The sequence below is a fragment of the Arachis ipaensis genome, chromosome B5, assembly GCF_059453495.1.
Source record: "Arachis ipaensis isolate K30076 ecotype BB chromosome B5, ASM5945349v1, whole genome shotgun sequence".
Taxonomy (NCBI): Eukaryota; Viridiplantae; Streptophyta; class Magnoliopsida; order Fabales; family Fabaceae; genus Arachis; species Arachis ipaensis.
Genome location: NC_142440.1, coordinates 91,985,368 through 92,057,456, shown reverse-complemented (window position 1 = coordinate 92,057,456; position 72,089 = coordinate 91,985,368). Strand labels below are relative to the sequence as shown.

The following is a 72,089-nucleotide window of genomic DNA, read 5'->3' as shown; positions in this document are numbered from 1 at the left end:
GAAGAAGAGGATGGGAAGTACTCTCCAATCCTATTCAACAAGTCGTAATCCTAATGGTTTAAGAGTTCTATGCAAACGCATGGATCACTAGGAACCATGATCAAAGTATGAACCCGAATCCAAAGAATTGGCTTACAATGGTTCGGGGGAAATACTTAGATTTCAGTCCGGAAAATATAAGGTTGGCGTTCAACTTGCCAATGATGCAAGAAAACGTACGCCCCTACACTAGAAGGGTCAACTTTGATCAAAGGTTGGACCAAGTCCTCATGGACATATGCGTGGAAGGAGCTCAATGGAAAGTTGACTCAAGAGGCAAGCCGGTTTAATTGAGAAGACCGGACCTTAAGTCTGTAGCTAGAGGATGGTTAGAGTTCATCCAACGCTCTATCATTCCTACTAGCAACTGATCCGAAGTAAATATGGATCGGGCCATCATGATCCATAGTATCATGATTGGGGAGGAAGTGGAAGTTCATGAGATTATACCTCAAGAACTCTACAAGGTGGCTGACAAGTCCTCCACTTTAGCAAGGTTAGCCTTTTCTCACCTCATTTTTCATCTCTGCAATTCAGCTGGAATTGACATAGAGGGAGACATCCTCATTGATGAGGACAAGCCCATCACTAAGAAAAGGATGGAGCAAAAAAGAGAGACCACTCATGGACCTCAACAAGAGCATGAGAAAATTCCTCATCATGAAATCCCTGAGATGCCTCAAGGGATGCACTTTCCTCCACAAAACTATTGGGATAAAATCAACACCTCCCTAGGAGAATTAAGTTCTAACATCGGACAACTAAGGATGGAGCACCAAGAGCACTCCATCATTCTCCATGAGATTAGAAAAGATCAAAGAGCTATGAAGGAGGAGCAACAAAGGCAAGGAAGAGACATAGAGGAGCTCAAGAACACCATTGGTTCTTCAAGAGGAAGAAGACGCCACCCTCACTAAGGTGGACCCGTTTCTTAATCTCCTTGTCTAATTAATTTTTCTATTTTCGTTCTCTATGCTTTATTTTTATTTATGTTTGTGTCTTATTACATGATCATTAGTGTCTAGTGTCTATGCCTTAAAGCAATGAATATCCTATGAATCCATCACCTTTCTTAAATGAAAAATGTTCTAAAAACAAAAGAACAAGAAGTACATGATTTCGAATTCATCCTTGAGCTTAGTTTAATTATTTTGATGTGGTGGCAACACTTTTTGTTTTCTGAATGAATGCTTGAACAGTGCATATTTTTTGAATTTGTTGTTTTTGAATGTTAAATTTGTTGGCTCTTGAAAGAATGATGAAAAGGAGAAATGTTATTGATAATCTGAAAAATTATAAAATTGATTCTTGAAGCAAGAAAAAGCAGTGAATACAAAAGCTTGCAGAAAAAAAGGCGAAAAAAAAAAGAGAAAGAAAAAGAAAAAGCAAGCAGAAAAAGCCAATAGCTCTTTAAACTAAAAGGCAAGAGCAAAAATCCAATAACCCTTTAAACCAAAAGGCAAGGGTAAAAAGGATCCAAGGCTTTGAGCATCAGTGGATAGGAGGGCCCAAAGGAATAAAATCCTGGCCTAAGCGGCTAAACCAAGCTGTCCCTAACCATGTACTTGTGGCGTGAAGGTGTCAAGTGAAAAGCTTGAGACTGAGCGGTTAAAGTCGAGGTCCAAAGCAAAAAAAGAGTGTACTTAAGAACCCTGGACACCTCTAATTGGGAAATTTAGCAAAGCTGAGTCACAATCTGAAAAGGTTCACCCAGTTATGTGTCTGTGGCATTTATGTATCCGGTGGTAATACTGGAAAACAAAGTGCTTAGGGCCACGGCCAAGACTCATAAAGTAGCTGTGTTCAAGAATCAACATACTGAACTAGGAGAATCAATAACACTATCTGAATTCTAAATTCTTATATATGCCAATCATTCTGAACTTCAAAGGATAAAGTGAGATGCCAAAACTGTTCAGAGGCAAAAAGCTACTAGCCTCGCTCATCTAAATTGGAGCTAAGTTTTATTGATATTTTGGAAATTATAGTATATTCTCTTCTTTTTATCCTCTTTGATTTTCAGTTGCTTAGGGACAAGCAACAATTTAAGTTTGGTGTTGTGATGAGCGGATAATTTATACGCTTTTTGGGATTGTTTTTACATAGTTTTTAGTATGATTTAGTTAGTTTTTTAGTATATTTTTATTAGTTTTTAAATAAAAATCACATTTCTGGACTTCACTATGAGTTTGTGTATTTTTCTGTGATTTCAGGTAATTTCTGGCTGAAATTGAGGGTGTAACACCATACCATACAGAGTCTTATGCTTAAGTCATAATTCAGAGATGGCAAGGTATTACGACCTCTAAAACAAAAATTTAGTACGTATAGTAGTATGAATAATTGATTATAACTAGGAGCCTTTGTAGAAAAAGGGGTAAACAAAAAACCGTAACTCGAACGCGCAACACTCCGATCGATAACGCAACGAACAGGGATAAGCTAACGCGAGATCATATATGTACAAAGAGTGTCAAAAACGGGAATATCAAGACTCAAAATCCGGCTGCGAAGATCACCGGTCCGAGCATAGCAATATATACATATAATAAAATAAGGAAAACCCCAAAGGAAACCCAAAGGGACACAGATACAAAAATCTATTCTCCAAAATCCCCTCTAGAAGGAGTCATCACAGTTTGTATTATTTAATGGAGATAAAAGTATCTACGCAAGATATATAAACCAAGACGGAGCCCTAAGAACAAAGATCTTCGCTAATCCGGAAGTCTCCAGCATGCCTTAACGAGAAGCCTCGCGTCCTGCATCTGAAAACCACAAAATCTGCATGGGTGATAACCAGAGGTCCCCAGCACGGTAACAGCTTCAACATATATAATACATAATAATAGAGGAAAGCCGAAGGCAATCCTAGAACTTCCTCCAGATAATATCAAAGCTTATAAACAAACTAAACCGTAAGTGGCAACTGACTAAAGATCCTTCAGTCTAACTAATACTTCCCTTTCCAATTCCTTCAGACCTCCCAACCACCAGCAGGAGTATAATATAGCAAACACAGCTATATCAGACAAGAGATTTACAAATAGAAATAGATAAGGTATTTAGACAATTAGCAAGTAATATGCAGTCAAATAGGCAATCTCAAACAATTCATGTAGTATGCTTATGATGCATGCCAGTCCCTAGTGGCTGATGATATCATCTATCGGTTATAGAGCCAACCCGACAAGTCCTGGTAGCTAACCATTGGACTGTCCCTCTGTCGCGCATCCCCAACTCGAGTTATACTCATCATAAACTTGATCATAATCATGATCCATATCCATCACCCTCACTGGTGAATATTTACGGGGGCGAGCTCATCCGGGCCTTTCACAGTTCCCGGCCACACTTACGACATAGGATCAAAAGAGCTTCGAGTCTCAACCTGGAGCACGTGGTGGCTAGCCACTGCTTCCTCCCAAGGAAACCCTCATCTCCGATGGTGGAAGTGCAAACATTCACAATTCATTCAACAGCATATATGCATTTATACTTAGCCATAATCATGGCTCCTCCGTAAGACGGCAATAATCTAGCCATCCGGCTCATGGTTAAATCCATAACCAGCCAATTCAATAACAATTACAGCCCTTCGGCCCATGGCACAACAAGCACTTCCACCGCCATTCTCCGCATCTCACATAATCATCTTTGATCCTCAATGATCATTCATTTTTCCCCTTGCTTTACTCGCAAGTTACCACATTCACTAGCCCTTTTTCTCATGCTAGGCATATCATAATGATTCAAGACATAAGTGGTGAGATCGGAGGCTTAGAAGTATGAAATTTGGCTTTTAAAACTCAAAAATCAACTTTGGGATGAAAACAGGGCCACGCGTACGCGCACTCCACGCGCACGCGTGGATGGCCACAAAACTCATCGACGCGCAAGCGTCATACACGCGGACGCGCGGGTTAAAAAAAGCCAAACGACCCGCGAGCATCAACCACGCGTACGCGTGGGTGCTCTTGCGCCCCAGGCACAAAACTAGCACAACTCTGGCACAACTCTCTGGAAAATGGCTGGGCATTTGGTGCAGCACATCGACGCGCTCGCGCACGCATGAATGGTGCTTTCTCGAAGAACGGCGCGTACGCGCCAAGTGCGCCTACGCGCGGGGGGTTATTCTGCTAAAAATTTTCTAAGTTAAAAGCTGCAGAATTCACAGATTTAACCCCCAATCTTCCGACGGACATAACTTTCTCATTTTAAATCGTTTTTCACCCGTTCTTCGAACGGCATGGACATCCCGAATCCAATTTCATTTCTAAATAGATTTAGCACAAATCAGAGATTCGTAGTCCAAGTTATGTCCCATCAAAGTATGCCCAAAAACCATATTTTCATACAAAACCATAAAGTGCCATTTTCAAAACAAGCCACTTTCAACTCTTTTCAAAATCAATCAAAACATGCCAATTTCATCCCTTTTCTTTGAAATCAATCAAAATATACCAAAATCAACATCAAGTCATCCTCAACTCACACATTAATATTTTACCAAATTTCCCAAAATCACTATCCAACCCTTTTAACACTTCTCAGTCAAATGGCTAAAGGACAAACACAATATCATGTCATACATCCTCCCTCATCCCAATTTCCAATAATACCATTTCCAATCAACCATCATTATACATAATCAACATCATACTCACCATCAACATGGTATCACCCATCAATTCAACCTCAATCATCCATCAAGCATATATTACAACATGCATTTCTCATATATCATACAATCAAGGCATCAATATTCATAATCACATATATGATCACGTCATATATCTCAACCATTCAACAACATCAACAATTCAATGCCTATCTTAGGGCCTCTAGCCTAAGTATTTCCTACCAAATTACATATTAGATACGGGAAACCAAACCCATACCTTAGCCGATTTCCCACGCTCAACCGCAGCACTTCCAAACCACTTGTCCACAAGCTCTCAAGGTATCAACACCTCCAAGAACAGATTTTATCACACAAAACCCTTTTCCAAGCTTTCCAAAATTACCAATCAAGCTCCAATATTCATATATACACAACCTAAGCCACAATCATCATATCCATACACAACATCTCAATACCCAAACATCATAGAACAACAAATTACACTAGGGTTGAGAATCTTACCACACCCAAGGTCCAAGGAGACAAGATTAACCTTCTCCTTCAAGAGAGTTGGGTCCTATAACATCAAAAAACCCAAAATCTCAACATTTCACCCATGAAACTCGAAAACAAGGGCTGAAATTTCGAAGAGAAAAACGTGGCTTACCTCAAGATTGATCATATGGGTTTTGTAGAGCTCTCCGTGGTGAACGCGTGGCCACAAACGGTGCGGCAATCGGAGCTCTAGATCAAAAGTTATGGTGGTTTGAAGATCAAGTGAGAGATAGAACTTGAGAGAGTGTTCTTCCCTTCCTCTCCACCATTTCAGCGTGAATGAGAGTGTTTTGAGGAGAGAGAGTGCTGAAAACTAGGGTTTTGGTTTAGTTTAGTTGGGCCAACGGCCCATTTTGGGTCCGGTTGGACCGATTTGGCCCATTCGGTCCAATCTTGGTCCGTTTTCTATAAAATTGGTACCGAAATTCTCGTCTCAATCTACTCTATCATATTAAGCCATAAAAATAACATTTTTGGCTTTCTAGAATAAATTTTCATTTATGGGTTAATTAACTATTAATTAACCGGGTCTTACAGAGGGACTTGAGCAAAAATTTGATTCAGAGGCTGAAGAAGAACTGCAGATGCTGTTGGATTCTGACCTCCCTGCACTAGAAATGGATTTTCCGGAGCTACAGAAACCCAATTGTCGCGCTCTCAATTGCATTGGAAAGTAGACATCCAGGGCTTTCCAGCAATATATAGTAGTCCATACTTTGCCCGATTTTTAATGATGCAAACTGGCGTTCAAACGTCAACTTCCTGCCCTATTCTGGAGTTAAACGCCAAAAACAGGCTACAACCTGGCGTTTAACTCCAAAAAGAGTCTCTACACATGAAAGCTCAATGCTCAGCCCAAGAACACACCAAGTGGGCTCAGAAGTGGATTTCTGCATCATTTACTCATCTCTGTAAACCCTAGTAACTAGTTTAGTATAAATAGGAATTTTTACTATTATTTTTGGATCTTTGGTAAATCTTTAAATCTTTTAGAAAATCTTTAGATCTTTTGAAAATCTTTAGATCATATTGTACACGTTTAGGGGGCTGGCCATTCGGCCATGCCTGGACCACTTTCACTTATGTATTTTTCAACGGTGGAGTTTCTACACCCCATAGATTAAGGTGTGGAGCTCTGCTGTTCCTCATGAATTAATGCAAAGTACCATTGTTTTTCTATTCAATTCAAGCTTATTCTTATTCCAAGATATTCACTCGTACTTCAACCTGATGAATGTGATGATTTGTGACACTCATCATCATTCTCTCCTATGAACGCGTGCCTGACAACTACTTCCGTTCTATCTGCAATAGCTTGAGCGTTTATCTCTTGGGCTCCTGGTTCAGATCAGAGTCTTCGTGGTATAAGCTAGAATTATTGGCGGTCATTCTTGAGATCCGGAAAGTCTAAACCTTGTCTGTGGTATTCAGAGTAGGATCCGGGATGGGATGACTATGACGAGCTTCAAACTCACGAGTTCTGGGCGTAGTGACAGATGCAAAAGGATCAACGGATCCTATTCCAACATGAGTGAGAACCGACAGATGATTAGCCGTGTGGTGACAGCACATTTGGACCATTTTCACTGAGAGGACGGGAGGTAGCCATTGACGACGGTGATGCCCAACATACAGCTTGCCATGGAAAGGAGTATGAATGATTGGATGAAAGCAATAGGAAAGCAGAGGTTCAGAAGCAACATGCATCTTCATACGCTTATCTGAAATCCCACCAATGAATTACATAAGTATCTCTATCTTATTTTATATTTTATTTATATTTTAATTATCAAAATCCCATAACCATTTGAATCCGCCTGACTGAGATTTACAATGATGACCATAGCTTGCTTCAAGCTGACAATCTCCATGGGATCGACCCTTACTCACGTAAGGTTTATTACTTGGATGACCCAGTGCACTTGCTGGTTAGTTGTGCAAAGTTGTGAAGAAGAATTGAGATTATGATAGTGCGTACCAAGTTTTTGGCGCCATTGAGATCACAATTTTGTGCACCAAAATGCCACAGACAAGGTTGAATCTTCCAGATCAGTGAATGCTGTGCCTTTGGGTTCTAGCATCTACCACAAAGACTCTAATCTCCCCATACCTCGGCTGAACTGATGTTTCAAGAAGTCCCCAACGAAGTCATGGATTACCCGTCTAAGATATGTATAATCAAGCTGGTGGTTCATCATTGTCCGATGAAAGACTCACTCTGAACCCATGTAGAATGTGATAACCTTATGCCAGTTCAACGCATTCATATTAATGAAGAATGAAGATACATCTTAGAATAGAAAATCAAACACCAATTGAAATAGAACTGTAATACTTTTATTAATCCATAAAACTCAGCAGGACTCCTCCCCTCAACCTAGGAGGTTTAGAAACTCATACTTATAGAAAATACAATGTAAAAATTCGAAATATCTTGGAAGAGATCCTAAACAAGTGTGATCTTATCCTTTTAATACTAAACTAATGACTAAGGATTACATAAAAAGGGTAAAACAATTTTTTAGTGCTAAAATCTACTTCGGGAGCCCATTTGGTGAGTGTTTGGGCTAAGCTTTGATGAGATCAACGTGCTAGGAGGCCACTAAGGCAATGAATGCTGGCTAGGGGGTCCTTTACAGGCATTGGGAACTGGTCTCTTCTCCTTTGGGCGTTGGATGCCAAAACAGGGCAAGAGCCTTGCGTTAAACACCAGTTTTGGGCCTTCAACCCTGAAGCAAAGTATGAAATATTATACATCTCTGGAAAGCTCTGGATGTTAGCTTTCCATAGCCATTAAGAACACTCCATTTGGACTTCAGTAGCTCTGGAAAAGCTCTTTCGAGTGCAAGGAGGTCAAATCCAGACAACATCTGCAGTGCTTTCTCTGCCTCTGAACCAAACTTTTCTTCCAGCTCCTCAATTTCAGCCAGAAAATACCTGAAATTGCATAAAAACACACAAACTCAAAGTAGAATCTAAAAATGTAAATTTTGCGCTAAAAACTATGAAAACTTAATAAAACTTAAACAAAACATACTAAAAACTATATGAAAATGATGGCAAAAAGCATATAAAATATCTGCTCATCACGTATACACACATCTGTGCATCTGCACAAGTGCCAGCACGTGACCTCATTTAATACAAAATGCTGGCAGTGATTTTTGGGCTTTCAGAACCCAATCCAACTCGTTTTCTGAACTATTTCAACCCTAATTCAAGAGGAAACAAAGGGGGAGAGCAATTAGGTTTTAGTTTTAGACATGTTCTAGGTCATTTCTAGAGAGAGAATCTCTTTTTCTCTCTATAATTAGGTTATATTTAATTAAATTTCTCTTAGATTGATGATTTAATTCTTGTTTTGATTTAGTTTCTTTACTATTTCTTGTTCTAGTATCTTGCTTCTTTTAGTTTCATTTGTTATTTTCTTTTATTTAGTTATTTTATTGTTAATGAACTCTTGTTAATTAGAATTTCTATTAATGTAATTTAAGGTTTCTTTGTTTATTGTTATTTATTGAGTTGTTATTATTATTTTCTTACATTTGGTAGCTTTAGATTTTATTATTGTTGAAATTTAATGTGATTTTATCTTCATACACACCAAGTGTTTGATAAAATGCTTGGCTTAGTTTTAGTGTAGTATTTTCCCACTCTTAGCCTGGAATTGAGGACTTTGGTGACCTTAAGTCATTGACGTCCATTCTTGATTGATATATTAGGGTAGTTAATTGATTTGGTTTTCACTAACTCTAGTCTTTTACTAAGCTAATTAGTGAGTACTAGGACTGGTGGATTGAGATCAATTATTCCTATTTAACTTACCCTCGATGTTAGGATTGACTAAGTATGATTAACTCTTCATAATCATCATATGCTTGTAGTCAATGGCTAGGATAGGTAACCTTAACATTCAACCCTTGCCAAGAGTTCCCTTTTGCCATTTAATTTGCATTTTTATTGCTTTACTTGCTTGAGTTTAATTCTTTGCATGCTTATTTACTTTCTTACTATTTACATTTCTTGCCTCTTGTAATCTCAACCCCCATTCCCCCTAATAGCCAATAATTGTGCACTTCATTGTAATTCCAAGGGAGAACAACCTGGGGGTTTAAATACTCTCGGTTATTTGATTTGAATTGTGACAAATCCTTTTAATTAAACTTTGATGATGGGATTTAATTGCCAGTTTAGACTATGCTATCAACGAACACTACAAAAAAAACTAGTTTAAAACGACATTTTTATTAGGGAGGTTCTTTGTAACTGCCATAATTTTCTGTATTTTCGGCGGTACATGTTGTCGTAACTTCCTTTTTGAATATGGCAGTTTTTGTGATTTCGACGGTTAGAACCACCGATATATTATTTTATTAATTAAAGAAAAACCTCATTTATGCAAACCTAGCTTAGCAAGTAGAGTGCGCGAGAGTGAGTGTTCTCCTCCAGCGATGCCTCATCAGAGTTCATAGCTTCCATTGATGTGATCTGCGTTCTCACTTCTAGGTTTGTACACAAAATTCTCATTTCTCTTCTTCTTCTCTGTAATGCGTTAATTACCTCTTCTCTCTCTCCCTCTTTCTCTCTGAGTAATGTGTCTTCTTCTCTAAGATTTTTAAATCTGTTGCAGCATGTAAGCCCAACACAGAGGTTTTAAATTGAATGCTCCAGATGAAAGAGTGATTAGTGTTGCTGCGTATGAGAAAGTGAGTGATGTGAATGATGGACCCTAATCTCTTGTCCCCGTTCATCTTCCGCAGCTATCGTTCATCTCGTCATTGTTTCTCATCCCCTTGCGCCACCAATTAGATCTTCCAAAATTTTTTACGGCCTCTTTGATTGGGAATTCATTGTGAAATGGTTCTACACTTTGATTTCTCTACTTCTTTTCTTTTTTCTTAATACCTTTCATTGATTGTAATTATGCAGATTTCGATTTTCAATTTTGCAGTTTATCTCTTTTTGTTTTTCAGCAAATCGTTGATTAAACAATCAAGGAATCGGATCAGATAAGGAGAAAGAGGAATTCATCAAAGAAGTTTCGTAAGCGAGACACCATTGATCTGCTTGCGAATCATTTATAGGTTGCTTACAATAGAGTAATTGATTTATTTTTTCTACTTCTGTTTCATGAAATTTAGGAAACCTGTATGTATAAACTAGCGGTTTTATTCTTTAATTGTAATTACTTTCGTATACAATTAGTAAACCACGGTGTTTGATATATGAATTACTATAGTTGTTATTATACTGAGCTAGGACCAAATATAAAGTCTGAGTCTATTTTAACATTTTTAATCAATTTTTAGTATTGAGTGAAGAAGTAAAAACATAAAAATGAGAATTTTGCTTGTGTCTCTTAGATGTCAAATCCCTTTTTATGCGTGTCTTGTGAATTTAAATGCATCACATACATTTTATAATCTAGATCAGTAGTAAAAACACCCAAAAAATCCTAATATACTTGAATCTCTTCTGATATTTTAAGTCATGTAAACATTATGCATGAAAATCACTTGCTATTTGAATGTTCATTATAATGATGGTAAATGGTTAGGGATGTACTTTATTTACATATGAACAATTGGATATTGCTGATAAGAGGCTTTGGAATTGAAAAGGAAAGAACTCATGAGAAGCACAAAGAAGTGCAGACGCGGCAATTATAGGTGGCTTGAATTCCAAAAACTTTATCTCTGCATTATCATAGCATAAGAAGCAAGCACTATTATTCATTATTATTTGGTTTTTTGCAAGTTTGTTCACTGGTATTGATGATCCATATGAACCACCAAGTAGTTATGAAGTATGTATTTCAGTATTTATATGTAGTTGTTATGTTGTGTGTATACCTGGTATCTTTGAAGGAGGAAAATACTAATTAGCTGAGAAAGCACTTCGAATGCACTTAGTCCTTTTTCATTTTCTGCACCAGCAAATTCTAGATTTGCCTTTAAGAATATTGATGTCACATTTGTGGTGTCCATGACAAAACATTAAGGAGAATCCATAGGGGACTGGAATTACTTGGGTGATCTTGCTTGTTTACAAAGGACTGTATGGCGAAGGTGACTCAGTGAAGCGAGAGTTTGCAGCAGCTTCTAGTTACTATTTACAAGCTAATTCTCTATGGCCTTCTAGTGGAAATTCCCATCATCAGGTACTTTATGGCATTCTTTAACTGTTTGTGCATCTGATTTATTTTTGGTAGATTAATATCTCATATCACTACAAAAAAATCTTGATTAAAATGACAAGAGTATTATGGCAGGTCCATAAAACTGCCATTTTTGGACTAATTTCGACGGTTTTAGTCCCTGTCGTAATTTCAATTTCTTTTGGCAATCATTTTTCCTTTTTCCCCCTTTTTATTTGTTTTAAACTGAGGAGGTGATGAATCTGAAAGTGATTAGTCTTGCATTTGAGAAGGGGAGAGTGATGTGAACGACGAACCCTAATCTCTTGTCGTCGTTCATCTTCCACCTCTCTCATACATCTCTTTGCTGCCGCCCGTTGCAGCTCATCTCCTCGTCAGCGTCGCCGCTGCAAACAAGGTCGTTGTTGTTGCCTTCAACGAGCTCTGCGATTTGGTTGCGCCTTCTTTGTCACTTCCAATAGGTAATCTATTTCATCTTCTTCTGTTGATTTTTCCTCTCACTTCATACTTTCTGATCTAGTTTATGATCTCGTAGGAATAAATAGATAATGCTTGCTCACTGAGTCACGCCAGTAAATCAGATCTACGAAAATGTTCGACGGCATCCTCGGTCAAAGATTCTTCGCGAAATGGTTCCGTACTTTGATTTCTTTTTCCTTCTTCATGCCTTTCAATTATTGCGGTTATGCTGATTATGATTTTCAATTTCTTATTTTATCTGCTTTTATTTTTTCTGTGAATCGTTGATTAAACAGACAAAGTTTAGAATCCAATCAATGTGATAAGGAGAAAGAGGACCGCGATGGAGAAGTTTGTTAAGATTTTCTTACAATAGTCTTTTTTACTGTTTTTTTTAGGAAATTTGTTGATTCGATTGTGATAGATGGATGAGATTCTTCACTGGAGTTGATATATGAATTCATCAATACACAACTTCAGAAGAATGTGCTAGTTTTAATCTTTCGTGATTCAACGATAGTCAAAAGATTTTGAGACATTGTTTTGTTTTTAGAATGTAAATTGATCGAGCTGAGAAAATGTTTCTATTTCTAAAATTTGATGCATATGAATGATGAAAGATTCTGATGTTAGTATTCTTGTTTAGTTGGAAGTGAATTTTGGAGAGCATCTATAAAGTTGTGTAGAAGGTTAGGTATTTGTCTTGCACTCTTGCTTGTTTACTATCTTTGTTCTATATGCAATTTTTTATTACAAGAAAGAAGTAGGTTTTGGAAACCACTTTATGTCGTAGTTTCTATGCTTTGCTGATATGCTCAGGTTTTTCTTTAAGTCCATTCTCAAGAAATATGGAAAAGACCTTTTTAACCAATGTGTTTCAACAACTAGAGGTAATTATATTTGGAGCATAATTTTTATTAGCATGCTGGATGATTTTTTTTTCTTTTTCTGTTTGTTTTGAACTATGATAACAAACTGTTTATGTGTGATGCATTGAGAACTTGGCTCTATTAATCAAATTTGTTCTAACCAAGATTTGAACTGTCCATATTTTCTTTGATTCAATTTTTAATTATCATAGATTCATATAAAAGCATGCAAGAAAATATCCTGGCTTCTTGCTATTCAGTGACCTCCGTATTTATAGCTCTTTTCTTTTACATGGAGGATCTTGTAATATTCATTTAGAGACTTTTTATGAACTTTATTTTCTGCTTGCACTATTGTGCAAGCTAAAATTGTTATTGTGTGTGCTTTAATTTTCATCATACAATTTTAGACTCTGTTGTGTATACTTATTGCTAATGGATGTTTCTATGTGATTTTAGATTTTAAAAAATAATAGTGATGGATCTAAGAATGGGTCCTTGCTGCAAATTATGAATCGCACCCTTACTATATTCGGTTCTAGGCTTCTTAGGCATTGGGTACGAAGTGCTTCTAGTTTTGATATACCACCATTGAATGTTGAATTATTGATTCTTTCAGCTAAAGAAAATCCTTTATCTAATTGTTCTTATTCATGAAATAGGTATCTCATCCATTATGGGATCAGACCATGATTTCTGCTTGTCTTCATGCTGTATCTGAAATTGCAGAATCCATGAAATCGGTATCAAAATATTTATTTTACATTATTCGCTTTTGTTCTCATTTAAATTTGCTTTTTTATTTAAACTTTGATCTTGTGCCTGTTTACTTATGATATGATTAAAGTTAGTTCAGAAAATGGATATTAGTAGAAGCTTGTGATACAGACTATAAATTTATTAATGATTATAGCAATATCCCCAAGAATTTATTATTATTTCTTTAGGGTGGAACTTTTAAAGTTCATTTTCTAGATAATTAAGAGCATGTATATATTTGGCATTTTGGCTTAATTTAGAACTAGTAATGGAGATTTACTTTTTTTGAAAAATCTGGTTATTATTAGTTGTAAATTCTGATGATATTAACTCGAACTTTGCTTCCTTTCCAATCAGTGTAGCAAATATTGGAGCTTTATTTGTTTTGTTGAGCTGAACCATTTCAAGAATGTTCCTGATTTGGAGTTTAGTTTCCAGCAAGACTCTGAGTCAAAGCTAATTAAAAGGCTTTGACTACTAATATACATCAACAGTTAATTAAAAAGCAATGATGGTTATGAAATCACTTGTAAATGCATCCCTGGTTAACAAGAAGGTTCTCTCTCTCTCTCAAACACACACACACTCTACTTTCTCTCTCTAAATATTGTTTTATTTATGAATGTGCATATATATTATGTGAGGGTTAGTCTTTTTTTATATACATATTAAACTTGTTTAGTGAAAAGAGAAATGGGAAAAATTCTTCATTAATATGAGAAGATGGGTTATTTCTTGATGAATGGAGGGAACTCAAGAAGTGGTTTTCTTTTCAGTGGAGGGAATGAGATTGAAGGAGATGGAAGCCAACTTGACATGGGAATGCTCGACTTCAACAGGGTCAAGGCTTCGGTGGGCAAAGGAAGGGACTTGTCACAAACAAAATATGTGACTGATCTTTTGTCCATTCATTCCCACAGCTAAATATGATACAGTATTAAAATTTATATAATCAAGACTTCGATCGTTGTTGATTTTGTGTCGAATCTCAAATTTGGATAATTATTATTCATAATTGAGATGGTTTTGTAGTCATATATATCTATCATGGCAGTGGGCTTGAACAATAGTATTTCTATTTTATTTGTAATTCATTAATTCCAGAATTGTGTTCTTTATTTAAATATGATTTCATGGTTGGTGCTGATTGTTGCAATCACACTATGTTTTGTTGCTCTGTTCCTTCAAAGAACAACTCCAACAACATGTTTGTGTCCATGCAATGGAAGCAATAATGGCTTGCTGGGAGATTGAGCAATCCTTAAAAAATCTAACAGGTGCAATGATTGTGTTCTTTTTTTCATTTTTTATTTTAAATAATAATAATAATAATAATAATAATAAATCAAGTTGTGAAATGAAAATTAATTAAAATTAACATGATTTTCTTTCAGGAAAAAGTTGGGCGTGAAAATAAGCACTTTAGAAGCAAATAATTAAGACAAAAGAAGGATTGGAGTGAGGACAGAGATTATTATGACAAAGTGCACCAAAAGCTATGATGGAAATTTTATGTATTAAGAGCTACATGTTAAGACATTTATAATTAAAAAATTATATTATGTTAGATACTTTATTTGTATAGGGGTTATTACTTTTGATTTTTAATACTAAAAATAATATATTATATGTAATACATTGTTTATAAGTTATATAATATTTTCTTTATGAGTATTGATTTTTTGTTACTGAAAAAGTTTAGTAAAAAAATTATTTGTTTAATTCGATAAAAATGACAGTTAAAGTTTGTCTTTGTAAATGATAAAAAGTCACTTTTATCCGGTAAAAAGGGCGGTTTGTAACTGTCATTTTAAACAACATAAAATGCCATTTTAATTCGATAAAAATGGCTGTTTCAAATGCCATTTTAACCAACTAAAAATGCCATTTTAAGCAACCAAAACGCTGCTTTGTCAGGGTAAAAACGGCGGTTCGTAAACACCATTTTAACCAACCAAAAATGCTATTTTTGTCCTGGAAATAACGGCGATTTGAACCGCCATTTTAACTAACCAAAAATGCTATTTTATTTGAAAATAATGATAGTTTGAACCGCCGTTTTAACCTATCCAAAAACTGCCGTTTTAACCCAAGAAATTGTGGCGGTTTTCTGAAAACCGTCGCAATAACCAGAATAGCGCCCAGAATTACGTCGTTTTTTAAAACCGCCATTTTTGGTAATAATGGCGGTTAAAACTGCCGTAAATACCCAAAAACTGCCATTTTAACCAATTTTTTTTGTAGTGGAAGTGATTCTTATTTTGAGAAATTCTTTTTTTTTTCTTTTCCTTCAAACTAAAATGTATACAAGAGAATCAATGCATATGGTTTAAACATTTAATGCATGAGTATGTACCCAATTCCCATGATCTTTAACAAAAATACAAAAACACACGTTTACTTCAACTAATGTTTCCAAACTTTTCCACACTTATATGATGCACACTCTCACTAGCCTAAGCTAATCAAAGATCTAAATAAAGGACATTTATTATTTTTTGCTTTAAGGCTAGTAATGTACTAAATTTAAGAACAATAGGGGATTGAAATAGGCTCAAAGTTAGTTAACAAAGGAAGAAAAAAGGGTAGGCTATTTGGGACAATTGAGCTAAATGAAATTATGGCCTTAATTATATAAATACATATATACATCAAAAAATGGACATAAAAAATCAAACAAATCAAAGATTACAATCATAAAAAGAGAATAACACACACAAGAATGAAAACAGTGGTTAATATGATGTAACCACACAATTAGGCTTAAAACTCACATGCTTATGTGTTCTTAGCTCAAAAACATGTTCCACAATATATTTCAAGCAAGTTTCAATGAAACAAATATCAACTCAAATCAATTAGGATATCAATGCCCTATTAAGAATGTTTTTCTTGGAAAATTTCATTATTTTAACTAAGCTTATTGTACATGTTTATAAGAAATGCAATAACTAAGAAGAATGCAATTAGATCTCAAAATATATACAAACCAAGAAAGAAAATGCAACTAAGAATTCAAAAAGAATGTGAAAGTGTTTGGGATTAGAACTTTTCACCTAAGATTGCCGATCGGTGACGATCTCTCCACACTTAAAAGTTTACACCGTCCACGGTGCATCCAAAGATGAGCAAGGGGATAAGGCGACTTCACGAGTTGCCACCTTCAGTTGGTGGGTCAACCGGCTGCTGCATGTTCTTTCTCTCGCTTCCTTTGTTGCTTATGGTGAATCATCCATGAAAAATAGAAAATAACACCGTAAGATGAGTAAATGCAAAAACAAGGAAGCATAGATTGTTGGAGTGAGGCAAGAATCACTAAAATGAAGTGAGTGAATACGTTTGTGACATGAAGGAAACAAGTGTGTGAATTCTTAGTTGCACAGTTTAGAACATACACTAGCATAGAAAGCTATGTCACAATTACACAAAAGAAACATCCACTTCACTCATTATAGTGTGCTTAAAATACTTCAAAAGAGACTTGTAGGTTAAGATAAACAAACAAGTACTCAAGGAACATAAAAGCAATCAAGCAACAATCAAGAAATTGTGAAAGGATGATAGAGAAAAGTTTGTTTGCAACACCTAAATGACATGAAGTGGAAAACATGGCAAGCATAATCCACAAAGCTTAAAAAGCTCAAAAAATGTCACTAGAATAAGCTTATGATCCAATTTCACAATTCCTTAATTTTAATGCATCAACTAGGTGACTTAAATAAAAATCAATCATAGCAAGCATCACCTAACAAAAAATGCATCAACTAAGAACAAATTACCTAACGACAGATAATGAAATCAAATTACATGGTGGCTAGCTACAACAGGCAATTTAGAAATCCAACAAGATTCATGAAGGCAATGTCATAAGTACTTGGTATGTGCAAATATTCAACATTCAAAACACAATATCAAGTAACAAAGTATTACCTCAATGAAGATATCTAACAATATTTAGCAACAACAATATCAATAATCCAACACTTATCACAAAAGATCTAACCCATGCTAATAACCTAATCTACTAAAATAAAAAATTAAACTAACTAACTAACTAAATACTAACTAACTAAGTAACTAACTAACTAAAGAGGAGCATAGTGGGTGGTGAATGATAGTGGTGGATGGTGGTTGGAGGAGGGAAAGAAGAGAGGGGAAGAAAAAAAGAGAAGAAATAGAGAGAAGAGAAGAAAAGAAGTTAGGTAGTGTGAGAAGAGGGTTGTGCGTACGCACATATGGTGTAAAATGTGGTTGTGCAAACGCATAAGAGTGTGCGAGCACTCCCGGCAAAAGGTGAAAATAGGTTAGTGCGTACGCACACTAAGTTTTTTTTTTTTTGGGAAAAGGATCATATGTGCGTTCACACATAAACGTGCGTACGCACAAAAAGGGTAAAAAAGGCTGGGGTGTGAACGCACAAGTGTGTACGAGAACTCCAAACAGGGGCTGGGCAAAGGAGTGTGCATACGCACAGATGGGTGCGTGCGCACAAGGTGCAGAAATTGGGGTAGGTGTGCGTACGCACAGGGGTGTGTGCACGCACATGCTCTGTTTTTCCAAAAAAAAATTTAGAGCTCTAAGGCACCAATACTTGATCCAAACAAAGGGTTTTAACCCCAAACCGCCCAGAATTTTACAAATACGTGATCCGTACTAAAATTCAATCTAACTAAGCTTGAAATTAAACTAGACCTAAGCTATCTACAAGAAACAAAATGCAATGAATTAAAACTATATACAAAGAGAGGGTTAAGAGGATGTTACCATGGTGGCGTGTCTCCCACCTAGCACTTTTATTTATTGTTCTTAAGTTGGACAATTGAATGAAGCTTTTGCTATGGTGGCTTGTGCTTAAATCCTTCCTTGAATCCCCACCAATGTTTGCATCTCCAATAGCCTCCGGGATCCCAAATATTGCGCACCCGATCTTCTTGTTGATCCATGTGATTCCATTTGTGTGGCAAGCATTCAAAGTTCTCACTCAAGCATCCAAACATTCTCCGAGATCCATCCAATTGGGAATTACACCAACCATTAAAGCAAAATTTTAAAGATTCAACTTCTATGAAGCTAGGATTATGTTTCCAACCACTACCTAATTTTCCTTTATTTCCCAATCCACAAAGATTCCTAAGTTCACTATCATTTTCAATCAAACCATATTCAAGTGGGATAATGAAGCTCAAGGTTAAGGATGTTACCTACTTAAATGAAGGAGGTGATAGTGCTTCTTGTATGATCTCCACCTCTTGACAAGCAACTTGTTTCCTTGTTCAAGTTCTTCAAATTCTTTAACCACTTTTTCTAGTTCCTTGATCCCAACCTCCTCCTCTTGCAACTCATGCTTTAATTCCTCTTCTTTTCCTTGTGGTTCCAAGCTCTCCTCCACTCCACATGCTTCAATTGGGGTTGGTTCTTCACTTTCATTCATGGAGGTGCTTGAATTGCTGGAAGAGTGTAGTGAAGCTAAGTGAGATAGGACTCTGGCTAAGGTAGCCATGATGTTGTCTTGCCTCTTTTGGTACTCTTCTTGCTCTTCAAGGAAGAATTAGAATGTTTTCTCCATTGAAGGTTGTGGGGGAAAAGGAGGTTCATCATGTGGGAGAAGGTCCTCATATGTTGAAGGTGGTCGACATTGATGAGAGTATTGAGGTGGTGTGGGGTATTGGTGTTAGAATTGTGGTGGTTCTAAATATGGTTCATAATGTTGTTCATGATGCACATAAGGTTGATGGTATGGTGGGTATAGGTTAGGCTCATGTGGAGGTGCTTGGTAATAGTGTGATGTGGCTTGTGAGTAAGGTTGATCATAATGTTGAGGGTTTGGGTTATATTGGTGTGCATCAAGAGGTGGATAATAGCTATAAGAATATGGAGGAGGTTCTTGCTAAGAGGGTTGCCTAGAAGCATATGGCTCATTGATAAACCATTATTTTATGGTTTATATTGTGTTTAATTGTGTGGTTTTATCAAATCTTTACCCACTTATTCATATATTAGCATGTATTTACAATTCCTTCCCAAATTACTCCATGGTTGAAAACTTGCTTCCTAGAGACTTTTAACTACGTATTTTAATTCTCCTTTATTCCACTCGATGCCGTGACCCCTGTGTTAAGTATTTCAGGCTTTATAGGGCATGAATGACTTGGAAATTGGAGAGGAGGCTTGCAAAAATGGAAGGAACACAAGAAATTAAGGGGATGACCAGCGAGAAGTGTCGCGGACGCATGGCTCACGCGACCGCGCAAAATGGAAAAATTGTAGTGACGCACTCGCATGCCTGACGCGAACGCATGGATTGGAAACTGCACGAATAACGCGATCGCGTGACGTGCGCGATTTGCAGAATTTGCAGAATTCACTGGGGCGATTTTGGGCCATGTTTTGACCCAGTTTTTGGCCCAGAGAAGCAGATTAGAGCCAGGGAACATGCAGAGATGAGGAGACATTCATTCTGCATGATTTTTAGTTTTTAGATCTGACTTTACTCCTCCTCTAGGTTTTCTCTCTACACATTCATAGTTCTTAGGATTTTGTTTTTATCGCTTTTTGGATTGGGATATTGAGAAGAGTTATTACCTCCGCCAAGACTTCATCATTCTAGTTTGTTTTCCTTACTTGTCACTTACTCTTTCATATCCTTAATTTGTTCAGAATTACTATTGGATTATTTTTAGAATTTATTAATACAAGAACTATTTTTATTTTTAATTGGTCTTTTTTATTGTTATTTATTATGTCTTCCATTATTTCCCTTTCTTATTTTGTGAAGTTTACATTCATAATGAACGAGTAGTTCCATAACTTGATTGGGAGTTGATTGAAAGGAGAACCTTGAGTTGGAATGCTCAAGAGTAAAATTGTAATTGGGTTTATTGTTGGATCGCCCTCTAGTCACTGACACTAATCCTTCCCAAGGGAGAGGATTAGAAATTGTGAATAGAAATAGACTTCTAACTTGCTTGACTTTCCTCTACCTTGTAAAGGATAACTAAGCAGAACAACCTTCAATTATCAATTAATCTTGGGAGAACTCCAACAAGGATAGACTTTCTGACTAATCTACTCCCGGTCAAGATTTTTATTTAAATTACATAAATTTTCTCTAATTAATTTCCTGTTTATCAAACTCAAAACCATTTTTGAAAACATCTGATTAGTAAAATAGCACATCTTTCTGCAACTCGTTGGGAGACGACTTGGGATTCATACTCCCAGTATTTTAATTCTAATTTTGTGATAACCCTTCTAAACTGATAAGCGGATTTTTTGTTGGTTAAGAACTGTACTTGCAACGTTTCTCTTACATCAATTTCTTAATCCGCCAATTTCTGCCACGTCAATTTTTAGCGCCGTTGCTGGGGAGTTGCAATAGAGTGCTAAGCTATTGATTGGAATTTATTTACTTGCATTTTATTTTATTTTTCTACTATGAGCTGCATGTTTCTTTCATTAAATGATGCGTTCACTTCCTGATCCAAGCTTGCCAATATTTGATCCTAAGATTGAAATAACTATTTCACGTATAAGGCAAGCTCGGCGTCGGTTAGTCCTCTCCGAGGGCGAATCTGAAACGTCACTTGAGGAAGAAACGAGCTCCATTTCTACTGATTCGGTTGATTTACGTGCAGGTGACATGGCAGCACCTAGGAGAGTTACTATCCAGGAAGCTGGAGCCCCTGATTTTACACTGCAACCGTATCAAGCGCATCACCCAGCGGTGGCTGTAGATTTTGAACTCAAGACTGAACTACTCAACTTGATGCCTAAGTTTCATGGCTTACCTGCTCAAGAGCCTATCAAGCACCTTAGGAATTTCCAGGCAGCCTGTTCTACTGTCAGGCGTGATGGTGCAGATGAAACTTCTATTTTGTTAAAAGCATTCCCATTATCTCTTGAGGGAAAGGTGAGAGAGTGGTACTACACTCAACCCGCAGCAACTATTTCTAACTGGGATACGCTTAGAAGAGAATTTTTGGAAAAATTCTTTCCAGCTGAAGTTACTGATAAACTGAGGAAAGACATTTCCATGATTGTTCAGGACGAATCCGAGACTCTCTACGAATACTGGGAGCGCTTCAACAATCTTCTGGAAGCATGTCCCTACCATATGATTGACAAGATAGTGTTGCTCGGCTACGTCACACAGGGCATGAGGCCTCAAGATAAGACCACATTGGAAAGTGCTTGCAATGGGTCTATGAAAAAGCACAAGACCACTGATGAGGCATGGCAATTGATCAGCGACTTAGCTGAATCTACTCGGAATCATAGGCAGAAACAAAGCCGGTCAAAAGCTGTTGCAGAGGTATCTTCTAGCAAAGAGACTACTGCTCTGACACAGAGTATATGTGAAATGACCAACTTACTGAGGTAGATGCAGTTGAGTCAACAACAAGCTCAGCAAGCTCAGCCCTCTCCACCACAGCAAAGCCAACAGTTAGTCCCACAAAGAGTATGTGGAATCTGTGCTGATTATAGTCATTATACTGATGAATGTCCGCAGCTCCAGCAGGAAGACAACACTGTGGCAGCCACTCATAACTTTTATGACCGCCCCAATCAAGGATACAATCAAGGTGGCAGCTACAACTATGGATGGTAGGACAATTGCAACCAAGGTTGGAGAGATAATTCTAATCAGGGCTGGAGGGATAACAATAACAGAGGAGGCAGAGACAATCAAGGAAATCAGAGGTGGAATAATAATAACAACAGGTAGCAGAACCAGAACCAGCCTTACAGAGCACCTCACCTGAGGCAATCCCAAGGACCACAGCACAATCAACAACAAGTTCGTTAGATCACTTATTCTAATTCCTCTCCGAATGACGAGATATTTCAATCCATTGCGCAAGGACAAAGGAACATGGAAAGTTCACTTAACGGTCTAACATCCGCTATACAAGCTCTCATCTCTCAGATGGGATCATCCAATACTTCAAACACTCAACATGCAAGCCCTAGTGGAATTCCTTCTCAACCCTTACCCAATCAAAAGGGTGGCATCAATGCCATCACCCTAAGGTCCGAAACCACACTGCAAGAGAGGAATCAGGAGGAGCCAAACCCACCAGAACACGCCCCAGCTGAAGAGGTGGTGGAAGTAGAAGATGCTGAAGAGGAAGAGGACATACAAGACATGGTTGAAGAAGAAGAAGCTCAACCACAAAAAGAAGCACCAAAGGATGCAGACGCTGCAGAAAATGCCCTCCCTATTCCATTTCCACAAATTGCAAGGAAGCCCAGAAAGCAAATGGAACTTGATCCCAAAATGGTAGAAATATTCAAAAAGGTTGAGGTAACTGTTCCCCTTTTTGATGTTATTCAGCAAGTACCTAAATACGCAAAGTTTCTAAAAGATTTATGTATACATAAAGACAAAATTAATGAATTAGAAACTATTCCTTTAGGTAGTTCTATATCTGCTTTAATAGGAGGTATACCTGAAAAGTGTAGTGATCCAGGTCCATGTATGGTTAATTGTACTATTGGAGGTGTGATATTTTCTGACTGCATGTGTGATTTAGGAGCGTGTGTTAGTATAATGCCTTTGTCTATATATGATACTTTGAGGCTCCCTCCCTTAAAAAGGTCGGCAGCTCATTTTGTGTTGGCAGATAAAAGCATTATTACAGTGATTGGAGTTGCTGAAGATGTATTAGTGAGCATTAAGGGGATCACATTTCCCATTGACTTCTATATCCTGGAAATGCCCCCTAATGACTCAGGAAGGCCATCGTCAATCCTGCTTGGAATACCATTCCTAAAGACTTCAAAGTTCAAGCTGGACGCATTTTCCGGAACTTATTCTTTTGAAATAGATGGCAGAATAGTAAAATTCAGTTTAAATAGAGCTATGAAGCACCCTCCGGATGATCATTCTATCTCCCAGTGTGACATCATAGATGAAACCGTGGCTGAAGTTCACCAGGAGGAATTAGAAGAGAAGTACATAGGACAAGGTCCAAGTGTAGGGACATTCTCAGAGGACAATGAGAGTACTTCACCATTATCACCAGCTCCAGATAATCCAAAGCCTGTCCATGAGCAGAAATTAGAAACAAAGCCCCTCCCTCCACACCTCAAGTATGCTTACCTTGAGGACGAGAAGAAGTTTCCAGTTATCATTGCAAGGGAACTCACTTTCCAACAAGAAGAACAGCTACTCAGTGTGTTGAGAAAACACAAGAAAGCAATTGGATAGAGCCTAGCGGATATAGTAGGCATCAACCCTCAAGTTTGTGAGCACAGAATATTCTTAGAAGAGGGAGCAAAGCCTGTCCGTCAACCTCAAAGAAGATTGAATCCCACCATCTTAGAAGTTGTCAAGAAAGAAGTGACCAGGCTACTTGAGGCAAATATTATTTACCCCATCTCAGATAGCGAATGGGTCATTCCAGTACAAGTGGTGCCCAAGAAGTCTGGAATCACAACAGTAAGAAATGAGCATGGAGAGCTTCTGACAACTAGAGTGCAGAATTCATGGAGAGTTTGCATTGACTATAGGCGTCTCAACTAAGCCACTCGCAAGGATCATTACCCCTTGCCATTCATTGATCAGATGCTTGATCGCCTGTCAGGTAAATCCCATTATTGCTTTTTAGATGGTTATACATGCTATTTTCAAATTCATATAGCTCCTAAAGATCAGGAAAAGACTACTTTTACATGTCCTTTTGGAACTTTGCTTATAAGAGAATGCCCTTTAGCTTATGCAATGCACCAGCTACTTTCCAAAGGTGCATGATGAGTCTTTTCTCTGACCTTATTGAGAACTGTATGGAGGTTTTTATGGATGATTTTAGTGTTTATGGTGATTCATTTAGCCTTTGCTTAGATAGTTTACCTAGAGTGTTAGATAGATGTGTTAGTACGAACCTTGTATTGAATTTTGAAAAATGTCACTTTATGGTGAAACAAGGAATTGTACTAGGACATGTTGTGTCTAATACTGGCATTTCTGTAGATCCAGCAAAGGTGGATGTTATTTCTAGTTTACCTTACCCCTCCTCTGTGAGGGAAGTCCGTTCATTCCTTGGCCATGCAGGTTTTTACCGGAGATTCATTAAGGACTTCAGTAAGGTAGGACTACCCTTATCCAGACTACTGCAGAAAGATATTGAGTTCGAGTTCAGTGAGGATTGCAAACAAGCATTTGATAAGCTGAAGACCGCCTTGACTCAAGCTCCAATTGTGAGAGGACCAGACTGGAGCCAGCCATTTGAAATTATGTACGACGCCTCCAACCATGCAGTAGGAACGACGCTGGCTCAGCGTGAAGGTAAGGATCCTTTTGTAATTGCTTATGCGTCTAAGACTTTAGACGCTGCTCAGTCTAATTACACTACCACTGAGAAAGAGCTTCTTGCTATTGTTTTTGCTCTGGATAAATTCCGAGCCTATTTATTTGGTACTAAAGTAGTAGTGTACTCAGACCACGCAGCTCTAAAGTATTTATTAGCTAAAAAGGAGTCCAAACCAAGGCTTATACGTTGGATACTGCTACTACAGGAATTTGATTTAGAAATTAAGGATAGGAGTGGTAACCAGAATCTAGTGGCAGACCACTTGAGTCGCCTTGAGCACATTAGGGATGACTCCACTCCTATAGATGATAATTTCCCATTTGATAACCTGCAAGCAGTATCTGAAGTAGTCCCTTGGTATGCACCTGTAGCTAATTATCTAGTTAGCCGCACTTTTCCTCCAAACTTTACTAAGCATCAAGGAGACAAGCTGAAAAGCGAGTCCAAATATTATATATGGGATGACCCATATTTATGGAGATGTGGCACTGACCAGGTAATTAGACGGTGTGTACCTCAATCAGAATTCCAGTCCATTTTAGAGGCCTGCCACTCATCTGAGAGTGGAAGACATTTTGGCTCTCAAAGAACAGCTAGAAAAATTTTAGACTGTGGATTCTGGTGGCCTACTCTTTTTAAAGACGCTGCTAAATTTTGTTAATCTTGTTCCCCATGCCAAAGGTTTGGTAATATATCCAAGAGGGATGAGATGCCTCAACAGATTATGCTTTTCTGTGAAATTTTTTATGTTTGGGGCATTGACTTCATGGGTCCATTTCCAAATTCTAATGGTTATTTTTATATATTGTTAGCTGTAGATTACATTTCTAAATGGGTGGAAGCAATTCCTACTCGCACTGATGACGCTAACACTATTATTTCCTTTGTTAGAAACCATATTATTTGTCGCTTTGGATCACCACGAGCAATCGTGAGCGATCAAGGCACCCATTTTTGTAACAGGAGACTAACAGGAATACTGAAGAAACATTGGATAATTCATAAAGTGGCAACAGCCTACCATCCCCAGACAAATGGGCAAGCCGAGGTGTCAAACAGAGAAATAAAGCGTATATTGCAGAAGATAGTCAAACCTCATAGAAGAGACTGGAGCACCAGGCTACAAGATGCACTATGGGCATACAGAACAACATACAAGACATCCATTGGGATGAGTCCCTTCCGCTTAGTTTATGGAAAGGCCTGTCACCTCCCAGTTGAGGTAGAGCACAAAGCCTTTTGGGCAGTAAAGGAGTGCAACATGGGATTTGAAAAAGCCAGAGCTGAAAGGAAGTTGCAACTGCAAGAATTAGAAAGCCTTCGCCTAGAAGCTTATGAGAACTCAAGGCTGTACAAGGAAAATATGAAGGCTGTGCATGATAAGCACATCAAGAGGAGAGAGTTCCAACCTGGGGACTTAGTCCTCCTTTATAACTCTAGACTGAGGCTCATGCCAGGCAAGTTGAGATCAAGATGGGAATGTCCATATAGAGTAGAGAAGGCCGAGCTATACGGAGTTTTCCACCTGAGTCATCCTTCAAGCTCTGAATTCATCAAAGTTAATGGACATCGCTTAAAGCTATATCATGGTGAGAAGGTGACGAAAAACAAGGAGCTAGAGATCTTCCTCTTGGAGGATCCGCCAACAGCAGAAGACTGAGCTAGTAGAGCGTCCAACTTAAGGACGTTAAAGCAAAGTGCTAGGTGGGAGACAACCCACCATGGTATGATCGTTCCTTTCTTTTATTTCTTTATTTCCTTTCTCAATAACTCTTCTCAGTACTAGTGCCTATAGTTTGCATCTGCATTTGCATATTGCATATATAAAAACAAAAAAAAACCATGCAACGCGACAGCGTCACTGACGCGCCCGCGTCACAGGTGCGTAACAAAGAAAAAGAAATCGAACAAAAAGTCACGCGAGAGCATGGCTGGAGGCGTGCCTTTGGCACAATTTGACCCACGCGACCGCGTCGTCGACGCGTCCGCGTCGTCGACGCGTCCGCGTCGTCGACGCGTCCGCGTCGTGAGGAAAACAATGCCTCCCACGCGTCCGTGTCAAGCACGCGAACGTGTGCCCTGAAAATCGACGTAAGAAAGGGTGTATGGCAGAATGTTACGTTGGACTGGGGCTAGAATGGCGCTAGACGCACAGGCCCTACCACGCGAATGCGTGCCCCACGCGTCTGTGTCGTCTTCCAATCTTGGCCATTCACACGATCGTGTCCACCACGCGAACGCATCACCCTGGAATTTGGCAACAATGAGTTTCGAACAGAGAGTTGTGCGAGCGTGAGGCTGCCCTCGCGCCACTAGCACAGATCATGTCACGCGTCCGCGTGACCGACACATCCGCGTCGTTTCATCTAAGCGCCATTCGCGCGAACGCGTACCCCACACGTCCGCGTCGCTTGCGCCGCACAACATATCCATATCTGCCAAAATATCTTATCTTTCTCTTCATCAAATCCTGCTTTTTCTTCTCCCTCCTTATTTCTTTCCCACTCTTTTTCTCTTCCTTCTTCCTTCTTTCTCACTCTCTACTTCCTCTCTCTCACCACCATTATCAAGGTTTTTTTTTCCTTTCTTTTTTTCCCTCTTTACTTTTCTATTCTTCTTCTTGTTTTTATGTTTTCTTTTTCTTTTCTTTTTTTCTTTTTACTTTCATTATCCATGTTTTCTTTTTCTTTCTTTTTCTTTTAATTGGTGTTGGAAATTTATTTAGGTCATTATTATTTCTTATGATTTGCTTGTGGATTGTTACGGAAATTGTTTGACAATTATATATTAATTTTTAAGGGTTGCTTGCATGTTCCATCTAATACTTTCAATAGCTTATTTCCCATGCATGCTATGTGTTTGTGAAAATGCCCGTATGGCATTGTGCACTATTTTTAAGATTTTTTTATTCTTCTACTCTAAATGCTTGCTTTTCACAAAATCCTTTTTATATTATCTTATTTAAATATAATTGTTATTACAAACAGGTTATTAGTTTGAAAGGCTTGGTAATCTAACTTGGATATTGAATGCTTGATCTATGCTACTCATGCCTTTGCCGGCATGCCAATAAACACCTTGCATTTAATTGTCATCATATGCACTTGCTACATTTCCATTGATGATTTTTCACATGTAGTCATGACCATGTGTTAACATCATTCATCTTTAATGTGCATTGATTACCACCTTTCCCGTTCTCTTCCTTGCTCTATCCCTTGAAGTTTTAACATCCTTACTCTTCCCCTTTCAGGATGGCCACCAAGAAAGGAAAAGAGAAAGCTACTCCCAAATCAACAGCAAGAAGAGGAACAAAAAGAGCATTAGTGGAAGAGCCATCTTCAACTGTTGTTAAGCCCTCAACAAAAAGAATTAAGAGAATTATAAAGGTTGATGAAAAAGAGAAAGCCTTCCCAGCAAAGGACACTGCGCGATTTACTAACCGCTACTGTGAGTAGATATTCCCCATACTGGCAAAAAGGAGTTACAACAACGAATACCTTCTTATCCTTCCAATCCGTATTGCTGAATTTGTTGAGCCGCGAATTGAGCGACGAAAATGGGGATTCCTACAGAGACAGCCACGGTAGGTTAATCTTTCCTGGGTAGTCGAGTTCTACTCTAATCTCCACCTGCCAACCCTACAATCTGTCTATGTCCGTCAGAAGCAAGTTTCCCTTACAGAAGAGGCCATTCACCGAGCTTTAGATCTTCCCCCTACTTTAGAAGGACTGGACGAATTTCAAGAGGCCGCACTCAAGCGCCAGACGTACCAATTTGACTGGGACGCCGTTCTCAGAGTTATCGCACAACCTGGCAGCAGATGGATCTACGGATACCATCGTTCCCGACCTAAGGGAATATCGGCTTCTGCACTTACCTTGGAGGCTCGCGTATGGGCGTAGATCATGTCCCATTATGTCTTTCCGAGCACCCACGAGTCCTCCTTCACTGCAGACATGGCTGTTTTACTCTGGTGTATCCTTACAGACCAGCACCTAAACTTACCAAGACACATCCGGAATGCAATGGGACACGTACAAATTACGGGCAACTTACCTTTTCCCGCCTTGGTTTCAGATCTCGTCTCAGCAGCCGGAGTCTCCTACAGAGCTGGGGACACCAAAGCCATGCTTCCACGGGATGATCAATATGTCCCTAACGGGAAATATATCAGACCTCCAGCAGCCACTATAAGCCAACCTACTGAACCGGCTGGAGACATTCCTCCTTCAACACCACATGCACCTACAACAAACCAACTGCTTCATCAGATACTTAAAAGGTTGGATTGGCAGGAACACAAAGCAAAGCTAAGAGAGCGCCGTAACAAGCACCGATTCACATACCTCAAGGAGCTACTTATGGGAAACTACAAAGACCCAGACACCCCGGACTCCACTTCCTTTACCAGCACAGGGAGCCATGACAGTCTCGATTGTGGAGATACTGCTACCAGCCCACCTTTGTTCCTGACAGATGGCACCGAGGATGGTGCAAAACCTTAAGTGTGGGGAGGTCGGTCAGTACTTGACTTCCGGAGGTAATTTCTCTTCCTTAACCCCAATAAAATAGGATATTTAGTTAGTTTTTCTTTTGTAGAATAGGATAAATTGCATAGTATTAGGTTAGTTGCATGCATGTTCTACTTGATTGAAAAGATAATAAGTTTCTTCTAAGACCCTATTTTTGTTAGAACAAAATTTCACTAATTTTAATCAAAACTTTTATGTTAATTTTGCTTGAAGTTGCATTTGGAACATAGTTTAAAAGGTTAAGAACACACAACCCGTAAGATTTGAGCTTAGTTACATGGTTACCTTATTTAACCATAAATATTTTATTTTTGTGTGTTTACTTCTCTATGATTGTAATCTATATTTTGTTTCATCCTATATGTCCAATGTTTAATATATTTATATGCTTGCATATGATTGAGGCCATTATTTGTTTAGCTCACTTATCCCAATTAAGCCTACCCCTTAAGTTATCTTTGTTAGCCACTTTGAACCTTTAAATCCCATTTGTTCTGTATTTTACCACATCAGTAGCCTTAAGCGGAAAAATAATTATATATCCCAATTGAATCTTTGGTTAGCTTGAGATAGAATTGTGTGTTAATTGAGTATGGGAAGATTGTGGGAACAAAAGATAATAAGGGAATGTGTCATGATAATATAATGGGAATTTGGGTACCTACTCATGTGAAACTATAAAAATTAAAAATCCATGTGCATTGATAAGCTGTGTTTATTTTCATGTCCAAAAAAAAAACATTCAATAAATAAATAAGGGGACAAAATTACCCCAATGCTAAGTTAAAATTCAAAGATCAATGCATATATGATAAAATTAAAATAAAGTTGATACATGAGTATGGAATGTGAAAAGGAAATTTTGGGTAGCTAGGTATGAAATTTAAAATTATATAGAATATATATATGTGTTAGGTGAAAGCTTAGGTTAATTAAAGATTCAATTTATAAGCTTACTTAGCCATATATGTACCCTTACCCTTACCTTGGCCCCATTACAACCTTGAAAAGACCTCATGATGTTTGCATTGGTACGTTAAATGTTGTTGATTGGTTAGGTGTAGAACAAATTTTAGAAAGCATGATTAGAGAGGAGTAGAGTGATCACCCTATACACTTGAGAAACTAGAGTGTACATACATCATCAGTGAGGGTTCAATGCTTAAATTCTATGTTCCCTGCTTTCATGAGCTACCTTCTTACATTTTTATCTGTTCTTACTGTATAAGAATTAAATTAGTGGAATTTGATTTGTGATTGTCTTGAAGAGCTTATTTACTTTTAACCAAGTGGACAAGAATCATATAGTTGCATTCATATGTATAGGTTGCATTGCATTGCATGAGTTTTACATGTTCCTACTCATTTATCTTATCTCCTTCAACTAAGCATGAGGACATGCTAATGTTTAAGTATGGGGAGGTTGATAAACCATTATTTTATGGTTTATATTGTGTTTAATTGTGTGGTTTTATCAAATCTTTACCCACTTATTCATATGATTAGCATGTATTTACAATTCCTTCCCAAATTACTCCATGGTTGAAAACTTGCTTTCTAGAGACTTTTAACTACGTATTTTAATTCTCCTTTATTCCACTCGATGCCGTGACCCCTGTGTTAAGTGTTTCAGGCTTTATAGGGCATGAATGACTTGGAAATTGGAGAGGAGGCTTGCAAAAATGGAAGGAACACAAGAAATTAAGGGGATGACCAGCGAGAAGCGACGCGGACGCATGACTCACGCGATCGCGCGAAATGGAAAAATCGTAGTGACGCGCTCGCGTGCCTGACGCGAACGCATGGATTGGAAACTGCACGAGTGACGCGATCGCGTGACGTGCGCGATCTGCAGAATTTGTAGAATTCGCTGAGGGCGATTTTGGGCCATGTTTTGACCCAGTTTTCGGTCCAGAGAAGCAGATTAGAGCCAGGGAACATGCAGAGACGAGGAGACATTCATTTCGCATGATTTTTAGTTTTTAGATCTGACTTTACTCCTCCTCTGGGTTTTCTCTCTACACATTCATAGTTCTTAGGATTTTGTTTTTATCGCTTTTTGGCTTGGGATATTGAGAAGAGTTATTACCTCCGCCAAGACTTCATCATTCTAGTTTGTTTTCCTTACTTATCACTTACTCTTTCATATCCTTAATTTGTTAAGAATTACTATTGGATTATTTTTAGAATTTATTAATACAAGAACTATTTTTATTTTTAATTGGTCTTTTTTATTGTTATTTATCATGTCTTCCTTTATTTCCCTTTCTTATTTTGTGAAGTTTACATTCATAATGAGCGAGTAATTCCATAACTTGATTGGGAGTTGATTGAAAGGAGAACCTTGAGTTGGAATGCTCAAGAGTAAATTTGTAATTGGGTTTATTGTTGGATCACCCTCTAGTCACTGACACTAATCCTTCCCAAGGGAGAGGATTAGAACTTGTGAATAGAAATAGACTTTCAACTTGCTTGACTTTCCTCTACCTGGTAAAGGATAACTAAGCAGAACAACCTTCAATTATCAATTAATCTTGGGAGAACTCCAACAAGGATAGACTTTCCGACTAATCTACTCCCGGTCAAGATTTTTATTTAAATTACATAAATTCTCTTATTTAATTTCCTGTTTATCAAACTCAAAACCATTTTTGAAAACATCTGATTAATAAAATAGCACATCTTTCTACAACTCGTTGGTAGACGACCTGGGATTCATACTCCCAGTATTTTAATTCTAATTTTGTGACAACCCTTCTAAACTGATAAGCGGATTTTTGTTGGTTAAGAACTGTACTTGCAACATTTCTCTTACATCAATTTCTTAATCCGCCAATTTCCACCACGTCACTCATCACTCAATTGATCCCACAATTCATGATGCATTCCATCATTTAGGTTCTCACTTCCTACAACATCATAACAACTAAACTCCAAGCCAAAGGGGTGAGATTTCATAGAGAAAAGAGGTATAAAAACAAAAGCTAATAAGAGAAACTAGAACAAACTCCTAACAACTAACAAAAGCAAGCAACTAATCAACCAAAAATAAGCTATTCACAATATTCACATATGCACAATAGCTAACAATAAGCACACATTGCAACTCCCCGGCAACGACACCAAAAACTTGATGAAGGAATTTGTGCTGGTTTAGAATTTCACTCTAGAAAAGAGAACTTCTTCATTGATAGCATAGTCTAAACCGGCAATGGAATCCCAACATCAAAGTTTAAAAGAAGATGTCACAATTCAACACAAAATAACCGGGAGTTTTAAGTCTGGGATCGTTCTCCATAGGAATTGCAATGAAATGCTCAATTATTGGCTATGAGGGAATGGGTGTTGATGGCAAGAGGCAAGAAATGTAAATGAAAAAAATAAAATAAAATAAAAAGAAGAAAAAGAAAAAAAACAATAAAAATGGGACAAAATGTCCCAAAATTTGAGAAATAAAAATGCATATGCGATGTGAATTGAAAAGAATGCATGAGTGTGTGAAAAAGTGAATTATGGGTAGCTAGGTATTGTACTAGAATTGTATAGGTTTTTATATGTGTTTGGTGAGAGCTTAGGCTAATCAAAGATTCAAATTTCAAGCTCATTTGACCATATGCATCCTTACCTTTACCTTATCCCCATTATAACCATGAAAAGTCCTCATGATACTTATATGCATACATTGAATAATTGTCGATTGTTAGATGAAAAACAAATCTTGGAAAGCATGGGTAGGAGATAATTGAGTGAATCAACCCTAAACACTTGAGCGATTAGAGTGTATACACATCCGATGAGGGGTTCAATTGCTCAATTCTATGCTTCCACCTATTATTATTGCTTATCTTACAAGTTTGTAAATTCTTTTGTAGAACTCAATTCAATTGTGGATTTGACTTGGTTATGATTGCTTTAGCCCTTATGTTCATACATGATTCTTGGAAATTGATTTATTTTGACCAAGTAGTTGCATGTAGTTAGGTAATTTGCATATAGGTAGTTTACTTTGAATAAATGTAATATCCCATTCTTGTTTCTTTCTTGAGTATAGCATGAGAACATGCTATTGTTTAAGTGTGGGGATGTGATAAATTTACATTTTATGGTATTTATTTGCTCTAATTTGGTGGATTTCATCAACTTTTCTTGCATTTATTCATTGAAATAGTATAGTTTCATGATTTCTTCCTAAATTGTGCTTGAAAGTAAAAACATGCTTTTTAGGCCATTTAATTGCTAAATTTTATTCACTTTAATTCTATTTGATGCCTTGATGTATTTGTTGAGTGATTTCATGCTTACAAGGCTATTATGGATTGAAGAAGTGAGGAAAAAGCATGCAAAAGTGGGGAAATCATGAAGACATGGAGTTTGGAGCTTTTCAGCAAGTGTGCGTACGCACAATGAAGTGCGTGTACGCACAGGTGGAAGTTCGTGCAGTCATGCGTACGCACAGGTGCCAGCACATGACCTCATTTAATGCAAAATGCTGGCAGCAATTTTTGGGCTTTCAGAACCCAATCCAACTCATTTTCTGAGCTATTTCAACCCTAATTCAAGAGGAAACAAAGGGGGAGAGCAATTAGGTTTTAGTTTTAGACATGTTCTAGGTCATTTCTAGAGAGAGAAGCTCTCTCTTCTCTCTAGAATTATGTTAGATTTAGTTAAATTTCTCTTAGATTGATGCTTTAATTCTTGTTTTGATTTAGTTTCTTTACTATTTCTTGTTCTAGCATCTTGCTTCTTTTAGTTTCATTTGTTATTTTTTTTATTTAGTTATTTTATTGTTAATGAACTCTTATTAATTTGAATTTCTATTAATGTAATTTAATATTTCTTTGTTTATTGTTATTTAATTGAGTTGTTATTATTATTTTCTTATATTTGGTAGCTTTAGATTTTATTATTGTTGCAATTTAATGTGATTTTATCTTCATGCACACCAAGTATTTGATAAAATACTTGGCTTAGTTTTAGTGTAGTTTTTCCCCACTCTTGACTAGGAATTGAGGACTTTGGTGACCTTGAGTCATTGATGTCTATTCTTGATTGATATATTAGGGTAGTTAATTGATTTGGTTTCCACTAACTCTATTCTTTCACTAAGCTAATTAGTGAGTAGACTAGGACTTGTGGATTGAGATCAATTATGCCTATTTGACTTATTCTCGATGTTAGGATTGACTAAGAAGAATTAACTCTTCATAATCATCATATACTTATGGTCAATGGCTAGGATAGATACCTTGACTCTCAATCTTTGCCAAGAGGTTCCTTAGCATTTGAATTTCCATTCCTTTTGATTAATTGCTTGAGTGTAGTTGTTTTTGATATTTAGTTATTGTTTGCTTATTTAATTTCTTGTCATTTCCATTTCTTGCCTCTTGCCATCAACCCCCATTCCTTCATAGCCAATAATTGAGCATTTCATTGCAATTCCTAGGAAGAACGACCGGGGACTTAAAACTCCCAGTTATTTTGTGTTGAATTGTGACATCTTATTTTAAACTTTGATGTTGGGATTCCATTGCCGGTTTAGAATATGCTATCAATGAAGAAGTTCTCTTTTCTAAAGTGAAATTCTAAACCGGCAAAAATCCCCTTCATCATCCCACATCCCAAAACTTCATATCATCATCACCACCATACAACTTATCTTCAAACATCAAAATTACATACAATTAAACATACACCCAAACATTCAATCCTATCTTAAGGTCAACTAGCCTAAGGTTCACGAAACATTACATATTACATAAAGAAAACCGAAACCATACCTTGACTGATTCCCAAAATGCACCAAACACCAAAACGAAACCACCAAGCTCGATCCAAAGCCTCAAACCAACTCCAACAAACACCAAAATTCAATCTAACATCATAAAACATACCAACATCAAACCTAAGGTTCACAAAATAACTAAAGACAAGGGTTTAGTGAAATCTTACCTTACCCACGAGATTAGGGACAAAACCCAACAATATTTTAATGCTAGATCACCCCTAAACAACTAAACTCACAAAACTTACTCAAAAACCAAACCTAAAAATGCAGAATTATTATGGCTGGAAAATGGAGCTTGAATTTCAATTTCTTTCCAACAAAGCTTAGCTAGAAACGAAGAGCTTGATAAGAGTTTCGCGTGGCCGCAAACGGCTCGTCAATCGGAGCACTGTAACTCAAGTTATGGTTACCGGAAGGTGGTTGTGAATAGTGACCAAACCCTCACCTCTCCTCTCTTCTCAATCAGCGCCCCTTTCTTTGTTTTAGGGCAAAAATAAGCTTAAAGCTCATTAAACATACATATATATGTTGGGCCTTGGACCCAGTTTAGGTCCGGTCTAACCCGTTAGCATTTTAGGTCCGTTTGGCCCACTTTGGGCCAAAACCTTTAAGATTAGTGCCCGATTTTTTATTCTAAATTTTTTTTTCTTTTTTCAAAATAATAAATTTAATTTTCAAAATCTCATTTTCCAAAATACGCGGTACCGGACAGACTAGTACCGGCTTAACCATCGGTACGCATTTTTATAAAAAATTTTCGAAAAAAATACATTTTTCAATTCAAAAAAAATCATTGAAATCACATTTCACCTTTATATTTTAAAAAGAACATTTCTACATTTTCAAACCGACTCCGGGCAGTTAAAAATTATTATTTTATTAAAACGGTTATACGTGAAAATTCCGGTTCTTACAACTGGCGCGAAGCTCCTCTAGCGATGGCTGTTCGTTGGCGGATTGGCGGTGAGCTGGCGGTGAGGGCGACGGTGAAACAGCGAGGCGACGAGGAATGCTCCCCGCGTTCGGCATCTCTCTCTTTCTCCTGAACTCTACGCGTCTCTCCCTCTTCCCTTCGTCGGCGACGCGACGGCCTTGACAACCCGGTGGTGGTGTGCGACGGTGGCGGTGTGACGGCCGCTCCCTCTCCTTCCTTGGCTTAATCGTCTTCTCCTCTGATGTCTCTCAGATCTCGCTCTCTTTTTCATTTATTTGGGTATGTGCATTGCAGCTGAGAGGAAAAAAAGGTGAAATGGCGGTGGGTGAGGTGGTGAGGCGGTGCTGATGTGATAAGGAAGTGAGGGTGAGTGTTAGGTTAGGGTTAGTGTCAATTAGGGTTTAATTTAGGAATTAGAGTTTTGTGTATGAAATTGGAGATTTTGGGTAGTTTAGTAATTTTAATAAAATTAAAGGGTAATAGAGTAATTGAAAACTAATTTTGAATCCAATAATATTATCTATAAAATTATCATTTAATCATCAATTTACAAATTATTTTAAACTCAATACTGCAATTCAATATTTGGAGATAATCAAATTAATTTTCTTTAAATTATAAAATAGAGCTAAAAATCTAATTATTCAAATTAAAGCATATAAAATCCTTATTATCATTCAATTATTAAAACTTTAAATCATAACTAAGAAATTGCTTAATTTATATATAAAATCTCTTAAAAATATAATCTTAATTAAATATAATAAATTATAAATAAATTTTATTTAATTTTTAAAAATCGGGGATCTTACACTCTTTTCCATTTGCTTTCCCCTTCTCCTCATCACATCGACAGCGGCAGCTCCCTTCGAAGCAGTGATGACGACGACTTCATGGCGACAAGACGCGACGGTGATGGCAACAAGCCCTAATAGTGGCGGTCGAAACATCAGCGGCAACAGAGTACCCCTTCATCTCTCCTCCATCGCGTTCTCTTTCTCTCGCGTGCGACAATTTCGATGTCTCTCTCCTCTGACTCTTCTCCTCTCGGCGATGGCGACTATAGCAGTAGCGACAAGGCATGACAGCGGAGCCTTGGCCGGCATTAACCTTCACCTCTTTTTCCTCTCTTCTTCTCTCTGCGTGTGTGTTTATACGTGAGGGGTGTGTGAGTGTTGTGTGCGGCACTGAGAGTGAGGAGAGTGAGGTGTGGGTGAGTGTGTCTTAGAGTTAGAATTTTGATTTGGGAATTAGGATTAGGATTCGGATAGTATAAAAATTTTAATTAAATTAGAGGATAGAGTAGTAATTAAAAATTAAATATAATTCAACATAATTATTTTTGAAAATACTATTTATTTATAAACTTATCAATTAGTTTTGAGTAGCTAATCTAATTTAAAAATTAGAGATAATCTAATAAAAAAATTTTAGTTCGTAAAATTAAAGCATTAAACCCCAAATTCTAATTATTCAAATTAAACTAACAAATTTTCATTATTTTTTAATAACTAAAATTTTAAATTTTAAATAAAAAAAACCTAATTATCATAAAAATTACATAAATTCTAATTAATATTAAACTCAATGTCTCATATATAACTTTAATTTAATTACTTTTTGTAAATAATTTTTTAAAAAAAATCATAAATAAATATAATAAATCATAAATAATTTATTATTTAATTTTCAAACATTCAGAGTCTTATACAAAATAGCTGAGTTAAGTGGCAAAATTAAACTCTAGCAATTTTGAAACACAAACGTAATGACATTTTACCACGAGAAAGTACAGAAAATTATTTTTTAGTTAGTTAATTTTAGTTCATTTTTTTATTTTTAAAATTCTCATTTTTAAAAGATTTAAAATTTATAACTTAAAATTTAGGATTAATAACTTATAATTTTAGAATTTAAAAATTAAGTTTAACAAAATAATTATAATTTTAATTAGAAAAAACAACTCCAGATTGAATAGAATATTAACAATCCTAATAGAGCATGAAAAATATCCATATAGGAGGAGACGATTACAAAATATACATTCTCAATTTAATATTCGATACAACATATTTTTTGGTCACATATTCAATACAATATAATATATGAGAATTTTAACATTATTTTATTTAAATAAAGACTAACGTTTGAGTAAATAATAGGAGAAAAAACTGAATATGGTTACAAAATCTAACATATACTTAAATGATAGCATAAAAAACTTTTACAAGGTATATTTCAAATTAAATCCATATATGTGTAACCATAATCTTTAGTCCATTGAACTAATATTGCACAACAGAATACAATTTTAGAGTTCACTAGCTCCTCATTCACTGTATAAGAAAGGGGAACAAAAGTTTAAACCCAAAAATTGTCTACGTTCTGTAAAAAAAAAAAAAAAGAAGCAGCAACCACTAGCACTTGTCTACTTTACAACTTAAACATACAAACATATATTTAACCATCAACAAACCCATCATGAGGATTAAATAATCCACATGATTATTATGTATGATGGGTGAAATTTGGGAAGGTTTTATCAAATTCCACAAGGAAACATACATCCCTTATTGGAATATAAACATATAAAATGTAATTGTAAGTTTTATGTTTCATGAGAAGACCTGTTATTAAAGCCTATTGTTCTAGGCCATAAAATGTCTAACAATGTCACTTTTTGCTCCTTAGTATCATGAATCAAATTAGGTCATTTGATCTATTATACTTCCATCCATCCATGCAAGAATTCACTAGCATTTTGGGTTGATGTTCCTGCACCACCTACTGCATCATTTGTCACCGAAGAACCGTATCTATAGAGAGGAAGAAGAAGTTGACAAGTTATCAGCTACTTTGCAAAGCAAAATATTTGTTCTCTTAAAATAAAATTTACCCTATTTTCTATGCACTTACATAGTATTTATTTGAATAATAGAGAGATAAAGATAATAGAAATATCTAACATAGAAATACCTAAAGACAATAGCTGCAGAAATTCGTTTACCATAATTTCTATGCACTTATATAATGTTTGAATGGTATAAAAATAGAAAACGTAGAAATATCTAACACAAAATTATTAGAGATAATAGATACAGACAAAAATACAAAAGATAATTGATACAGAAATTCATTCGATTAAAATGATACACAAAGATAGAAATACAATTTTTGTGCCAAAAATAAAAAATTTTAATATCTTTTATATCTTTTAAAAGTGAAGATAGAAAATATTTACCTTAATTATTGTTTTAAAAACTAAATTGAACCGATAAATTCAGTTAGGTTAAATCAAGAACTAGTTCTTCGAGCTCAAGTAAAAAAATTGATGGTAAAAGAAAAAAAAATCAAACTCATTAAAGACAGATAAATCAATTAAATATTAATTAAATCTCTAAACTTTTAAATTTCTGACTTCAATTCAATAAGAGTTTCAATTTTCAAAATCTTAGTCTTTGTCTCTGTAAAAAAAAATTCAAATATCTCTTATGTTTGGTTTTAATGTTAACAAAAGTGGTTTTTCAAAGACGCGTGTCTATTCCAATTTCTCATTCCAAACAAAATACAAATACAATTATTTTTATCTATCTCTATCTATATTATCTTAGTGCCTCAAATTTCCTATCACATTTATAATGTATATTTGATTGAAATGTTAAGATTTCAATGGATAAATTCAAAATGCTCGAAAAATTTCCATCCTATTTACATCACAAATCAAAACACACCCTTAGAGATAAAAAGAACATTACCCAATTTGTAATGTGCTATTGCATTGTGTTGTCTCATAGTATCCCTCTGATTGCTGAGGGTGTCGGCTGTAGGGAGCATTTTGCTCCCTAGCTTCCCATGTTGGTTGAATCGCCATATTAATTTCCTCCAACTGCATCCATTAAACATGAAAGGTTTTCAGATAAGTCAAGTAATCAATCAAATGGGGTAGCAGAAAATCATGAAATCAGAATACATTGAAATCCCAAAATTAAGATCATCTTTATGTTGTATCAGCTAAGTTTCAGTTTTCCAACTTTTGAAGCAAAATAACAAGAAAATGGTTTTTGTGTTATTTCTTTTCTCCTCCTCTCACCAAGCAGAAAAGGTTCTCTCAGATTATTGTGGTCGCACCTTAAATAATGCAATTGTTATATTGTATTCTTGCCCTAATTAAAGATAATAATATTTCATAAGCAAAAAGGACTAAGGTTGTAACTAACTGTGGCCTTACAACAACTTTTTGTTGTTTAAACGATATATATATATGAGAATGAATATGAATATCTTCAGAAACAGCAATCCCATAATTAGCAACAGTGTAGATTACTTTTATTGACTATTTGTAACTTTGTTTGCTCTATAATCAACTGCAGACATAACATTTTTGTTTGAGAGCGAGTGTGTCAAATAAGCTAAGATCAAAGAGTGAAAGATAAGAGTTTAGTTGTTATAAAATAAGGATCAATAAACTATTCTTAAAAAATGAGTCGTCATTGAATTTATAATCTCTATTCTACATGAACTCCACTACTTTCATTCAAAGATTACTAAATTCTTACGTTTTCACTTATTCAACCTCTTCTTCATTTTAAGAAAAACATGATCCATATAACATACATGAACAACAGTAGTGTTTTGTCTTGATACCTTGCTCCGGAGGACATTATTTGTTTCCAACAGCATCTCTTCCTATGATCCATTAAAAACAGAGTTAGCCAGCCTCTACAAGTACATGTTTTATATTAATAAATTAATGCATTATGTGCACACCAAAAATCTATATAGAAATACATATTTGGTATCTAAAATTTTCTTTTACTATACTACTATATAAATTTGATGTTTTTTACCTAATATGCCATCTTTGTCGAAACTTACCAAAATCAAATATACTATTTGTACACAAAATCAGACAGTATATATCTAACATAACATTATTCTTTTAAAACTAATTACTCATATGTCACTCTTTCTATATTATTATAATTAATTATAATTAAAAATAAAACAGCAAATTAGTTGCCACCATAACAAAATGGTGGCATTTAGTTAATTAGATGCAAAATGGTGACGTTTTTATAATAAGTTTTGAATATTAGTAGAAAGATCCAAGTTTGATTTTTCATCTGTTGCATATTTGAGTTTTCTGTTATAGCAGATTTTAATTTATTTTTGTAATAATTGATTATTTAACTAAAAAATATATTAAAATTTTTTATAAAAATATATAAATGTATAATAAGTTATTTGATGATTGACTCCATCAAGTATTTTTTGATAATCACCTAAATAGATGATGCACAAAATACAAACAGAATTTTACCTTTCTTTGCAAATCCGAGAGTTGGTCGAGCAAAAGTTGTGTCTGTTGAAAAAGGAACAGTTAACCAACCAAATTTTCTTGGAATCATAAGGTAAATCATAAGTTTATGGATCAAGTACTTGAAACAATTATATACTATGAAGCACTGATACTATTGATACTGAACATATATAACGCAAAACACAAGTACAATAAATTTTTAAAATGATAAAACAATATGGAATACACATTCATATTTTCCAAATTCATAAATTATTCAAGGAATTATATATATTAAGATACTAATAGTTGTTACCACTAATATTCAAAAAACCAATGTTATTGAATTGGTACCAGGTAACATACATAGCTTTATCAGTGAATTTATGTAAACATGGTTTGATGCGTACTAGTTTGAGCATTCCATTTCATATATAGTTCTTTTTGTATAGTAGAACATCATAATTAACTTGCGAAATTGGGTCAATACAAATAGTGATCGTCTGCCATTTGTAACCAAGACTTAGAGGAAAAAATCAAATCTACAAATTAAACAAAAAGCACTAGATGAAGAGGATGGGCGGATTCTGATTGATAAGAATATATGAATTATAGAATTTCTGAGTGTAGAATGCATGGATTCTAGCTTTGTTTCTCCTTTTTATAAGGAAAAAAAAAATTAATTAAGAACATAGCTCCAAATATTTGACTAGGAGTGTTTATAGTACAGTTTACTAAAATGAAACTCGAGATTTTTTTCAACATAAGAAAAATCATTCAAATTTTAAAAAATATGACATTTAATATTAGGTTATAAAAATGTGATAAATTTAAATTTTCAGGTTCTTTCCATAATTTAAAATATAATAGAATTTAAGAGATATAGTGTAACGTTTTTCACAAACAATAAATAAACACATACACTCTTGATATAGTTGTTTCACTTAAAAAAAATTATTAATTAAATATTAGTATTAAAAGTAAATAAAGTTAGATCTAGCAATATGTAAATGTAGAGTTTAAATATTATTATTTTTCTTTTTCATTATATTGTCTACTAGAGATGTATCATCTTTTAAACAATTTTATGTAAATATAGAAGAGGGTATTTGTAGCATCTAACTTCATACCTAATTCTATTTACTTTTAACGCCTACTAGTATTTACTTAATAATATCTTTTTAAATGAAACACTACATTATGCATAGACACGGACCCAATAAGAAACTAGAGGGGGCACTTGCCCCACAACACATCTTGAAAAAAAAATTATAATTATAATTATCTTGTTAAATTTGATTTTTGATATAAAAACTGAAAATAAATAAATAAATTAACTCAATAAAAAATAATAAATAGTTATAGTTAACTTTTAATGCTGTTAATAATCAAACTGAAATTTAATTTTTAAATATAACAAAAATTATTAGTGTTTATTTTAAAATTAATTAAGATAAAAATGCATACTATCTATATATTAATATATCAACATTCTTTATTAAAATAATTTGGTCTAGGCGGGTAATTGTTTTAGTTAAAAAAAATATTTATACTATAAATATTATAATAAATAAAATTTTGCAGATGAATAAAAAATAATAAATAGTTAAATAACTATTTAAAAATATATAAAAAATAAAAATATTTAATTTTAAAAAATTAATTATAAATTATTTTTTATTATTCTAGATTAATATATTTTTATCAAATAATTAATTTATTAAAAATTTAAATTTAATTATATATATGCATGTTTGTGTATATAATTTTAATTTATTTTTGATAAATATAAATAGTTTTAATTTAAAATTATAAATAATTATACTAAAATTTTATTTTTATACACTTTATTATTAAATTTTTCTGAATCTGCCGTTAATTATGCATGCCATGTTCTTTGTTAGATTGAGAGAATTAGAATACTACAAGATGCATGTCAGGATCTTTGACATTATCTTGGCACAATTTTCAAACATCACATTTTTGTAACACTTTTAAAAATTTTTATTGTTGTAATTCATTTTTTATTTTTCTTTATTTAGGTGAATTACCCAAATAAAACTATACTAAATCATTTTAAATAATCTAAAAATGGCACAAAACCACTATTTTACAATGTAAATATTTAACTTTAAAATTAGTTTTAATTTAAAATTACTAGCTAGTTTTAATTTTAAAAATAAATTTAACTCGTTTAATTCAAAAATTAATATATCAAAAAATTAAATAATTTTAATAAGTATATACAAACAACTTGTTTTAAAATCAGGTTTTGTTTAGTGTAAAACTGGACCAAACTACAAATTTAATCTTTAATAAATTAATTTTTAAATTTAAAAAAGAACTACGGTAATATTTTTTGACAAATAACATATTATACTCTCCTAAGATAGTTTAAGATTAGTCTACTATAAATTATCAGTAAGACAATAATCATATTAAGTGTACACTAAAATTAATAATTAAAATTAGATATTAATATAAAATACACATAAAAATATAAAACACACATTAAAAATATATTAAATTACATATATTTATATATAAATACATAAAGAGATACAGAATTTTGTGTTATTGTATTCTATTTGGTAATAAACTAGAACAAATTATAAAAATTAAAGTTATTTTCATTTTTTTTATTCAAAAAATTTGAGATGAAAAATATAATAATAAAAAATATAATTATGAAAAATTAACAAAAATAATAAAAGAAAAAATAAAAAATAAGTTGTGTTTCTTATTAATGTTTTTGTGTCCTTTTTGTTAGAATGAAAATAAAATACATTAATTTAGTGTCTTTAGACACATTATCTCTGTCTATATCTCTTATATCAAATACAATTTTGTGTATCTATGTTCCTGTCTTAATGTCCTAATAACTGCTATAAGTTACTGCTAATTTAACGCATAGAAGGAACTTAAGAACTTCTTATGATGAATTCCCTATTCAGTTTCTGACTTCATCTATTTCAAGCATATATAATAATATCCACGCAAGCAAGAGAGAAGACTCAGATACTAAATTTGCATACCTTGTTAGACCTAATTTGCTTCAATGAAGAGTCCAGCTGACGCTCAAGCCGTTCAAGCTCGTTAACATCTAAGTTATCCAATTCTTCCCCAAGGAGATTTCTACTTACATGAAATTAAAATATAATTTATTTTTTCACGTAAAAAGAAAAAAAAAAGTCAAATGTCTGCTTTAGCTTGATAATACCTTTGAGTCTTCTGTAGTGCCTCAACTTTTGATTTCAGCTTGAGATACTCTTGATAGCGCCTCTACTCAACAATATATGGACAAGTATGTTAGAATTTTCTCTTGACTTGGATAGCTTGTATTTATGGTTATAGAAATGTTATTTGTAACACACAAAGTGTACATTACTACCTACTTATGTTTTTTGTTCTCTGGAGTGAGATTCGAATTTACCATCTCTAATTACAAAAAAATTATACTATTTAAATTATAATTTGTTCGACATTTACTATCTACTTTTGAATACAAGCTAATAAGAATGTATATAGTATTAAATAAATACTACTATTTTATTAAAAAAAAAGTTATACAACATTAATTAAATTTTTAACTAATATTCTTATCAAATTAATCAGATGAAAAAGAAGGAGTATATATATACCCACATAAAAAACAGAAGAACAAAACTTAACAAAGATAGTTTTGTAAAATTAGTTTAATTTATCTGAAATCAAGATAATCATTCCCTTAATCCATACTTCTATAACGGACACTTATTTGAAACTAAAAATAATAATTATGAAATGGGTGCAAACACAAAAATGTTATATAAACTACTAATTTTGACAATTATACATCACAGCTCACAACTATATAAAATAAAGAGTATATATCCATTTTGGTCCTCAAAGAATTTCAAACAAGACATTTTAGTCTCCAACTAAAATTAATTACTCGATTGGTCCCTAACAATTAATTTCGTCATTCACTTAGGTCTTTGACTCCGTCAACTCTAACGGAAGACAAAATGGTCCATGACAACTCTAACAAGAGACAAAATGATCTCTGACCCTTTTATTCGAAAACGACACTGTTCTTTCCCAATTTTCATCATATCTCGCATAACCCTAACATTCATACTCTCCTTCTTCACCTTCACAGTCTTCTTTTCCATCTTTTCCTTCCTCCTCTTTAGCTCCAAAATTAAGTCATGGTGTAATTGTCACACATGTCGCACCTACCTCAACACGTCATGGACCACACACTTCCTAAATCTTTGTGACTGGTACATCCGCCTCCTCTGCACTTCATCCACCAAAAGCATCCACTTCCACGTCTTTGATAACATCACCTCCAATCCCGACAACGTCCACAACATCCTCAAGACCAAGTTCCACGACTATTCCAAGGGCACGTCTTTCTCCACTCTCCAGCAAGCAATATAGATTGTTGGACATTAGGACATCATGAGAAGATTCTCCTTCGACATCATATGCAAATTCTCATTTGAAATAGACACCGAGTGCTTCATTCCTTCTCTTTCAAAGTCTTAACAAATGACTTGTTGTCTGGATTCATGGGATCCATCGAAGACAACAACTAGTTGAGAGACATAGGCATTAGTTTCCTGAGTATAAATTGGTTGAGAACAAGTTGAGAATTTTTTTTTTCAGATAATTACATCTCCACCCAATTCCAAACAAAGTGGGTGTAGTTCCAAAAAATAGTAACAAAAATAGAGCAATAACTACAAAGAAAACATAAAAACTAGCATAAAACAGCAAACAGGGAGCAAAAGAATATAATGATTTTAGCTCCTCCAAAGACACTTTAAGATGAAACCGATCAGTTATACAACATCAAATCATGATCATTCTCCTTCCAACTTTTACTCTACAAAATTATTGGCCTTTTTCATAGATCAGTAAATCATGCATCAAAGATCAACTTCATATGTCTTCATATTCACCTTAGACTTGATATTTGCACTCATAAGTACATCAATTACTCCTATATTATCGATCTTGACACCATCGATTTGTGCATTCTACAACTTCCTCCTTTAACTTCTCTAATACCAACACTCTATTATTAAAGACAATGTTATTTCTACATCTCCATGTGCACCATATTACAAAAAAAAATAACACCATCCACACTTCCTTCATATCTTTTCTTATCTTTCTATCCATCCACACCTCAAAGCATTCTTTGGTGGTTCCTGGCCAAACCCAAATTACACTCCAATCCACCAAGATTGATCCCCACAACTTTCATATACGATCACATGAAAAAACAAGTGATGTACCGTCTCTAATCTATCCTTACATAAGACACAAAAGGATTCCGCTTCTGGTACAATCTTAAACTTACATAATCTATCTCTTGTATTCAATCTTTCTAAAATTACAAACCACATCAGCAACTCAACCCGTGGAGGATTTTTTTTCTTGTGAACATTAAATTTATAGAGTGTGCATTGTATAGTTTGAAGTTACAGTATTAGACTGTTAGTGTTATGTGAGATATGATGGAAATTGGGAGAGAACAGTGTCGTTTCCGAACAGAGGAGATCAGGGACCATTTTGTCTCCTGTTAGAGTTATCAGGGACTATTTTATCCTCCGTTAGAATTAACGGAGTAAAGGACCTAAGTGACTGACGGAGTTAATTGTTAGAAACCAATCAAATAATTAATTTTAGTTAAAAACTAAAGTGTCCAGTTTAAAATTCTTTGAGGATCAAAATGGGTATATACTCTAAAATAAATAAATATGTGTAATTTTAACTTTATTATCTAAGACTCATTATATACATCTCTCTTATTCTCTATAGGTATCCTATCCTGTATATGTAGTTGTTAAAAGTTAGTTGTTTATGTAGCATTTTGAAAATATAAATGGGACTACACGAGACAAAATGTAACAGTAAAATCAGAGTGACTGAGTAACTATTTTTTAATTTGTCATAGTAGTTTTTGACACTTGATTAAGTAGAAAAATAAACTAATCATTCAACCCGGCGATTGAGTGAGTAACTATTCATAGTAATGATTCATACCAAGGTTCTCAATTAAGGAGTATCCATAAACCTTGTGAGAAGTTATGATTCACCAAGCTTAATCTATCCATGTAGTAGCTGATTTTTGTACTTAAAAAGTATAAATTGAAGGGAAAACAAGTACACCTGTGTCTCCACAGCAGGTTGGTGATTTACTTCCAAGGCTCCATAACTGCATTTCTGGTACCGTTCAAGTGTCTTCGCCATGCTGATCATAACCAATAATAGTACAGTAACTATGTAAGTATAATATATATATATATATAATAAACGCAACAAAAACACAAAGTCAAATTAACTATGACTTCTCACACTGAATGAGATCAAATACTTACATGAATCAAATAATATATTATATTTTTGTTTTATCATAAATTAATCATATTCACAATTAGGTAGTTAGTATTTCAATCAGTTTTAAAACTTTCATTTTGGATGTTTAAAACCATAAAACTATCCTCCATGTAATCTATTTTATCTTTTTGATGCACTTATTTCTAGTTGTAAATTTTGGTACTTCCTTTCTTATTTTTATTTTTTTCAAATAAATAATAATACCCATAAAATTGCTCCTCTACATTGAGCATCTAACTTAAGGAAAATGATCTTCTCCAGTTTTTTAACAAATGATAGAATACAATGTGATCTCTCACTTTTGATTTTATGAGTGAGATCAGGAATAAATAAGAGAGAGAGCAATCAATGGTTAGATTGAACGTAACAATTGATAGAATACAGTGTGATCTCTCACCTTTGATTTTATGAGTGGGACCAAAAATAAATAAGAGAGAGAAAGCAATGAATGGTTAGATTGAACACTAAATACCATCCAATTTTTTTCACTGGAGAGGATCCACTCCCCTAACTTAATTGAATTCTCCTATTTATATGTCCTTTTAATTCTCACTAATTAATATTGGACAAAGGAATTGATAAGAAACTAAAACCTTGTAACTTGTGGTAGACTCCAACTTTTACATCTAAATTAGAATTTTTGTGTGAAGTAAACATGCATTTCAAATATATACTCTATTATACAAAAACTCTGTATTTTCATGACTTGTGTCCATATCTCTGACTTTTCATTTAATTACCTTAATTATATTCTTCTACCGAAACTGTATCATTTACCAAAAGCATGCATCATGGTACAAGGACTTGAGGAACGGATCCACATATCACATATGGCTGTATGGGGCAATTGCCCCCATTGAATTTTAGAGAAAAAAATAATAAGCATGTGTATATATATTGTTCTCACTTTAATAATGTGTTTGTCCTCATACAAATTTTATTTCAAATATATTTTGTCGTATATAAAAAATCAGTCATGTATATAAAATATATATTAAAATATTTATTTATTAAAAATAAATTGTGACTTTTGTAATTAATATTTGGTGTGCAAATTAAATAGTATTTTATTTATTTATGTGTGAAAAATTTTATATTATTAAATATCACCACAAAATATTATTCTGTTATATAAATTTAGTCTATTGAGATTATAATAATAATAATAATAATAATAATAATAATAATAATTAGCTAATTATTCAAAGTAAAACCTAAATTTTCAAAATACAAATAAGACTAGTAGTTAGTATTTAATATCTTTTTTTTAAATTTAATTGATATGATATATATTTAAGAGAAAAAAAATTTTAAATGATCCTTGACAATTATCTTGAAAGACAATAAGGTTTTCAACAAAAAAAATTTTCTTTCCGGCCCTTTGATCTTTATTTTTGTGAGACTAATTGGCTCCTTTATCAATATTTTTTTCTGTATTAAAGGAATAAACCTATGTGGCATGTTAAACTGTTGATTTATTCGTTAAGAAACAACTAGGATTGATAATTTTTTTTTGTTGGGAGTCTTATTGTGTTTTGAGTAATTGTTAGGGTCATTTAGTTTTTCAAATATTTTTTTGTTATTTTTTAAATATATTGGTTAAATTTGTTGTATAAAACTGAGAAATACTAGTAATTCTTAAATTATTTTTACTTATAAAAATTAAATAGTAAATATATTAGTGATTAACATGCACATAAACATGTTCTAGAAAAAGATTATTAACATAGGGGCTAATTGGTCTTACAATATTAAAGAGCAAAGATTGAAACAGGTACTTTTTTTTAGTTGGGACCTAATGGTCCTGCCAAAAAATGATCAGGAGGACGAGATGAGCATTCACTCTATACAAAATGCTTGACAAGACACTAAATATTAATGATAAATATATTATGTAATGTTTCTAAAATATTGAAATAAAAAATACATTTAAATTAATATAATTTTTTGATGTGTTAATTAAATTATTAAAAATATAACTAATATATTTTAAATTTTGAATATCTAAATATACATGTTAATTTTTTAAAATTATTTTTATATATTATCTTTATTCTTACTACTAAAATTTTCTAGATTCGTATATTATTATTTTTATTATTGTCGTATATTTACTACTTGAATATGATCAATAAGCATATTTAAGACCAAGATGAAAAGATAAAGACTTGCCAATGAATTATAGATTAAATGGCATAGTATTTTCATAATCATTTAAGAGATTACGGATTCAAATTTTCCTAATTTCGGTCAAAATTGCCCTTTCCTTCTTGTATTCTCCCAAAACATTAATAGGTTAAGCCAAATCCAAACCCTGTTTGATAATAATACCTCTAAATTTTATTAGAACCTATACCTGGTTCATTCAGCACTTTTTTAGACCGAACCCAATTCATTAATAACACCAAAATTACTAAATTTAATTGGGTCAACACAATATCAAAGATATGCCTGTGGTTAATGGTTGAGGTGCCTCATGAGAAACTCAAGGATGCAATGAATTATAAACTTTAGGGTAATTGAAGAGATGCTATGCCCAAATCTAACAGCCAACAATGCCATCATCAAAGCAGTTAATTATGTATAATGCGGGTAATTTAGCTAAATATATAAGACTATTTAATCATGTCTTTTAACCAAGTTCATGTAAATAATATTATATGTTTCTTAGTGTATTTATATTTTTAATCTTAAACAATTGTTCTTAGCAGTCAACAAACAAACTAACAATACCAGAAGCGTATTTTATTAAATGGGATTGACTATATAAATTAATAATACTATTGACCTCTATGATGTATTAAGTCTATAATAAGAATATTTATACATAAATCTCCTAACTAATTTATGTATAACTTTTTTGGTTTTTTTTATTTTTATTTTTTGCCACCTATTTATTTGTCATTTAATCCATCCTTCTAATTGAATAAGTTGTTGATCTTCTTCCCACATATTCAAGCCGCTTGAAACAAAATTCTATCATCTTTTCAATAATAGACGCTACTTCAACTTTTTTTTCTTATACCTTCGTTCCCTATTTTGTTCATACGTGTGTGGTCGCTCATCTATTTTAACATTCTCATCTCTATCACATTAAATTTATGTTTATTCTCACCTTTTGCTATCTAACTCTTTGTTCTATATAACGTAATTGTCTAGTTGATCTAATGATAGTGCAACAAAATTTATTTTAAGTTCTAAAAGTATATTTTTTTATATATAAAACCAGACGCACTCTACCACTTAGACCAGGCTTTTTGTATACTACGTTATGTATCCTCCTTGATTTTTCTGGTATCCTATACGATATACCTAAAATACTTAAAAGACTTTAGTTATGGTAAGATGTTTTCTCCAATTTTACTTCTTTATTAGTTTTTTTCCTGTCTCGTACCGAATCTATATTTCATATATTCCATCTTACTACAGCTTATGCACAAACTAAAAGACTAACAAAGATCCTCATATGCATTTGTTCTTGCTTCGCTTACTATCACGTTTCTCTCCACTTAACCATCTTATATTTTTTTTTTTTTAGTATCGTGACACAAATACCACTCTTTAAAATATTTTCTCTTTATCTTTATATTTTCTTGTACACACTTAATGTTTGTGTTCCACCACTATACTCTTTGTCCCTTACTCCAATTCTTTTAGTATTACCAAAACTTTTTTTTGTTACTCTTCTCATAACTTTTGTCATGTCACTCTACATGTCGTCCATATTTCTATATTCTTTCCACCATATTTTTTCTTTTACCTGTTTTTGAAAATTTATTTGTTTCTCACCTTTCATTTATCTTTATTACATTTTCAAATTTTCTTTTTGATATATTTTTTTTACCTTTCACTCAACGCAAAAATCTATGACGAGTACCTTATGTTGTGTTATCAAACTCTCTTACAAAATAATTTTATCATTAGTATAAAAATTTTTGTCCATTCTCCATAACAAAAGAAAATTTATTTGAAAGATTGTCTTACCACTCTTATAAATTATTATAAAGTGTTCTTATCTCTTCTTAAAAGACTTATTTGCAATAAAAATATAAAAAATTGAAGAAAAACTCAAAAAGTCTTAATCTCAGTTTTGTCAATCCCAAAATCATGGCCACTATGTATTTTTTTTCATATTCATTCACATCCTTTGACATGGCCGTTTAAATATCCACCTAAAAATTTCTTATCATCTAATGATGTGCCTTAGATCAAATTTTTTAGTTCCTCCTAAAAACAGTATTTTCTAAAACTATTTATAGTGCATATGTGCTAATTATATGAAAAGCACCCTCGATCCTTTTACCACAAATTTTATAGTGATAATCCAATTATCCATCCTTTCGACACATTTTTATTCTTTAGATTTTCTCTATATTAAAGCTAAAATCTGGAAGTACCCAACTCTCTCTCCATCCATCTCATTTGTTGCAAGCACATAATATTAATTCTTTTCTTGTCATGGAGTCAACATCTCCATAAATTTTTCTATGAGTGTGTCTACATTCCATGACCTAACCATAACTTTCTATTACCCATACTACCTTAATTAGGTATGAAAAATTGTATGGTTGGAGTATAAATACAAATATACGCCTTTTTTTTAATTTTGCAATTGTCTTTTTAAATTGTTCATGTATACTATTGATTCCAACTGTCACAGACCAACTGATTTTTTTTTTCAGTTTCATTTTAATATTTTTTATGTCTTTCTAAGAAAATAGAAGTAAAATATAATTTATATTTCCTTTTCTAGTTGTTAAAGCTAAAAAGAGAGTTTGTTCTTAAATCTTTAATGTACAACCTTTTCATACCATTACAAATATTTTAATTTTAATTATGTTTTGAAAAAAAATGTCACTCTTCATTTACTAATAGTATTGTGAAAATATTATCAACTTTACATTCAAACATCCAGCAACTTCTCTTTCAAATAACATAAATAATACTTCTACAATCTTATCAACATAATGGTTTATTTATGTAAATGAATAACAACAGCATGCCAACATCATTTGATTAATTGATCCATTAATCAGTACCACTTATTAGGAAAAATGCTTGGTTACTGTTGTAAAACAAGAAAATCTATAACAAGGTTTTTTGAAAATGCCTGGTTATTAGAAAAATGCTTGGTTACTCTTGTATTATGTTGAGATTTTCCTTTATTTCCAAGTATTATCTATGGAAGAAATTAATGAGAATGTAGACATTATTCTATGATAATAATACAGGACTGGAGGCTCATTTCTGAATCCATATCAGCAATCACCTAGCTGATCAATGTAGTCCTAAATATTAATGTAATTTCCATATAAAATAATTATGACCATAAGATAAAAGTCAACTGTACCTTCCAGAATACTAATTACACGCTACAATTTTTCTTGAAAATATGCAGTTAGAGACAATATGCACATTCTACGAGAAGTTTAGTTAGTATATATTGTTAGATATATTATTGTTTATATATCTTTATCTAACACATCAAATTTTTAAAAAAGATGTTTCATAATATGATGTTAAAATTTTTATGATAAAAGTGTATAGAATTTAATTATTATTACTTATATTTTTCTAAATAAAAAATAGAGTTCAGCTAATGTGAAAAATAGATTAGTGTATTCTCTATCCTTCATTATTAATTTCAAACCTAATTGCTGTCGCATAGAAAAAAAAAAAAAAAAAGGGACAACATGCATGTTCACTCTAACAAATGGGGTAGGTTCAAGTGAGATCAGTGGTGTTCTCTAGTTGTCTAGTTTACTGAAGTCAAATGTTGCTTCAATTTATGATTTTACTATACAAGGTGTTAACTACACTGGCAGCCACACACAACCGTCTTAAAAAATAAAAAAAAATATATAAAAAAAGTAGAAAAATTTTGAGTTTTACTTTTTTGACAATAAGAGTAGGGAGTTAACTCTAATTACCCTACAAGAGAGATTAATAGTCTTTTCCAGTAAGAGAAGAGGTGATGATATCCTTAAAACACTAAACAAATTACAAGGATAATGGTTCTGAAACGAAAAACAAAAAATAAAGAGAAATATTATATACATCATCTTTATTTACACTTCTCCTCTCTAGCACATCTTTTAGAAAATATAAAAGATTTAATTTGTGTTTTATGCCATAACAAAAATTGTAACAAAAAAATTGTATAACAAAAGTGGTAGAAATATTATTTTCTTAAAAAAACCAAATTATACATCTATCTCTCTCTGATGTGATTGGGTACTGCAAATCAAAATCATACCCACTAATAATCCGATGGTAAGTTGAAATTTCGAGGAAAAAATAGAAAAATAAAATAAATAGTAATCGAATAAATATATCGTTTGAAAATTTTTAAGAAAAAAAATCAAGTCTGTCCAAAAAAAATTTTGTGATAAATTTATAGATATTTAAGAAAAAAATTTAAATAATTAAAAAATTATAACAATAAATTTATAAATATGTAAAACTTCAATCATATTATTTGTATATAAAAGTCAATCCTTAGTCATACATTTCATTCCACACCGGTGATTTATAGGTTTGACAGTGTAATTCTTCAATAATTTATAAGGTGTTTTTTACAATGTCTAATTTTTGAATTATTTGATACAAAAATAAAAAATAAAAGATGGAGTCTATTATTACCGCTAGCTCACACCTTTTAGGCAATTAGACACCAATATTTTAAACATTATAGAATTTTTCGACTTATAAATATTTTTTTCATCTAAAAACTTTTACAAATTCGTCAAAAAAATTTGGACCAAAACTTATAAAATTACTACAAATTTTTTCAGAAACCTAAGATATCTTGTTATTGAAGAGATAACAAATTTCATGTTACCCTTTAATATTCAGAAACACATATGTCTGCATGCACATAAGTATCATTAATCCTGCAATTTTAAGGTTTTAATCAAAGGCAAAAAATTAAATTTGTCTCAGAGTTTTGTGTGTTAAATTTGCCCTCTGATCTCTTGTCTCTTTGTGAGATAGGCTTTAATAGCTGCTGCTACTACTACTACTACCAGTAAAGGCCTATACTTCACACATAGAATCAATGACTAAAAAAGCATAGTCTCTATTCTCTACTATCTAGCTCTACTGCTCTAAGCACTTTATCCCTCTTTGTGAGACACGTTTTGGGGCAAATCCATGGTGTTCAAGAACAATGCTGATGTTGTTTCACATCAATAAGGCAGAAGAATTTTCTTTCATCAGGATCTATATAGGTTATTTTGGTCATTAAAAAAATTAATTAAATCTCTTACTTTCAGAACTATTATTCGTGTAAATCCTTGGCCAAACTTGTATTTTTATATCTCCTAGTATAATATATATTAATATCAACTATTAAATATTACTGTACTGTAACGATTACTTGATGTAGTCATATTTTAATGGAGGCCACTCAGATAAAGATGCCTAAAACGTCTTTTTTTAAAGATGTTTCTATGTTGTGTTTTAATTGGTTTTTGTATAATTTATTCGGTGTTCTTTATCACATATTATTAAATTCCTCAAAAGATTTTCTTTCCAAAAACAATAAAAAATATTTAATTTGGACTAAAACAAAAAAGGTAATAGATTAACTATTAAATTTTTTTTAAAAGATTATTTACATAAAAAAATATATCACATTCATCAATATATATATATAACAAGCTTAAGCCTTTTAAAATTTTTATAAATAAAAAAATAATTAATTTATATTCGTACAATATATAAAATAATTACTATATTATTATTATATTATAGATTAAGATTCACTAATTTAAATTTTCTTTTTATTTTTAATATAAGCATTAGAAATAAATAAAATTTTTATAACTAAATGTAGTGTAACAAAATATATATAATATTAATTAGTTCTTAAAAAATTCTAAAAAAATAGTTTCTTTCATTTTAGTAAAATAACTATTTATTAAAATAGACAAATTAATTATTTTTTTTCATATACAGTTTTTTAAAGAAATAAAAGTAATTAATTAGGACATTGGTTAAGATAATTAAAGTCACTATTTCATTAAATTTTTAATTTAAAGACAAATTCTAGTTAATTTTTGTATAGAAATTTCGAATTTGAAAACATTGATAAAAATTATGTTGAAATTTGATTTATTTGATTCTCATTTAAATTAATCACTACATAAGTTAAAGTTCTGTTTTGAAATTATATTCGAGCTTTAATCTGATTTTTAAAGTTTCAATTTACTTAGTTTGATTTTTTAACTTAGGTATCCGTGACTCATATTAGGGTTTTAAGTGTTTAGTTGAAAAAAAAAATAAGGTAAAAAAAATTTCAATTGTCACATCAAATAGTCGCTAGAATGTATAATGTAGCAGTCGTTAGTCCATCTCAGCATGTCGTTAACAATTTTGTGAGACAGTGACAAAAATAAGATTAGGAACCAATGTGAGTCATAACTATTAAGTTGGGAGACTAAATTAAGTAAATCGAAATTTTTGAAATTAGATTGAAACATAGTTGTTAGAACCGAACCAGTGATCGAACCGGTCAAGCTACTGGTTCACTAGTTTATTGGTTCAACCGATAAATCACTAGTTGAACTGATAAAACCGATCTCACGTAAATATAAAATATAAAATAGTTAAAAACTTAAAATTAAAATTTGACATACATATCTTCACTAACATTTTATGAAGAATCAAGTCTCAACTTCTAAAAATAACTAATATAAAAAAACCATAAAATTTTAATACTACAATAGTATCTTATTTTGACACAATAAAAAAATAATTAATTCACAAAGCCTATCATCTAACTATAATATCAGTAGATTTTAACACTAACACCAAAACAAATAACTTAAATCACAATACTAGCAATAAAATAGATCAAGTAAATTAATAAATTTTTAGTGAAATTTATATTTATATTAATAATGGTATATAATTAAAATATAATTAATTTTAAAAATAGAAAAAATAAAAATTAAATTAAATTAGATATTTATGTATACTATATAATTAGTATTTGTCAAATACAATACTTAGAAGTGCAATGGCTAAGTGGCAAGTAGAGGTTGTTTTTGCTCCAAGGTTCTTTGTTCAAGACCTTGTGGAGACATTTTAAAAAATTTTTCAAACAGACCAGTTTGGTTAGACCGGTTTGCACCAATTTTTATCGGTTCACACCGATTTTATTCCTTAAACGGTCCAAGGAGTAAACCTAGTCTGGTTCCGATTCTAGTACGGTTCACTAGTTTTTCGGTCGAACCAGCCGATCCAGTTCGGTTTTTACAACTATGGATTGAAATATAAACATAATTTCAGAAACCAATAAGTATTATAAGATGATCAGATTGGATCGAATCGGATCCACACTCTAATCAGATAGAAGTAAATATGTTTAAAAAAGTAAACAAAAAAAATTATTGACTTTTTTTATAAAAATAAAATTTTTTAATATTTTTTATTTTATGGATATATTTGATATCTGATCCAAACATAAAAAGTGCGAATATCGAATTTGATCTAATAAGTTTAGTGCGGATTGGATCGAAATTTCAGCCATATCCCACTATAAACACCCCTAGCAATAATAACTAAAAAATTATAATGATTGTATTTTTAACTAAGAGAAAGTGCAAAGAAAAAAAAGTACTAAATACAAGAACATTTAATTAAATATTAAAAAAAAATTTACTTTAAAACAGTTGGACTTTTTTTGCTTTTATATATATAATGTAATAATAATAATAATAATAATAATAATAATAATAATAATAATAATAATAATAATAATATGATAATTGTTTTATATATCACACAAATATAAACGTTTTTTTCTATAATCTTAAGAAAGGTTTTGTAAATCTCTAACCTTGTTATCGATTTTTGTAGTGTTAGCCCTCATATTATCAATTTGATTCATATATAATTCGGATGATAAATTATTTGGTGACGTACTTCCTTTTCTACTGTGATATACTTGTTTTTTATTATTATTATTATTATTATTATTATTATTATTATTATTATTATTATTATTATTATTATGTACATTAAAAAGTAACAGGCCAAATTATTGCCATAACATAATAGAAATATGGAAGTTTATCATTCTTCTCTAATGGAGAAAACAAAATTCTTTTCAATAGTTTATTTAACGTTTAGTAGAATAAAAATAAATTTTATTAGAATAAATTTTAGTACAAGTTTAATATTTTTATTCATCATAAAATATTTATAGAATTACTCGTAGATAAATTTTAGAAAAAAGAAAAAAATCATGATTTTTAATTTTATTTTAAATAAACTTTATTTTTAATTTTAAAATAAATTTTAATTTTATTTTTTAATAATATTAATTTTTTATCGAATATATTTATTTAATTATTTTTTAATCATATATAATTAAAAATAAACGGTGTTTTCATGGTTTAAAATAATTATATATGATTAAAATAATTTTCATGGTGTTTACCGTATATAATTATTTATAGAATTACCGTATATAATGAATGTGATATATTTTTTTATGTAAATAATCTTTTAAAAAAAAATCTAATAGTTAATCTATTACTTTTTTTGTTTTAGTCTAAATTAAATATTTTTTATTGTTTTTGGAAAGAAAATCTTTTGAGGAATTTAATAATATGTGATGAGAAACACCGAATAAATTATACAGAAACCAATTAAAACACAACATAAAAACATCTTTAAAAAAAGACGTTTTACGCGTCTTTATCTGAGTGGCCTCCTATTTTAATTGCTTCAATATAGTGTTCGAAATTGATTCATAAAACTTAATTAAATCAAAATTGTTAAACAATATTAAGTCACATAAATTAACTTTAAATATTATATTGACAATAATTAATAGATGTTTATATCAACTAGTCATTATACTGTCAAGAGTGGCATTTAACTATTTATTCATTGCTATACTAATGATTATGAGAGAGAAATTTGCTCAAGAACAAAAATGAGTCATCTAATTCAAAAAATAAAATAAATTATCTCAAATATATTATTTAGAATGAAAAATAAAAACAAAAATTATCTATATTATTTTATAACTTTTATATTCTTAAAAAAAAAAGATAATAGTGACAAAAAAAAATAGAATATAAATCTTATATAAATTTTATCATTATTCAAAGCTATTACCAAATATAATACAAAGGCCAACCTTTTTTATAAACTTTGTCCCCAATATTTCTATAACTCTTTAGCTCTACAGAATCTAAACACTAATTATCTTGGAAATTAAAATGCTGATCTAACATAAAAAATACAACGATAAAATTTCACTGCAGGAGAGATAAAAACCTATTTTAACCGTAAATATTCTAGTTAAGTGACAAGATAATAAACACGTTGTGTTGAGTGATTAGTGATTACATATACGCATATATACCACTATCATGTTTGATATGATATAATATACGCATATATACAAATTTTGAATTCTTATAAAATATAGAAACATGAAATATATATAAAATATAAAATATTTTTTAATTATATTTAATATTTTTTAATTATATAAAATATTTTAAAATATTTTTTATTTTAATATATATTATTTCTAAATTTATTTTAAAAATATATTAACAATAACACTGGACACACTGATCCATAATGGTATTTAGATGTGTCAAAAAACTCAAAATATATTTAGAGAAGAATTTTTTATTTTCTACTAAGACATAGTTGGACACAAAAAATACGTTTGTCAAACTGTCGTGTCTAAAATGTATTCGACATACGAACACGACAACTCAATAAAATATGTGTATTTTATACATACACAATTAAAAACAAATTTGTTTACATTCAATAAATTTTGTCAATTCAATTATTAAATAATATTATATTATCATGATAATTAAATTTATCAAACTTTATAAAATTTAAACATCAATAAATATACAAAAATATCATATACAGACTAAAAATCACATAAAATCAGTCACTAAAAATTTATGTTTATATATATATATATAATTTACTTTACTTTTTAATATGTATTTTATATTTTAATATAAATTTTACACTAATAATTATTTCTAGTAACTAGTTTTGTATACTCCTAACATAGTTAATAAATATATAATCTAATAATATTTTCTTGTATTTTTAAAATTATAATACACACAAAAATAAAATATTAAAATACTATATCAAATCACATTACAGTAAAACAGCAAAACAGGTCATCGTACTTAAGTTTCATCTTTTCATTGAATACAAATTTATTGATATGTTTTCTGATGAGTTCTGACTTCTGACATTATAGTGAGTATCTATCAGAAAATTAGTTATATTATCTAATCTCTAAGCAGAATGGTTGCATTTCTTCTCAGTGTTTAGGTCCATCCAGTATTACATTAATCTAATCATGCACATTTCTTTTTAATTTCTTTCCTTTTGTCCCAGTGGAAGAAACATACACAAGGAATTAGAAAAGAGGTAACCAGAGGACCAAAGGTTTCATATTCGAATTTGAATGGAAAAATAAATAAATAAATAAATGCACATCAGTAATAACTAGATTCTTTTTACGGTCAAATTCTTTAATGTTTTCAGATAGTCAAAAATTATTTTTGATAATACCGAAATATCTGAAAAGAAAAACATTTTTAAAAATAAAAACAATCAAACAATTAATGGTTTTGAAAAAGCTGTCCGAGGAAAGGAATATAAGGTTTAAATATTATTGCTATAACATAGGCACACTAAACGTTAAAACTCTGACGATCTTAGAAAGAATGATTGATAGCTTATTAATTAATTAACCTATCTTTTTAATGAGATGATGATATGACTTATAAGTGCTACAGTCTAAGATTTGGAAGACACACCAAAAGCTTCCAAGAATTTGGATTTTGCAAAATCGAGAGAGCACATGAGATCTCTGATCTCCCCTCTTCCCATCTCTTTTTAAACCATTTCTCTCAGCTGCTAAGATTCTTTTTGTTAGAAGAAGAAGAACAACAAATTATTTTGCGTAACCATTGCTTAGTTAATTCATTTCTTCAAAGTCAAACCAATATTCAATAAACATTGACAGATGAAAATTGCTTAAGGAAAAACCGTCGAAACTAATTAAATCGAGTTTGGAATTTTGAAGGAGGACAATCTGGTCTTTTTTTTTTTTTTGGTGACGGAGGACAATCTGGTCTACTAAATGAGACTGTCTTTTAATTATTTTAAATATATAAATAAATAAAAAAATACAGAAAAAAATCAAAGCACACAAATAAAAAATACGTTTGATTTATATTTTTTATTTTTTTATTTTCGGAGTTTTCTTTAAGAAAAAAAAAACAAGAAGTAAAACAAAAAAATGAATTTATTATTTTTTCTTCATAATATTTTAAAAATAAAAACATTGAAAAAAAGATCAAAACCCAATCCAAACTTATTTTTATTTTCTTCTTTATTTTTCATTAAAAGAAAGGGAAGTAGAAACCAAACCACAGTATAATTCATGAAGCCCTATGAATAAAAAGAAAGCTGGAAGCTGGAAGCAAGATATTAATTATGTTTAATTGATTGTGAGTTAAGTTCCAAAGCGAATAATAGATTCTGGATGCCGTTGATGGGAACAAAAAAAGTAGATCACAGGCAAGGTAACCCAAAAATCAGATCAAAGAGCAAACAAAAAAAATCAAGACTTGCAAGATGGAAACTTGATGAACAGCAACAACGAAAAGCAGAGATTCAAACAAGAAAAGAAAGAGAAAGAGAGAGAGAGAAAAGAATACCTAGAAGTGCTGCAGAACTCATAGAGCTTGCCACGGTTGGAGAAGATAATGAGAGCAACTTCGGCATCACAGAGGATAGAAAGCTCATAAGCCTTCTTCAGCAAACCGTTTCTTCTCTTTGCAAACGTCACTTGCCTGTTTATCTTGTTCTCAATCCTCTTCAGCTCCACCTTCCCTCTACCCATACCTCTTCTTTTTTGTTACTTTTTCTTTTTGTTATTATTATTATTATTCCTTCTTCTTTTCTCTTCTCTGTTTTCTTTTGTGCTTGTGTTGTTGTTGCTATGCAACTGTTTTCTGCAAAATTCTCAACAATGTTGTTTTATAATGTAATTGATTTTTGTGTGAGTGAGTGTGTTTATTAATAGGTGTGATAATATTTATAGGGTTGTGCAGTCGTGCTAGTGGGTGGAAGGATATGAATTATGAAGAATCAGACTCAGATGTTTGCTAGTTGCTGCTCTTTTTTTTTTCTTTGCTTAATTAATTAATTAAAGCAGTATAGAAACAGAAAGTAAATTCAGTATAAAATAAAAATAGCGTACATCCCAATTTTTCTTGTTATGTTAGGTGAATCTAGGTTGTGTGTCAGAATATGTATTAATATCAACAAAAATGCTAAAAAGAGTATAAAATAATTATTCATATGTATAACCTTTGATATTTAGGGTTAAATAAAATAATTAAGTAAAAATATAATAGGCTGTTATTGTATAAATTTAAAACCTTTTGCACAATAAATTTAGTGTCTTTTTTCAGTAATTTGATAACATTTAATTTTTACACAAAGAATATGAATAAACTATTTTTTTTAATTATAAAAATTTTATGTCTAAATAATTTTATTCATAAAATATATAAATTAATTCGATACTCATAAAAGAATTTGTTAATTCAACAAAAATGCTTATAACAAATAGTTCTAATTTTGTCGAACGCTTTGAATAATTTTATTGAAACAACTCAATAATTAATAGACATTGAACTAGTTTAAATCTTATATGATAAAAAAATAATAATCTATTCAATACAATGACTTTGAAAGGAACAACACTTAACAACACAAAACATAGTAATTCTAATATCAACACAAAACAATAGGAGTGCGTTTGTTTAATTTATACCACTACGTCAAGTAGGACTAAAATAAGATATTAAAATTAATTATTAGTATAAAATATATATTAAAATATAAAATATATATTAAAAATAAGTTAAATAATATTTTTATTTGTTTTGAAAATTATTTGAAACAGTGATTTGTGTCTAAATGTGAGATTCAGACTCTTTTTGAGATCGCGTTTAATTTGTACGGGTGCTGAGGTGTCACCGTCTAATTTTCTTGTGAGGAGGTAGGGGTGGTACCTCCAAGAGACTCCAATGTTTAAATTAGCAAGGGTTTTAAGCAAATTTTTAGTAGATTGTCAGTGTATTTATAGTCGAATAGATAACCACCTTTTTGGAGTAGTTCTACCTTTATTAGTAAATAACTATTTCCTTTATTTTGGGAGTTTATTGATATCTATCTTTTAGATAAGGTAAAGATAGCAGGAGCGATTTAGAAAAATAGTTACTTATTCAAATAAGTGAGACCAGACCTCCCTTATCGTACCCGACTTCTTGATAGGTCAGATAAGTAGAAGTGGCCACTCTTTTTGGGTGAGTCTCTTTTTTTATTGGGTTTGACTTTATATTTTTGAGTATGAACAGTATTTATATATAAATATATGGTGATTGATGATGAAAATATGAAATCTTATCTAGAACACAAATATGAGATTTTAAGATAATAAATTAATATATTTTGTATTTTTTATATATAAAAAAAGAAAAACAGTAAATAAAGGCATAGTTTTTTAATTTTTTTATTAATTTTTTATAATTATATTTTTTATCATCATACTTTTTTTTAATTTTATAAAAAAAAGTAAATTAAATTTTTATAGTTCATTCTTTTTATATTAAGTTTATTATTAAATAAAATATAACAATACTAATTTATCATACTTTTTTTTAATTTTATAAAAAAAATTAAATTAAATTTTTATAGTTCATGCTTTTTATATTAAGTTTATTATTAAATAAAATATAACAATACTAATTTATATATCTTTGTTCTTTGTTTTTGTTCTCAGCATTTTGTCCAGCACCAAATCTAGTCCTGGAGACGTTATAATACCCAAAACAAGGGTTATACCCATAACTCTAGCAGCCTTAGCAATCTTGCAATCTTGTTTTGACAATATTGCCAAAATTTTTGCGGTCTACGGTCTACCCCATTTCTCACAAACAAAACGTTGAAAAACCACGGTGAGAAGTAAAATTTTATATCGAGAATAAATTTAGTGGAGAATATATAACAAGGAGAACCAGAATTTATTGTCTGCTGACAGCAAATGAATATTATTGTTTTTAATCATTCATTTGGTTTCATCTCAAAAATATGGATCAATTCAAAAGTGGTTCCTATTTTATTAATGATTAAATTTAAATTAAAAAGAACCTATAAAACTGACGTTATAAATATTTAATAGATCAGAGTAAAAACACTGTTATTCTAAGAGCACCTAAAAATTCATTGCTTAAAATTTTGGGTCTGTAATATGGTTCCATCCTGGCTTTATTTTATTTAAATAAAATAAATTTTATTTCATTATAAATCAAGATACATAAATTTATCAATTTGTATCATTTAGTTACATTTTTGTGGTCGTACCAGCAGTTAAAATATAAGAAATTTTGAGCTTTTATTTTCGATAATAGTGCAAACAAAAACTCACCCAAAAATAAAGTATCATTTTTGTAGCTTTTGCAAGGTGATCCATGAAAGTGAAAATGTGGGTAAAATATCGAGTTTCTTTTTACATGCAGTACCTGCAAAAATAAAAGTCATAATGTTCACTCAAGATTGTGAGGTACCAGAAGCTTGTAGAAGAAGCTTGTATAAGAATATAGAAGAATTGAGAAAAAAAGAAGCTGAAACTGTTATTGAAAAATTGAATTGAGTTTGTTACAATGTAGATATTTATAAGTAATAAGTAAATGAGTGATTGTGACTTCAGGTTGGTTAAGGAGTAACAGATTTTAGCAAGTATAACTATTTTGACAGCAAGCTGAAGAGGAAAGAGTTTATATTAGCTACACTAACATGCTCCCTCAACCTAAAGGCCTCTTAAGAATCTGCTTCAATTACTCTGAGTAAGCTTCTGAACTTGAGAAATGTTGTAGCGGAAAGATGTTTGGTGAGTGTATCTGCAAGTTGATCTTATGCTGGGATGTGTTGGATGAAGAGCTCTTTCTTAGTAACAAAGTCCCTCATAAAAGACTGATTGAGGGCAAAGTGCTTTGACTTGTGTAAAATTAGGTTGGCAGACAAGAGAACGGCGCTTTGGTTGTCACAGTATACCACGGGATTGGTGGAGCATGGTATTTTGACCTCAGTGAGCAAGTTTTGTAACCAGATTATCTCAATCACTGCATCAGCAATGCCTCTGAACTCTGCTTCTGTACTGCTTCTTGAAATTGCAGTTTGTTTTATGCTTGTCCAAGACACTAGATTTAGACCTAGATAGATCCCATACTAATTTGTAGACTTTCTGTCATCAATATCACTATCCCAATCTGAGTCACAGAAGCCATAAATTCTGAAAGTTGTGAATTTTTTGAACTTCAAACCATATTGGGTTGTGCCTGAGAGATACCTAAGAATCCTCTTTATCGTTTTCAGTGTGATTCAAGAGGGTTACAAAGGAATTGTGCAACTTTGTTTACTGAAAATGAAATTTCTGATCATGTGATTGTAGCATACTGTAGGCTTCTAACGAGCGATCTATAGAGTGTGGGATTATTGAAGGTACCATTACTAAAGGCTGAGAGTTTGAGAGAGAATGTCATGGGGTGGGTACAGGTTTGGCATTGTTCATTTTAGCTCTTTTGAGAAGGTCCTGGATGTACTTTGTCTGCTTTAAGGTTACTGTCCCATTGTTGCTATGCTTCACCTCAATTCCAAGGAAGTAGTTCGTTTTTCCTAAGGCTTTTAGAGAGAATGTGCTATGTAGCTAAGTTATGATGGAGTTAATCTTTGATTCCAAATTGCCAGTCACAAGAATGTCATCCACATAGACTAGAATGTAGGTTGCGGAGGAGGAAGTGAATTTGGTGAAGAGAGATACATCTGACAGTACAAGATTAATATTTAATTGAGGGAGTATTTTGGTGAAAGTTTTTTAAAACCTTTGCAATACACTTTATTTATGCCAATTTAAAAATCTCCACTAATAATTAATTCATTATTGAAATTCAAAATTCTCCCTCAAAACCTAATTTCCTCTTTTGGTAGAAATGAGAGACTGAGTTAGCTGATGAAAAGAAAACGACGATGAAACCTAAGTTCTGTACCGCCATTTCCGCCGCCATTACTGATGAATGGATGTTTGACGGTTTAGAATTTTCAAATGAAATCTCGTTGCAATATAGTTTCTAAACCAACAAATAATTGTTTCATACAAAAGATTGTTTGTCACAAGTACAAATCCCTAAAATTATAAACCGAAGTATTTAAACCTCGGATCGTCTCTCAAAGAAATTGCAGGGTAGTGTTCTTGTTATTGGCTATGGATATGTATATTTTGGGTTTTCGGATAGGGAACAAGAAAAGTATATGATAAAGGAAATCAAATGACGAAAAGGTCTTGGCAAGGTTTGGTGGTCAAGGATCTCTATCCTTATCACTAACCACAATATGATAATTGCAAGGATCAATCCCACTAAGTCATCGTCTAACAAGCAAAGGAAAGTCAAGTGAGCTATATCAATCCAAGTCCATAAGTCCTAGCTATTCACTAATTGAATTAATGAGAGCTAGAGTCAATGGCTACCAACTATCAATCACTTGGACATTAGTAACTCAAGAATTTCTAAGTTACCTTCCCAAGTCAAGAGCATAAAATTCTACTCTAACATCTTCTTAAGCATTTTGACAAACACTTGGAAGGCACAAAAGGAAAGCATAGTAAATTGACAATAAGAATAAAATCTAACAACAATTATTGCAAAGAATTAACAACAACAATCAAAAGGAACATTATTGACATGAATTACCTCAAATTGAATTGAAAAAAAATAGAAGGAACAAGAGTAGATCAACAACAAAGTATGGAAACAACATAGAAGAAATTACAACAACAGAATAGAAGAACAAGATGTAACAACAAAGAATTGAAAGGTCGAAGTAGATGAGAGCATGAATTTAAACCTAGATCTAAACTTATTATCCTAAACCTAATCCCAATTCTAGAGAGAAGTGAGAGCTTCTCTGATAAGAAAATAAAACACAAGGATAGATAAAGGGGTTTAATACATTCGAAGTAATAAAATCCTAACGGAAGGGGGACAAGGAAAGAATGGCGTTAAGAAGAGGAATTTATTGGCATAAAGAGACACAGCGGAAACATAAAAGACAGATAAAGGTTTTTCCTAATAGACCTCTAAGAAACCTGTTCTTAGCAACCTAGGTCACCGGAAGGGATTCCCTACTAGACCTTCAAAGAACTTGTCCTTGACAACCTAGATCAGAGGGATGAAAATTGAATCACTCAATCTTCTCCATGCAACAAGCGAAGCAAATCACTCACGTCACTTAATCACACTAAAAAACGTGCATAAAGCACTAAGGAAATTTTATTAATCAAAGTTATCTCAAATGGTCTCACCAGAGGTGTTTAAATAGGCTCCTAACAAATTAACTAAAAGAGAAGATAACTAATTTATATCAGATTTGATCTTATTAGATTAGATCATATTTGATTTAAATTTTAAAATCTTAAAGATATGATAACTAATTTAAATCAAATTTAATCTTATTAGATTAGATCAGATTTGATTTAAATTTAAAATCCCTAAAAATACTACTAATCAAATCAAAAGTAAATCAAATCTTCCAACAAACTCTAACAGCAAAACAAATTAAAAATAAATGACTAAAATTTGAAAATTAATAAAAAATCTCTCCCATTGAATTCGAAAAGTTTTATTGGGCTTCTTGTTGTCTTGCTTTAACCCAATGGGCCTTATGAATTGTTGCCCTTTTAGCATCACTGTTTTTGAGACGAACTCTTGGTCTTTTTGATGTCCAAGACTGGCATGTCACAATTCTTCTAGAATTTAGATCCTTGAATATGACAAGATTATCATTCCGTCCCTTAGCTCTAAGATGACGAAAATGCTCTCTTGACCACGTATCATTCCCTCCCTCTTCAAAAAGATTCGCCCTCGAATCTTGAATGAGAAGAATCTCCGGGTTCAAATACTGGTGCACAAAATTATGATTACACTTTTCACAACTCCGCACAATTAACCAGCAAGTGCACTGGGTCGTCCAAGTAATACCTTACGTGAGTAAGGGTCGATCCTACGGAGATTGTCAGCTTGAAGCAAGCTATGGTTATTTTGTAAATCTTAGTCAGGAGATTAATGATAAGAGTAATTATATTTATGAAAAATAAATGACATAAAATAAATGGTACTTGTGATTCAGTAATGAGAAACAGGCTGAGGTTCCGAAGATGCTCTGTCATCTGAATCTCTACTTTCGTACTGTCTTCTTCTCCAAACACGCATGGCTTCCTTCAATGGCAAGCTTTATGATCATCTCGGATGAAAAATACCAGGTACGATCTCTGCACGACTAATCAATTGTCGAATTTCTCGTTTCGGATGAAAAATACCATGTACAGCTACCGTACGGCTAATCATCTATCGGTTTCCACTAGCGTCGGAATAGGACCCTTGTCCTTTTGCACACTGTCACTGCGCCCAACATTCGCAGGTTTGAAGCTCGTCACAGTCATCCCTTCCCAGATCTTACTCAGAATACCACAGACAAGGTTTAGACTTTCCGGATCCCAGGAATGCTGCCCATTTGGTTCTAGCCTATACCACGAAGTTTCTAACCTCCGGACTCGGTCCATGGATTAGAAACCCAAGAGATACGCACTCAAGCTGTCGCCCAATGACTACGTTGAGCTCAAATAGAACAGGAGTGGTTGTTAGGCACGCGTCCATAGGTTGAGGATAATGATGAGTATCACGGATCATCATATTCTCTATATAGAAGTACGAGCGAGTATCTTAGAATAGAATCAAGCGTGATTGAATAGAAAACAGTAGTAATTGCATTAATCCATTGAAACACAGCAGAGCTCCTCACCCCCACCTATGGGGTTTAGAGACTCATGCCGTAGAAGATACAATATGAAGTGTAAAAAATGTCATGAGTTACAAAATGAATCTCTAAAAGTAGTTTTTATACCAGACTAGTAACTTAGGTTTACAGAAAATGAGTAACTAAGTGCAGATAGTGCAGAAATCTACTTCCGGGACCCACTTGGTGCGTTCCTGGGCTGAGCTTTCAAGCTTTCACGTTTATATGGCCAAAGTTGGCATTAAACGCTACCCTGAGTGCCAGAATGGGCGTTTAACGCCGAAAAAGGTTCCAGTTCTGGCGTTTTACGCCAGAAAGTTTTAGGCTGACATTGGATGCAAGTTTGGGCCATCAAATCTCGGGCAAAGTATAAACTATTATATATTTCTAGAAAGCCCAGGATGTCTACTTTCAAACGCAATTGAGAGATCGCCAATTGGACTTTTGTAGCTCGAGAAAATCCATTTTGAGTGCAAGAGGGTCAGAATCCAACAACATCTGCAGTCCTTGTTCAGCCTCTGAATCAGATTTTTGCTCAGATCCCTCAATTTCAACCAGAAAATACCTGAAATTACAAAAAAACACATAAACTCATAGTAAAGTCCAAAAATGTAATTTTTGAATAAAAAATAATAGAAATATAATAAAAAGTAACTAAAACATACTAAAAACTATATAAAAACAATGCCAAAAAGGGTATAATTATCCGCTCATCACAACACCAAACTTAAATTGTTGCTTGTCCCCAAGTAACTAAAAATAAAATAGGATAAAAAGAAGAGAATATACAATAAATTCTAAAATTATGAATGAAGATTATGATTGGCTTCCATAGGAACTCAGAATTCAGATAGTGTTATTGATTCTCTTAGTTCAGTGTGTTGATTCTTGAACAAAGCTACTTTATGAGTCTTGGCCGTGACCCTAAATATTTTGTTTTCTAGTATTACTACCGGATACATAAATTCCACAGACACATAACTGGGTGAACCTTTTCAGATTGTGACTCAGCTTTGCTAGAGTCCCCAGTTAAAGGTGCCCAGAGCTCTTAAGCACACTCTTTTTGCTTTGGACCACGACTTTAACTGCTCAGTCTCAAGCTTTTCACTTGACACCTTCACGCCACAAGCACATGGTTAGGGACAGCTTGGTTTAGCCGCTTAGGCTAGGATTTTATTCCCTTGGGCCCTCCTATCCATTAATGCTCAAAGCCTTGGATCCTTTTTACCCTTGCCTTTTGGTTTAAAGGGCTATTGACTTTTTCTGCTTGCTTTTTCTTTTTCTTTCTTTTTTTTCTTTATCTTTTTTTTTGCCATTTTTTTCTTTTTTTTGCAAGCCTTGCTTTTTCACTGCTTTTTCTTGCTTCAAGAAAAATTTTTATGATTTTTCAGATTATCAATAACATTTCTCTTTTTCCATTATTCTTTCAAGAGACAACAATTTTAACATTCATAAACAAAAAATTCAAAAATATGCACTGTTCAAGCATTCATTCAGAAAACAAAAGGTATTACCACCACATCAAAATAATTAAACTAATTTCAAGATAGAATTTGAAACCATGCACTTATTGTTCTTTTTCAATTAAAAATATTTTTCATTTAAGAAAGGTGAAGGATTCATAGGACATTCATAGCTTTAAGACATAGACTCTAAACTTTATTGATCATGGGATAAAAATAAGGCATAAAATAAACATAAAAGCAGACAAATAATAATAAAAGAAAGGAAATTAAAGACATAAAAATAAATGACTCTAATACTAATGCTTATGTAACTCTTAAAACAGGTTTCTAATAATAAAAGTTAGCACAGAGTTAGGACTCAACAACCTTGATTTTGAGGGGTAGGTGCTCCTTCAATTTTTGGGATATTCAACTCTTGAAGGGACAGCTTCTGGCGCTTTAGTTCCTGTAGCTCACGCCCTTGCTTCTCTTGTTCTCTGAGCAGTTTTCAGAGCGTGCTGTTCTGATTCTGCTTCTCTTCTTTAAGTTGATCCATAGATTCTTGCAGCTTATTGACATATGCTTCTAAGCGGGCCCAATAGTCAAATTGAGGAATTTCTGGAGGAGCTCATGCGCTCTCCTCTTGATGAGGTTGTCTTGAACTTTAGGTCCATCCATTACCCTTTTGGTGATTGGGTGTTCAACTGGGATATACTTATCCACACCTATCTGTACCCCCGTATCTTTACATAACAGACTGATCAAGCTTGGGTAAGCCAATTTGGCCTCAGTGGATTCCTTGTTTGCAAATAAGTAAATTTCACAAGGAATTAATTGATGAACCTCCACTTCTTTTCCCAGCATAATACAGTGGATCATCACTACTCTTTTGACAATGACTTCAGAGCGGTTACTGGTGGGAAGTATAGATTGCCCAATGAAATCCAGCCATCCCCTAGCAACTGGCTTGGGGTCTCCTCTCTTTAGTTGGTTTGGGATACCTTTTGAATTGGTTATCCACTTAGTTTCAGGGAGGCATATGTCCTCTAGAACTTGATCCAACTTTTTATCTTTAGCCATTCTCCTATTAAAGGATTCTGGATCATCCTGTAGTTGAGGAAGTTTGAGGACTTCTCTCACTTTCTCAAGATGGAAGTAGATAATCTTCCCTCTGACCATGGTTCGAAAAGTATGGAAGGCAGTTCCCTCCATTCTTCGCTTATCTGTTAGCCACAGATTTGCATAGAACTCTTAGATCATATTTCTTCCCACATTCATCTCAGAATTAGCCAGGATTTCCCAGTCTCTGTTTCGAATCTGCTCTTGGATCTCCGGATATTCGTCTTCTTTTAGATCGAACTTGACTTCCGGGATCACTGATCTTCTGCACACAATTTTGAAGTAATGATCTGCATGTTCTTTGGTACAGAACCTCTCATGCATTCATTGTGGTTTTGTATTGTTTTCTTTCTTGCCTCTTGTAGTGGTTTGTTTTCCTTTAGGGGCCATGATCTTGGTCAGTGATCATAGAAGATCACGCCAAACTTAGAGGTTTGCTTGTCCTCAAGCAAAAGTAAAGAAAGAAGATGAACAGATGGAGAGAAGGATTCGAATGAGGGAGGAGAGGTGATGGCCAAATGTATAAATAAAGGGGAGGGAGGGAGTGGGTTCGAATTTTTAGAAAAAGATATGCTTTGAAAGATATGATTGATAAAAGATAAACATGATATGAAAAAAAGAAGATTGTTTTCAAAATTAAGAGATATAAAGAAGATATGAGGAAGTTAAATCTGAATTTTTGTTTATGCATCTAAGAAATAAAAGATAATATGAATGAATTGAAAAGATTTGAAAAGAAATTGAAAAGATAAATGGGTTTTTGAAAAAGATTTGAAAAGAATATGGAGGAGAATTAAAAGGAATTTATAAGATTATGAATTTTTGTTAACGGAAGTTAGAAATTGAATGCTTGTAATGTTTAGATGCT

At 32.8% G+C, this 72,089-nt stretch overlaps 2 protein-coding genes across 2 annotated transcripts; one reads left to right on the top strand and one right to left on the bottom strand.

The window, feature by feature from the left end:
- Positions 1-12,682: 12,682 nt before the first annotated feature.
- On the top strand, positions 12,683-13,936 carry LOC107643717 (DNA mismatch repair protein MSH3-like). The gene is made up of 4 exons (XM_088486548.1): positions 12,683-12,724; positions 13,163-13,261; positions 13,366-13,446; positions 13,820-13,936. Exons 1-4 carry the CDS (start codon positions 12,683-12,685, stop codon positions 13,934-13,936), a joined length of 339 nt encoding a protein of 112 aa, XP_088342674.1.
- A 24,352-nt stretch (positions 13,937-38,288) lies between these two features.
- LOC107643716 (agamous-like MADS-box protein MADS2) lies at positions 38,289-61,804 on the bottom strand. Its single transcript, XM_016347435.3, has 8 exons — positions 61,457-61,804; positions 47,493-47,574; positions 44,548-44,609; positions 44,363-44,462; positions 41,349-41,390; positions 40,673-40,714; positions 39,784-39,914; positions 38,289-38,844 (listed from the first exon to the last, which is right to left on the bottom strand). The coding sequence occupies exons 1-8, from the start codon at positions 61,639-61,641 to the stop codon at positions 38,751-38,753; spliced, it is 738 nt and encodes a 245-aa protein (XP_016202921.1). The 5' UTR covers positions 61,642-61,804; the 3' UTR covers positions 38,289-38,750.
- Positions 61,805-72,089: the final 10,285 nt, after the last annotated feature.

Coding starts and splice junctions, on each gene's coding strand:
- LOC107643717 (XM_088486548.1), top strand. CDS start 12,683: ATGGAAAAGACCTTTTTAACCAATGTGTTTCAACAACTAGAG. Junction 13,262..13,365: donor CTAGGCTTCTTAGGCATTGG/GTACGAAGTGCT, acceptor TTCATGAAATAG/GTATCTCATCCATTATGGGA. Junction 13,447..13,819: donor TTGCAGAATCCATGAAATCG/GTATCAAAATAT, acceptor CTTTCCAATCAG/TGTAGCAAATATTGGAGCTT.
- LOC107643716 (XM_016347435.3), bottom strand. CDS start 61,641: ATGGGTAGAGGGAAGGTGGAGCTGAAGAGGATTGAGAACAAGATAAAC. Junction 47,575..61,456: donor GAGTTCTGCAGCACTTCTAG/GTATTCTTTTCT, acceptor GGTTATGATCAG/CATGGCGAAGACACTTGAAC. Junction 39,915..40,672: donor ATAATGTCCTCCGGAGCAAG/GTATCAAGACAA, acceptor TAATGGATGCAG/TTGGAGGAAATTAATATGGC.